At 47.7% G+C, this 71,072-nt stretch overlaps 1 protein-coding gene and 1 pseudogene across 1 annotated transcript; both read right to left on the bottom strand.

Annotated features, from left to right (window-relative positions):
• Positions 1-16,831: 16,831 nt before the first annotated feature.
• Positions 16,832-48,460, bottom strand: LOC129548448 (solute carrier family 22 member 6-like; annotated as a pseudogene).
• An 8,816-nt stretch (positions 48,461-57,276) lies between these two features.
• Positions 57,277-64,996, bottom strand: SLC22A6 (solute carrier family 22 member 6). The gene is made up of 10 exons (XM_055414970.2): positions 64,628-64,996; positions 64,163-64,266; positions 63,783-63,937; positions 61,832-62,000; positions 61,277-61,400; positions 61,036-61,151; positions 59,571-59,785; positions 59,351-59,459; positions 57,676-57,879; positions 57,277-57,361 (listed from the first exon to the last, which is right to left on the bottom strand). Exons 1-10 carry the CDS (start codon positions 64,994-64,996, stop codon positions 57,277-57,279), a joined length of 1,650 nt encoding a protein of 549 aa, XP_055270945.2.
• Between the last annotated feature and the right edge of the window lie 6,076 nt (positions 64,997-71,072).

Here is a 71,072-nt window from a genome sequence, read left to right as displayed (position 1 = left end):
ATGTGATTTAATTGACCTGTTACAAATTCTTGGGAAATAGGTTCTATTATCTTCAATTGGCAGAAGGAGCAGTGAGGCTCTGACCTGATAGCTCATCACTGATGCATCTGGATTTGGACTCAGGTGGTCTGCCTGCAGCCTGGTGTGCTGCAGTTCACGGGGTCACAAAGAGTCAGATTTGACTTAGTGACTGAGCAACAACAATAGTCTGCCTCCAGGGCTAACCTCTTGGGTGCCTACTCCAAATGCGGTGGGGATGGGCGGTTCAATGGCCTCCTTGCCTTCTTTGACTAGCTTGGCCAAACCCTGGGTTGAATCAGTCAACAGGGATGAATCAGTCCTTCCCTGAGCATCTTGTCTGCCTGTGTGTGTATGTGACAGTGTGTGTCATCTATCTGGATGACGTACGATCACAGAGCTATGGGAAGGCGGTGGTCTAGCCGTAGCTCTCTGCTTGGCACACAGCAGTTGCTCAGTAAACATCTGTGGAATAAATCCATGGGTGTACACGGAAATCTCCTGATTGACTTTAGGACTCTGAGCATGAGGCTGAGCCTGCAGCAACAGAGGGTGGGTGAAGTGATGGGAGTCTGAACCGGCTCCCGAGTCTGGTCCCTCCGCTGTGTCCAGTTCCTGTATCCTTTCATCTGCCAGGTCCCTGCCCTCTCCGTGAGACCTCGCCTGGCTTGAAAGGACCGGAGAAAAATCCCCAGAAGCATCCTCAACTGTCAAATGGACCAGGGAAGCCCTGCCCTGCCTGCTGCAGGGAGGCCAGGACAGGAGCGGGCTGGGACTGTGCCTGCCAGTGTCGGGGAGGAAAATGTCAGCCTGGGCTCAAAGAGTTAAGGGATGAGGTCAGAGCCTTGAGCAGGGCAGGCTAGCCAGCGCCCTGGACCAATCCCCAGGGGCCGGGGATCTGGCTGGTGAGAGGAAGGGGGAGGGGAGAGATTGATGGGGAGAGGGATGCCTGAACACTGGGGCTTCCTGAATCTTACCACTGGTCTAGGAGTGCAGAAGGGAAGGCAGAGAATGAGGGGTGCTGGGGGGAGATTCAGGGGGAGGAGTGAAACCATCTTGTGATTCTGGAAGTCGGCAGAACCCTGGCTGGAGAGAACGGGAGATACAGGGGAGAAGGAGGTACGAGGTGGGGGCCGTGGGGCTGGGTACCTGGAACCTCACACATGCAGGGAAGGTGGCCCTCTGGCCAGGCCTCCTGACCAGTCCATCCCTTCTGCAGGGGACTTAACCCCAAACCAGCCTGTCAGAGGTAGCTCTCCCTATGCCGGGGTTAATTTTTCTCTGAAGGTAGCTCTTGACCCATTAAAGGTTTACAAAGCTTCCACCTCTGAGGTCTGGCTTTGGAAAGGAGTGGGTAAACTGATACACTTTATCACCTTTCCAGGCTCAACAGTCACTCCGGGGGAGTGCTGACTACCCCCCTGGGAAGGGCAGGAGCCATCAGTTAAGTGCTCATAAATGCACCGCTGAGCCGGAAGAGGAGCGTCAGCCTTAGAACCAGTGCCAAATACTCTCACTGTTGATGGACCTTAACCAGTTGCCCAACTTTAGCCGGATCATGTCAGAGCCTGGCAGTCAGCAGGCTGGGCCCCCGAGCCCACTCTGCCAGGTGGCCTAGAAGTACCTGGCCCTCATCCTCCTGTCCGCATGCCCTCTGCTCTCACTCCTTGCGCTCCCCTCCCCATTTCCTTTCTTCTCTCTCCCTCCCTCCCCCATCTTTCTAGGCATCACCATGGCATCACAGCAGAACAGAAACCCAGCGAGATATTCACCCACCTCTCCCGCCCGCCCAGGAGCCCCAGCTCCTGCTCACGGAGCTTGGAGCTCGCTGCTTCCCCAACCCCGTCATCCTGCTCAGGGAGGTGGGAGTTCAAGGCTGTACTGAGGGTGAGATGAACAGGGTCCAAGCCCCAGCCAAACCCCTAAATATCCCTTCTGTGACCATGAGCATGTCCCTGCCGCTTCCTTAGCCTCAGTCTCTCCATCTGTACAATGGGGAGGTTCCTTTCTAGTCTGACATGACTTCTGCCTACCCTCTTTTTGGCCCTCTGGACTCCTCTTTGCACTTGGAGATCCAGTTCTCAGCCCTCCAGGACCCAGCCGAGGAGCCCAGAGTCACATCTTCTGCAGCTCCATTTCATCATTTCCTTCCCTGCCTTCTGTATCGCAGTGGCGATCACAGCTTGCCCAGTGGCTGAGGTCAGGGGGTAGAGAACTAACTCTCATCTGACAGCTCAGTGAGCAGCTGATTACCCAGGGGCAGGAGACTGTCCGGCTGCAGGAGACAGTCTGACTCCTTCCGGCCATTTGGGCAGGAGGCCCTGGGTCAGCCTGGGCAGTGCTGCAGGTATGTTTTCTGGGAAGGAGTGACTCTCCACTGGCTCTGATAACCCCCCAAGCAGCGCCTGTCTGAGTGACCCGATGAAAGCTGCCCACCTCCTCCCCAGCTACCAGCTCAGAAGCTGGCACTCTGTAAGAATCAGAGCACCTGGCCTCCAGCCCATCCCCACATTGTGAAGTCTGGGGGTCCTGGGGTGGGTAACTTGCATGGGTGCCCATTCGTATCTACGCATTACCTGGGTATAGAGCTGTGATCTGCCCTGCGGGAGCCCAAGGTACTATGGACATAGGGAGGGCCCTCTGGGCTCCTGCACGCTTCAGGACCACGTTCCCTGGCCGGCGTGGCTGTCCATGTGCCCGTGTCCCCCAGGAGCCCTGGAGCTCTTGGCCTGGTCTCCTGCTGGCGTCTGGCCCGGCACCCACCTTGGCATCCCGCTTGTCCATCTGGCCAGCAGCCTGGTTCAGTCCATCTTGGAGGGGCTGAAGGTGGATGGGGATGGTGGGAGTCAGGGTTCCCTGAGGGAGGAGAGGAGGAGGTTCTGAGACTGGCACCCCGGTTGGGGGGGCTGTCAACCTCCCAAAAGATTCTGGTGGCAAGGGCTACCTCTTGGCCCCCTGCCCTCCCTATGTTGTCCCTCGGGCTTGGGGGCTCTGCCTGCTGCATGGCAAGCTTATCCCTTCTGGGCTCTGGGTCCAGAGTCCTAAGGTCTCCCCAGCTCCTTTTCCAGCTGAAGCCCAGAAAAACATTAGATGTATCTACCAGAAGCCAGGAGATGGGGTACTTGGAGCAGCGTTGCAGAGCCTTGGCCTCTAGACCCCTCCCTGGCCCCCTCCTCTCTCTGGGGTCCCTCCTCATTTCCTTCTAGTTCTGGCCCCTGCCTTGCTCGAGGACCCTGCTTCTACTGCCCACACCTCAGTGGAGCCCCTCCCAAGCCCTCTCAAACATACTCACCATGGGGCTGGAGAGGGGTCTGAAGGGTCCTCAGCCCCGCTGTCTCTCCGGGGGGCCGACGGTGTCTCCAGGGACCCAAACACCTGGCTCCCGGGGGGAGCTGCGCCCTGTGCTGGCAGCCGGAGAGGCACAGCCAGTGATTGGCATGTCCCACCCCCTGGCACGCCAGCCTGGGGGGGGGGGGAGGGAGGAAGAGAAAGAGGGAGGGAGGAAAGAGAGGAAAGAAAGGGAGGGGGAGCTAGAGGGAAGCCTCGGGCAGCCTCCGGGGTTAAGTGGGCCCTGGAGCGTGGCCTCCTCCACTAGGGCACCTGATTCCAGCCCCTACAGGTAGGGTGCAGATCAGGAGGGAGATGAGCCCAGGAAGGCTAAAAGTCCAGAACGGGAGAGAAGGCGGATACAGGGAGACAAACACCCACACCCAAAGCACACAGACTCGGCTACACACACACACACACACACACACACACACGAGCTCGCACACGCACTGTCACAAAGGCACACTGTTTCCCCGGCTCCTTCCCCCACCCAACCTTAGAGCCCCCAGCCCTCGTGTACCATGCCCCGGCACACACAGCCCAGTCGGCGTTCACATGCCTGTTTCCCCAGCACACACGCCCTGCCCCCTTGCACATGCCCACGCGCCCACCCACCCAGCCCCACACCCTGCTCTTTCTCCCTGCTGGGAAGGAGCTGGATTCCTTCTGTTTGGAAATGACACATTGGGCCTCACGTGAGAGGCTCCAACTTGGAACAGACCCAGAGGGCTGGCGCGCGCGCACCCCGGGCTGAGGGCTGAGCGGACGCCGCGCTCGCGTGCTGGTTTTCTGTCCCCGCTGCACAGCCGGGTGTGAGGGCTCATGGGTGAACGGTTTGCGGAGATGGGGGTGTGTGTGTGTGTGTGGGAACATAAGCCTGCTCCATGCGTTGCTGAGTGCCCTGCACATGTGTGTCCCTGAGCACGCATGTCCCCATGCAGCCGGTGGGAATGCAGGTGTCACCCCACGGGTCTGAAGCCAGGACGTGTGTCTGTGTTCGGCGTGTGTCTGAGTGTTGCCCAAGTGTGGGACTTGCTAATTCCGACAATTGAGGCAGCCTCTACCTCTCTGCCTGTGCCACCCCCAGCTTCCACCTGGAAGACAGACAGACAGGCAGACACACAGCTCTCCTCCCAGCCTGTCAAACTCTGTCTCCCCTGACTCCCACTTGGAGCTCACAGGTGGGCACCTGGCAGGTGACAGGCTGCCCTTCCTCCCCCAACCCTCCTTAAGCCCCACTGCTTGGCCCTCCCCCCACCCCCCAGGCTGGTTTGGATTTCTGTGTTGAGTTTCCTCAGAGATAGAACCCCTGGGGACCTTTTGCCTTAGAGACCTGGGTCATGCCCAGCCCTCACCTGGTCCTAGAGACCTCCTGGGGAGCTGGCCACAGAGCAGAGGTGGGGAGGCTACTGCTGGGTCCTTTGCTTCCTGGGCTGTGATGAAGCCCTGGGGTGGAAAGCAGGAAGGACCAGGATCATCTATTATTCGCAGGATGTAGATGAGAAAACTAAAGAGCAGAGGTGGGTTTAAAATGTGCTTGGTAAGTGTGTGCACTCAGGTCCCTCAGCTCTGAGCCCGAAACTCTGGAGGGGCTCAGGGGTGGAGGTGGGGGGTTGGGAACTGCCCCACCACTGACCCCTTGCCCTTCCCAGCAATGAGCACCCCTCTCAATCCTGATGCCTGAGGATAACCTGAGCTTCCTCAGGCTGGAGTCCCGGTTGCCCATGGAGTCAGCTGGAGCGGAAACTCGAGTCCCTGGGGTGCGGCCAGCCACCATCGTGCCCCTGGTGGGTGGGCACACGTGGCAGGTACATGTGGGGGCATCTCTGCTTCTCAAAGCAGCTGCGGCTAGAGGAAGCACACAAGCCACCTCCTCTCTGAAGGCCAGGAGACCCTGACGTTTGGAGAGGAATCTGAGCAACCCCGTCCCACTCCGGGGTCAGCCAGCCGGGCAGGGGAGGGTCAGAACTCGACCAGTCCCTGCCCCTGGGCGCGGATACCCGCTGCCCCCTGCTGGACTGCGCTCGATTTGCGGCGGCGGCTCGTGCGCGCGGTGGGGCTGCGTGTACTTGTGCGCGTACACGTGGCTGAGTGTGGGGGTGTCAGGCCTCCACGCTCAACATCCATTTCCGAGTCTGAATCAGGCTCTCTCCTGGCCCCCTCCCCGCCAAGCTCCTTGGTCTCCCTTTTCTCTTCTCCCACCGCCTCTGCACACGTCCCTTTAGAAATAAAAACACTTATTTTGTAGGCGGGAGAGGAGGGTGACCAGCTTTCCCTTGCCTCCTCCTGGGTGCCCCTCTCTGTCCCAAGAGGTTTGTTTGCTCTTTAAGTCCGTGCAGCCGCGGAGGCAGGGGGGTGACGCCCCCCGCCCCCCGCCCCAGCCCACCCCCGATGGTACGTTCTCGGCCCCAGACTTGGCTGAGTCCCCTTACCAGATGGGGAAACTGAGGCAGGAAGGGAGAAGGGAGGTAGGGCCGGGAGAAGCTCTCCCACCCGGCTCTCTCACCGCCCCCGCACCCGCGCCGGATTTAGCCGCAGGGAGGCTGGGAACATTGTCTTTATTTTAAGCCGCCGAGTGCCGCACGAACGCGGCTGCTCGCGACAAAGGGCTCGGCGAGTCAGCGGCAGGCGGCGCACGCGGGGGTCCAGCGCCGCCCCCGCGCGACCCGCAGCCGCAGCCGGACTGCGGGGCTTGACCTCGGCCACTTCCCTTTTCTGGCCTTTCGGGCGGGATCCCTCTTGGCACAGGCTCCTGGCGGTTGCTATTTTGGTCGCCTGGCGGAGGATTCACTTTCTCCTTTAGGCCGCCGGGGGAACAGGGGGTCGCCCCGTAGGGCCGAGTTTCTCTCTCAGCCTCCTCTCCTGGAGGAAGAGGGAAGCTGCCTTGGGTGGGAACTAGCTCTCCCGCTTCCCAGGGGAGTCGCCCTGAGCAAGTTAGGGCCCCCTCTACGTCTGTTTCATCATCAGTCCGGGCACTTAGAAATACTTCCCTGACAGCGCTGTTTGATCGCCAGTTGCAGGTTAAACTTGGCACTGGCGTTTGTTACAAGTGAAAGCCGTTGGCATTGTTATTTATAACTCGTATTGAGCACTTACTAAGTGTCCGGCGCTGTTAAGGGCTCTTAATTAATTAACAAGTTTTGTTTCTCACTGCAACTCCCAGAGGGAGCTTCTATTATTATTCCCATTTTACAGATGAGCTTGGAGAAGGAAATGGCAACCCACTCCAGTGTTCTTGCCTGGAGAATCCCAGGGACGGGGGAGCTTGGTGGGCTGCCGTCTATGGGGTCACACAGAGTCGGACACGACTGAAGTGACTTAGCAGTAGCAGAGATATAAGCAGCTCCCGTGCCAGGGGGTTTCACGTAGGATGCGGTCAGCGTGCCTTGGGCGGTCCAAGGACTGGGGTCGCGGAAGGAGAGTGAAGGCTTCAGGGATGTCAGAAACCGGTGACAGCATTTGTAAAAATTCGAGGATCTTGGTTGAAAGCCGCGCGCCGGTGCAGGAAGGAAGTGAGCGCTGCGCTCCTGCTGTGCGCTCGCAGCCCCTCGTCTTAACCTTCACCCTCGGCTTGAAGCCACTTTAGCAGCTCAAACCGAGAAAAACTTGCCACTTATCAGTGCTGCTTCCTGTTCTGGGAGAAGGTGGCGGAGTGGGCGATCCTCCTGGCCTCCACCAGACCTAGGGTTGGTCCTCAGTGCTCTCTGGAATGGATCTGGGTTGGTGATCTCACCCGTGGTGGGCAGGGGCCTCCATTCCCAGCAGGGAGGCAGCCGGTGGTCCTGGGGATATCCTTCCTTGATACGTTCCCCCTCACCCCGCCGCCCACTGCTTTAGGCCCTCAGCCTTGTTACCCCCTCCCTCTCACCTTCCGGGCGGAGGGACTAATTCCCAGATTTAAAAGGAGAAACTAAAATCGGGGCGGGACTGCAGATGGAGGCGGCCTAGAAAGGTGGCCCTCCCGATCCCCTGCAGCCCGGGGGGGCCGGAGGAAAGTGACTTCTGCAAAGGCATCATCTTGGACAGGAAATAGGGCTTTTCCGAGTCTAGTTGCGAAGATAAGGCCTCTTAGGAACAATCTCCCTTTCACCTACTGGGCGCTTCACCTACCCCGGCATGGCTGTGTTCTGGGAGACTCGGGGCAGGCGGAGGGCCCGCAAAAGCCCAGCGCAGCCGGCCCCGAAGCCTCGAAGTCAGCTTCCAAAGGAAGGATGGAGTCTGGCGGCCCGGAGAGTGGCGCCTCGCGCGGCCTGAACCCGCAGGGGCGCTGCCTAGTCCTCACGGCGGGTGGGGTCGGCTTAACCGGGCGCCCGGGGTCGGGCGGGGATTGTTGGGAACCGAGGCGACGCATCCTGGACGTATCTCTGGATCCCGGTGGGACTGGGGCTCGGGGAGAAGCTGCGTTCCCTCAGGGTGCGCGTTAGCGTTCCCTTATCCCGCCTGTGAGGACCTCGGAGTCCAGGTCACTTGCTGCCGCCTAGGAGCTGGACGCACTGTGGCCGTGCGGCCCGGACTGGGGAAAGGCGCGCTTTCCGCCGCACGATGGAGGCCCGTGCTTCTTGCGCAAATCTCTGTGGCCAAAAGCAGCTCGAAAAATCGGATTAACAGCGTCGACTTTGCTACGCTTGGTCAGTGGACACCCGGCCCCAAGTTTTCACGCCACACGGTATAGGGGCCCCGGCCCGGGCCCAGGAAGAAGTGGGGCTGCTGGAGAGGAGTCAGGTAGACCTCTGGGCAGAAACTCAGGGCGGTGGCCCGGCCCTGAGGTTTTGATGTACAAGGCTGTCCCCAGACTCAGTGTAGCCGAGTCCGAGCCCCCAGGGAGTGGCCGGGTGAGGCAGGACGGATTTCGGGGTTCCCTGCTCCCGACCCAGCTAAGTTTGCTTCCTTTCTTGGTAACACCCTTCCCTCCGACTCCGACTCCCGAGGGCATGTACTCTGTCCGAATTTCCCACGGAGGCGGAGACCGAAGCTCGAAGCCCACAAAGGCGAGGAAAGGGACGGAGCCAGGCGAGTGGAGCCTAAGCCGGGCCCCTCTCCCACCCACCTCTCGGCGAGACCCTCGCCTCGCACAGGCGCAAAGAGTCCATCGGTGGCAGCGGGCTGCCCTCACTCTCCGAGCCTCCGCCCGGGTCGTTGAACTCAGTATTCGCTGTCCGGGCCGCTCCAGTGGTACCCACCGCTCTCTGCAGCTCCCGCCGCGCCCTCTAGCTGCCAGCGCTGCTTCTTGCCTGGGACCGGGGCGCCGAGAGGCCGGGGTGCCTGGGGCTGGTGCCCAGAGCGTATTTTCCTTCGCAGGGAAAGAAATTATAGTACATATTCCTTCTTCATAGACTACGGTGAAGACTTTTCGTTGGTATGAGTGAGTAAAGGATGGTGCAGATCTAGCTCCAGGAAGAAATAGGAGTTGGGTACCTTGCTTTCAGCGCTTGCTACTGGCTACCGTGTTTGTAAACACTTCATTTGTTTTTGTTCAGCCCCCTCAGTCCTGTCCAGACTCTTTGCGACCCCATGGACTCCCTGTCCTTCACCAACTCCCAGAGCGTTCTCAAACTCATGTCCATTAAGTCGGTGATGCCATCCAATCATCTCATCCTCTGTCATCCCCTTCTCCTGCTGCCTTCAATCTTTCCCAGCATCATGGTCTTTTCCAATGAGCTGGCTCTTCCCATCAGGTGACCAAAGTGTTGGAGCTTCAGCTTCAGCATCAGTCCTTCCAATGTATATTCAGGATTGATTTCCTTTAGGATTGACTGGTTTGATCTTGCAGTTCAAGGGACTTTCAAGAGTCTTCTCTGCACCACAGTTTGAAAGTATCAGTTCTTTGGCATTCACATCCATACATGACTACTGGAAAAACCATAGCTTTGACTAGACGGACCTTTGTTGGTAAAGTAATGTCTCTGCTTTTTATAATACGCTTTCTAAGTTTGTCATAGGTTTTTTCCCAAGGAAAAAAGCCTTTTAATTTCATGGCTGCAGTCACTAACCACAGTGATTTTGGAGCCCCTCAAAATAAAGTCTCTCACTGTTTCCATTGTTTCCCCATCTATTTGCCATGAAGTCATGGGACCAGATGCCACGATCTTCATTTTCTGAATGTTGAGTTTTAAGTCAGCTTTTTGACTCTCCTCTTTCAGTTTCATCAAGAGGCTCTTTAGTTCTTCTTCACTTTCTGCCATAAGGGTGGTGTCATCTGCATATCTGAGGTTATTGATATTTCTCCCAGCAATCTTGATACCAGCTTGTGCTTCATCCAGCTACTGCATTCATAAACTCTTTAGTGCATTTTCTCATTTAACCCTCCTAATGGCTTCTTGGGCTTCCCTGGTGGCTCAGAGGTTAAAGCATCCGCCTCCAATGCGGGAGACCCGGGTTCGATCCCTGGGTTGGGAAGATCCCCTGGAGAAGGAAACGGTAACCCACTCCAGTATTCTTGCCTGGAGAATCCCATGGACAGAGAAGTCTGGTAGGATACAGTCCACGGGGTCGCAAAGAGTCGGACATGACTGAGCAACGGAACGGAACGGAAGGGAATGGCTTCTTGATACAGGCACAATTATGATCTCCCTTTTACATACAGGAAACTGGCCCACATCTTGTTGAGAACTCTTCAGGTGATTTCTAGACATAGGGTGTCATCCCAGTCATTCGTTCTGTTGTTCCATTTATTTAGCAAACACATAGGCCCAACTGTGTGCAGGCACTGTTCTCGGTGTTTTGTGTGCTTTCCCTAATTTAATTTTCATAGCAACCTGAAGAAGTAGGTAGAATTATTATCCCCATTTTACAGGTGAGAAAACTGAGGCACGGAGAGGTCCAGTCCTCTGTTCAAAGTCACATGGCTAGTAGGTGCCAGAGCTTCCCAATCATCACTTTTGCCCCATCCTAAAGTTCCCCCAAATGTCATTGTTGGGGTATCCACATCTCTTCTTTCCTTCTCATCCATTTCCCTGGGCTGTGGGGCAATCAGCTTTTCTGCCAGGGTCTAACACAACCCTGGCCCCGTGGCCCTCCTTCCCTGCCCCCCTGGCGCCTCCTGCCAGGCTCAGCACTGAAGGAGGCCTGACCAGGGAAGGGATTGATGACTTTGAGTGGACCTCGGAGGCCGCCTGTTTACTCCGCTGGCTGGCACACGCTGTGATTAACCGCGCACAATCGAGTTAGGACCTGTAGCCCCAGGGCTGAGGCCAGTGAGGGGGAGGGGCCTGCCGGCTCCAGCTGCCTCTCCTTCTCCCTGGGGCACTTCAGGGGTCGGCTTGAAGCTGGAGCCCACTGGAGAAGGGCGTGTGCCCCGCCGGCAGTGGTAGGGAGCCCATAGCCCTCAGGGGTGGGAACCAAACTTCCCCACCCTGCTTCCTCTTCCCATAGAGGACCAGAGGCTCAGAAAGGGAGTGGTTGGGTGTGTATCAGACAAAGGAAGCCCTTTTCCGAAAGGAAACTTCTAACAGAAAATGGCAGCCGTAAAGGAAAGGAGGAAGGAAGCCAGTCTGGGTCTGGGTCTGGGTCTGGCTTTTGGATGGTGGGTCTCAAGCTGTGTCACTTCTAGGGTGAATATTTATCTCTGTGTGTTCCTCCTAGGCATGTGAACCTTTCCACTGAGCATATGCCCCGCCTGCTCTAGCTTTCCTGCCACAGCCAGTGGGGTGGCTCTGTAACCTGCCTGGGGTAGAGGAAGACAGGGATAAAAGCCCGCCTCCAGCTTAGCCTTCCTCCTTTTCCCAGCATTCCAGGGGTAGGTCTCCAGAGTTGTCAACCAGTGCTGTGTGCTTAACTAAGGTGTGTCCGACTCTTTGCGACCCCATGAACTATAGCCCGCCAGGCTCCTCTGTCCATGGGGAATCTCCAGACAAGAATACTGGAGTGGTTTGCCATGCCCTCTTCCAGGGGGTCTTCCCAACCCAGGGATCGAACTCAGTTCTCCCGCATTGCAGGTGGATTCTTTACCATCTGAGACCCCAGGGAAGCCCAATACTCCCTGTTAAAAAACCCCACAGTGCAGCCTATGCTGTATCCTACTTCCTCCAGATTGATTATGCAGTCTTAAGGGAACAGTCTGGAATCTATGCCCAGCACTGTGTTCAGCACTGGGGAGGGAACAGGGGAAACCAGAGCCCGGAAGCCATGGGATTGGTGAATGAGTTGAGGAGACAAGATTGATCCTGAGAAAGGTACCAGGGTGAACCAGAGTCCATGAACTTCCTGAGCTTAGGGATAAAGGCAAAGAAAGGTAGAGTGATTGTCGGAGGGAGCCGGCCCCAACGCGGAGGATGTAGGCCTGGCTGGGGAAAAGGATCTGATTCCCAAGGTTACTTAATTTTCAGGGCATCAGGATGTTGGAGTCAAGTTGGGGCCCCAGGCAAGAACCTTGTGGAGAAGAAATAGTCATGGCTTCTCTCCCAGCCTCAGGCTACCCTTCCATAAATGGAATTGAGGACCCAGGCAGAGATGGAATAGATGCATTATATAGTCCTAGAGGACTTTCCCAGCTTTGATGTTCTTTAAAAATGGGATACCTGGGGTTTTGCTCAGCTCTGTCTCTCCTGGTCATGAGATCTAGGGCATGTTACTCTTCTTCTCTGAGTTTTGGTAAAGCTGGAAGTAAAATGGGAGGCTACTCTAGTATACCTCAAAGTTTATTTTGCAGAACATTAGTAGGTGTTAAGTTATAAGAAAAAAGTCTTCTATGATAAATTAATTAGGCTTTCTTTACGGGAGGAACCTATCAGAGCCTTTATTTTTCACACTCTTTAAAAATTTTTTTAATTGGAGGACAATTGCTTTACAATATTGTCTTGGTTTCTGTCATACATCGACATGAATCAGCCACAGATAAACACATGTTCCTTCCCTCCTGAACCTCCCTCCCACCTCCCACCCCATCCCACCCAGCAAGGTTGTCACAGAACACGAGCCTGAGCTCCCTGCGCTACACAGCACCTTTCCACTAGCCACCTATTTCACACATGGCTGTTGTTGTTCAGTTGCTCAGCTGTGTCTGACTCTTTGTGACCCCTTGGACTGCAGCACACCAGGCTTCCCTGTCTTTCACCACCTCCCGGAGCTTGCTCGAACTCCTGTCCATTGAGTTGGTGATGCCATCCAACCATCTCATCCTCTGTTGCCCCTTCTCCTCCTGCCTTCAATCTTTCCCAGCAACAGAGTCTTTTCCAATGAGTCGGTTCTTTGCATCAGGTGGCCAAAGTATTGGAGCCTCAGCTTCAGCAGCAGTCCTTCCAATGAATATTCAGGTTTGCTTTCCTTTAGGATTGACTGGTTTGATCTCCTAGCAGTCCAAGGGATTTTCAAGAGTCCTCTAAAACACCACAATTCAAAAGCATCAATTCTTCAGCACTCAGCCTTCTTCCTTATGGTCCAACTCTCACATTCACACATGACTACTGGAAAAACCATAGGTTTAAATATACGGACCTTTGTCAGCAAAGTAATGTCTCTGCTTTTTACTATGTTGTCTAGGTTTGTTATAGCTTTTTCTCCAAGGAACAAGTGTCTTTTAATTTCATGGCATTTTAAATTTACACCTGGTAATGTATATATTTCATTGCTACTCTCTCAATTTGTCCCACCCTCTCCTTCCCCCACTGTGTCCATAAGTGTCCATAAGTCTGTTCTCTATGTCTGAGTCTCTATTCCTGCCCTTATTAGAGCCTTTACAAAGCAAATGTACACTAAGAATCTCTGAGAGGCAGAGAGGAACATGCGGTGTTTTCCAAACTTATTTTATCACAGAACTATTTTTATGTAGAGCGTCTTTTAGGACTGGCATCTCAGGAACACACTTGAGTCACTCTGGGATGGCTTATCTAGAAATGCTCCAACTCCAACAGGTGATCATTTTAGCCATTTCCTCCATCTTTCAGGCCTGGGCTTCCTGTCCCTTCAAGGACTTGTTTCCTTGGCTCCAGCCTTTCCAGGATACTTCCATCTCCTGGCTCTACTCTTCTTAGTATGTTGGTCTTTGTGCTTGGCTTACTGTGACTTCCCTGGCTCAGTCCTGGAGAGCTCAAACTCCACCCAGCTGCCAGCTTCCCAGATTCTTTCTGGTCACCAGAGTCCTGAAGGGTGCTGTCTGGGCCTTCCTGGCAGGGGTCCGTGTGATGGCTGGCCCATAGCCCTAAGATGTGGTTTCCTGGTTCCCAATCTCATGCCCCAGCCTCAGGTTTCCCACTCCTTGCCTGCAGCCCAATCCTCAATCAACAGACTTTATTCCTCAGGCCCCTATGAGGTCTCTGGCCCCTCTGGCCTCAGACCCCTGCACCTTGAACCTCAGTTCCTGGCCCCTCCCACTTCCTACGCATGGTTCCAGACTTCCTCTGTAAATCTATTTCTGGGATTTGGGGTTCTAGGAGGTTAACAAGCAGCTTTTTCCCTCTCCCTTGCTGCAGCTCTTGAGTCTCTGGGCCTGAGCCAGGGTCAAAGGAGAGCCAGGTGCCAGAGGAAAGGCAGGGTGGGAGATGAATCCTACAAGCATTTACAGTGATACCCTGTCCCCCATCATAAGCTTGGTTCAAGATGAGGGAATGCCTTGGAGGCAAAAGTATAGATTATGAACTAGAACATTCTAGTGAGGCAAATGGCAAGAGGTGGGGAGATGAGGAGGTAAAGGTGGCGGGATGAGGGTGGGAAGCCTAACTCAGCTGGTGGTCCTGGGATGAGACTGGGGACAGAGGCTTGTCACAGGGTGGTAAAGATCCATTTTACAGATGTGGAAGCTGAGGCCTTGTGACTTGCAGTAGGCTGGCTTCCCAGGTGGCACTAGTGGTAAAGAATCCTCCTGCCAAAGCATAAGACAGAAGAGACTCCTTTGATCCCTGGGTCAGGAAGATGCCCTGAAGGAGGAAATGGTAACCCACTCCAGTATTCTTGTCTGGAGAATCCCATGGACAGAGGAGCCTGGCAGGCTACAGTCCATAGGGCTGCAGAGTCGGACATGACAGAAGCAACTTAGCACACATGCATATATAATCATTCAGTGGCTAGCACCCAACCCCACGTTGTCTCCTTGTACTTAGATCTCAATTCGCAGTTCCCAAAGTGTTTTCTCTTCATCACTTCTTCCTTCTAGAGCTATTTTCTGGACAGAGCCTCTGAGGACCCCCTCTTGGTTCTCCTGCGTCCTTGATTGCTGTTCCTGTCTTCTTTGCTGATCTTCCTCATGCTTCCACTCTCTAAACTTTGGAAGATCTGGGCTCAGTCTTAGATCTCTAAGACCTCTAAGTTATGTCACCCACTCGTTGATGACTTCCGGATTTTATGTCTCCAGCCCAGCCTCTCCTCTGAACACCAGACTCATATATCCAAAATTTCCTCATCTGTAAAATGGGGATAATGATAGCTCGACGTCATAAGGTTGTTATGAGGATTAAATGAATTAAGATATGTAAAGCGTTGGAAGAGTGCCTGACTCCAATTGGTACTACGGCTGGAGCTATGGTTATTGTTATCGCTGTCATCATTGCTGCCTGCCAGCTCCCCTTGGATACCTAGGATCATCTCAGACGTGACTCATCCCTAACCCCAACTGCAGGCTGGCTTATCTCACAGCGTGCAGTCATTCTTGACTTTGCTCTTTCTCTCACATGCATGCATGCTCAGTTACTTCAGTTGTGTTCAGCTCTTTGCGATCCTATGAACTGTAGCTTGGCAGGCTCCTCTGTCCACTGGATTCTCCAGGCAAGGATACTGGAGTGGGTTGCCCCTTCCTCTTCCAGGGCATCTTCCCCACCCAGGGGTTGATTCCGCATCTCTTGTGTCTCCTACATTGGCAAGCAGGTTCTTTGCCACTAGTATCACTTGGGAAGTCAGTCTTTTCCTTACGTACTCAAATCTAATTCATCAAAAAAAAATCCTCTTGTCTCTTCCTTGAATATATTCAGGGTCCAACCACTGTGGTCTTGGCCAGTGTCATCTCTCACCTGGATAACTGCCTCCACACTGGTCTTCCTGCTTCTACCCAGACTCATTGTGTAGTCTGTCCTCAACACAGCATTCAGAAGCTTCCTTTTTTTTTAAGTCATTTTTTAAAGTTTTTGGCTGCGCCATGTGGCTTGCAGGATCTTAGTTCCCTGACCAGATATCAAACCTGTGTCCCCTGCAATGGAAGTGTAGAGTCTTAACCACTAGACTGCCAGGGAAGTCCATTTCTTTGGTCTTATTTTGGGGGTTCCTTTTGACATATAACTCAAATTGTATCTTTCCTCTATTTGAGATGCTCTATCACTTTCTCATCTTTTTCAGAGTGAAGCTCCTGGTCTCAAAAGTACGTGCAAGTCTGTTGTGTGATCAGCCTCTTCTTCCTCCTTGATCTAAGCACTGCCTCCTTACTAGTCTGTTATAGCCAAATAGGACTTGCTGTTTCCAGAAATTGCTAAGCACTCTCCTTACTAGAGGACTTTGCACTACTGTTACCTTTGCCCGGTAATAGTAAACAAACCATTAGGTTTCTACAAGATAAAGACAATAATGAGATCATACAAAGGGCTAGGGCTTGGAGTGGTGGCCAGGGCCCTCAGCCCTACAACTGCAAGGAAATAAGTTCCCTCATGCGATGAGTTGACTCACTGGAAAAGACTCTGATGCTGGGAAAGGTTGGGGGCGGGAGGAGAAGGGGATGACAGAGAATGAGATGGTTGGATGGCATCACCGACTCTGTGGACATGAGTTTGAGTGAACTCCGGGAGTTGGTGATGGACAGGGAGGCCTGGTGTACTGCGATTTATGGGGTCACGCAGAGTCGGACACGACTGAGCAACTGAACTGAACTGAACTGAACAGCTGAAATATTGATGCTTTCAAATTGTGGTCCTGGAGAAGACTCTTGAGAGTCCCTTGGACTGCAAGGAAATCAAACCAGTCAATCCTTAAGGAAATCAACCCTGAATATTCATCAGAAGGACTGATGCTGAAGCTCCAATACTTTGGCCACCTGATGCAAACAGCCGACTCGTTGGAAAAGACCCTGATGCTGGAAAAGATTGAGGGCAGGAGGAGAGGGAAGCGACAGAGGATGAGATGGTTAGATAGTATCATGACTCAGTGGATGTGAATTTGAGAAAACTCCGGGAGATCGTGAAGGACAGAGAAGCCGGGCAATTGCAGAGAAACCTGCTGCAGTTGATGGGGTCACAAAGAGTTGGACATGACTAAGTGACTAAACAGCAGCAGTGGCAGCAAAGGCCCACTGTATAGCTAAGGGACCTATATTCATTATCTTGTAATAACCTATAATGGAAGAGAATCTGAGAAAGAATATAATATATATAATGGAATCATTTTATGTGCATAGCTGTTTTTAATGAAGTGATAGGATGGATCTGGCTGGGAGTGGGGGGCCCCGGGAAAGTATTCTCTGGAAACACAGGTCCAGTAGAGGCCCCTCCCGTCTTCCCCTGGCTGCCATTTCTCTGTTCCTCCTCCTGGTGTGGAGATGCAGGGACTCCGTCCAGCCGCTGCCCCTGCTCGGTTCTCAGGAGGACTGGAGTGGGACCATCTGCTGCTCCTGCTGCTTCTGCCCCGATTTCTCTTTCCATCTACGGGGGAAGGAGAAGCAGGGTGTGGGAGTAGAGATGGGGGATCCTTTTTAGGTTTGTGCTCAGTTGTCCCACTTTATGTCCAAATCTCCTACTGTTTCCAAGAGTTGAGAGTCCCAGAAAGGATTCTAGGGGACTCTGCCTATCTGTGAGAATAGGACCAGGGAAGCCGGAGTCCTGGATTCTGGCCTTGGCTCCACCAGAGTCTAGCTGAATGACCCCAACTAAGTCCCCAGCCTCCCCTGGATCTGTTTTTTACTTTTTTGTTAAATGGACTGGATCAAGGATTTGTGCGGTTCTAGATCTCTGAGGGTCTCGGGGGAAGCCTACCTTTTCTCCAGGTCTTGCAGTGTGTTGGGCAGCGGCAGCCCCAGCATCTCTGACAGGGGGAAGGTGATGGGGCAGGCAGCCACGAGAACCCCTCCATAGATGAAAAAAGGCAGGGAAGGGTAGAGGTCGGAGGTCATGCCCACCAGCAGGCTCAGTTTGTCACATTTACACCTCTCTGCAGAGACATTACTTTGCGAACAAAGTCCGTCTAGTCAAGGCTATGGTTTTTCCCGTGGTCATGTATGGATGTGAGAGTTGGACTGTGAAGAAAGCTGATTGCTGAAGAATTGATGCTTTTGAACTGTGGTGTTGGAGAAGACTCTTGAGAGTCCCTTATACCGCAAAGAGATCCAACCAGTCCATTCTGGGGGAGATCGATCCTGAGTGTTCTTTGGAAGGACTGATGCTAAAGCTGAAACTGAAATACTTTGGCCACTTCATGCGACGAGTTGACTCACTGGAAAAGACTCTGATGCTGGGAAAGGTTGGGGGCGGGAGGAGAAGGGGACGACCGAGAATGAGATGGCTGTATGGCATCACCGACTCTGGACATGAGTTTGAGTGAACTCCGGGAGTTGGTGATGGACAGGGAGGCCTGGCGTGCTGTGATTCATGGGGTCGCGGAGAGTCAGACACGACTGAACTGAACTGAACTGCCTGTAGGGAGGGAGAGCACCCCGGTGAGGCCAGTGAGGTTTGTGGGTGCCCTAACTCTGCCTGTCAATCATGTTTTCTTCTTTCACATCCCTCCCTGGTGGCTTACTTGGCAAAGAATCTGCCTGCAATACAGAAGACGGTAGCTTGACCCCTGGGTCAGGAAGATCCCCTGGAGAAGGGAATGGCAACCCACTCCAGTATTCTTGCCTGGGGAATTCCATGGACGGAGGAGCCTGGTGGGCTGCAGTCCATGGGGTCACAAAGAGTTGGACATGAAGACTCTGATGCTGGGAAGGATTGGGCAGGAGGAGAAGGGGACGACAGAGAATGAGATGGCTGGATGGCATCACCGACTCTGTGGACATGAGTTTGAGTGAACTCCGGGAGTTGGTGATGGACAGGGAGGCCTGGCGTGCTGTGATTCGTGGGGTCGCAAAGAGTTGGACACGACTGAGCGACTGAACTGAACTGAGCAACTAACACTTTCATTTGTTTTTCACAGGAATGCACTTACCCTGGCTGGCTAAAAGGAAAGTTGAGAGTAACTGTTTTCAGAACGCAGAAGCTAGGGTTCCGGTTCCAATTTGAACTTACTGTATAACCGTGAACAAACCCCCAACCAACCTCTTCCCCAAGCTCCAGACACCATATCCAGCTTCCTACCCAACACCTTCATTTTAGGTGTCTAAAAGGCCCCTCACATTTTATATGCCTCCACGTCTGCTCTTCAGTGATTGCCCATCCTGGCACATCGATGGGCACATCGAACCACCCAGTTGCCCAAGTATCTGGTAATCATCCTGATGACTCCTGTTCCCTTAGTTCCCCACGTCCTTGGATGGCTCTTCTTCCAAAGCACATTCAGAATCAGCTGCCTCCTCTCCATCTCCGCAAACACTGCCCACCAGGCTGTGACAGTGGTTAGTCACTCACTCACGTCCCTGTGACCCCCAGGACAGTAGCCCGCCAGGCTCCTCTGTCCATGGGATTCTCCAGGCAAGAACACTGGAGTGGGTAGCCATTCTCTTCTCCAGGTTATCTTCCCAACTCAGGGATCGAACCCGGGTCTCCTGCATCGCAGGGAGATTCTTTACCAACTGAGCCCCAAGGGAAGCCCCAGGTTACGATGAGTCATTTTCACCTTTTGCCAGTGCCATTGCAGTAAGCTCCTGGCCGGTCTTCCCATTTCTACTTTTTTTTTTTAAATTATTTTATTTGACTGTGATGGGTTTTAGTAGTGACACTCGGGATCTTCGATCTTTGTTGCAGCTTGTGGGATCTAGTTCCCTGATCAGGGATCAAACTAGGGCCCCCTGCATTGGGAGGACAGAGTCTTAGCTACTGGACCACCAGGGGAGTTGCCCCATTTCTACTCTGGGCCCTTGCATTCCCAGTCTATTCTCCACGAGGAAGCCAAAGTGATCTTTATTTATTTTTAAAAATTGGACTATAGTTTCTTTGTACTGCTATGTCATTTTCTGCTGTACAGCAAAGTGCACCAGCCATATGTATATCCTGTCTTTTTTGGGATTTCTTTCCTATTTAGGTCATCATAGAGCACCAAGTTGAGTCTCTGTGCTATACAGGAGGTTCTCATTAGTTATCTGTTTATATGCAGTATCAGTAGCGTAGGCCATTCAGGTGTGACTTAAATCAAATTCCTTATGATTATACAGTGGAGGTCGTGAATAGATTCAAGGAGTTAGATCTGATAGACGGAGTGCCTGAAGAACTATGGATGGAGGTTTGTAACACTGTACAGGAGGCAGTGACCAAAAGCATAGCAAAGAAAAATCCAAGAAGGCAAAATGGTTGAGGAAAGAGAAGTGAAAGGTAAAGAAGAAAGGGAAAGATACGTCCAACTGAAAGCTGAGTTCCAGAGAGCAGTGAGGAGAAATAAGAAGACCTTCTTTTTTTTTTTTTTCTTTTGAATTTTTTTCTTTTCTTTTTTTTTTTGCTTATAGTTTCCTTTGCTGTGCAGAAGCTTTTGATTTTAATTAGGTCCCATTTGTTTAATTTTGCTTTTATTTCCAATATTGTGGGAGGTGGGTCATGGAGGATCCTGCTGTGATTTATGTCGGAGAGTGTTTTGCCTACATTCTCCTCTAGGAGTTTTATAGTTTCTGGTCTTACATTTAGATCTTTAATCCATTTTGTTTTATTTTTGTGTATGGTGTTAGGAAGTGTTCTACTTTCATTCTTTTACAAGTGGCTGACCAGTTTTCCCAGCACCACTTGTTAAAGAGACTGTCTTTTCCCCATTTTATATTCTTGCCTCCTTTGTCAAAGATAAGGTGTCCATAGGTGCGTGGATTTATCTCTGGGCTTTCTATTTTGTTCCATTGATCTATATTTCTGTCTTTATGCCAGTACCATACTGTCTTGATGACTGTGGCTTTGTAGTAGAGCCTGAAGTCCGGCAGGTTAATTCCCCCAGTTCCATTTTTCTTCCTCAAGATTGCTTTGGCTATTCGAGGTTTTTTGTATTTCCATACAAGCTGTGAGATTATTTGTTCTAGTTCTGTGAAAAATATCATTGGTAGCTTGATAGGGATTGCATTGAATGTATAAATTACTTTGGGTAGTATACTCATTTTTACAATATTTATTCTTCCAATCCACGAACATGGTATATTTCTCCATCCATTAGTGTCCTCTTTGATTACTTTCACCAGTGTTTTATAGTTTTCTATAGTTCTCTTTTGTTTCTTTAGGTAGATATATTCCTAAATATTTTATTCTTTTCGTTGCAACAGTGAATGGAATAGTTTCCTTAACTTCTCTTTCTATTTTCAAGAAGACCTTCTTTAATGAACAATGCAAAGAAGTAGAGCAAAGCAACAGAGTGGGAAATACTAGAGATCTCTTCAAGAAAATTGGAGATATCAAGGGAACATTTCATGGAAGGGTTGGCATGATAAAGCACGGAAATGGTAAGGACCTAACAGAAGTTGAAGAGATTAAACTCCTCAGTGGCCACAGGACTGGAAAAGGTCAGTTGTATTTCCAATCCCAAAGAAGGGCAATGCCAAAGAATGTCCAAACTATCATACAATTGTGTTCATTTCAGATGCTAGGAAGGTTATGCTCAAAATACTTCAAGCTAGACTTCAGCAGTATGTGAACTGAGAACCTCCAGATGTACAAGCTGGGTTCAGGAAAAGTAGAAAAACCAGAGATCAAATTGCCAACATTTGTTACATCATAGGGAAAGCAAGGGAATTCCAGAAAAACATCTGCTCCTGCTTCATTGACTAAAGCCTTTGACTGTGTGGATCACAAAAAACTGGAAAATTCTTAAAGAGACCACCTTACCTGTCTCCTGAGAAAACTGTATGTGGGTAAATAAACAACAGTTAGAACTGGACATGGAACAGTGGACTGGTTCAAAACTGGGAAAAGAGTGTGTCAAGGCTGTATACTGTCACCCTGCTTATTTAACTTCTATGCAGAGTACATCATGTGAAATGCCTGGCTGTATGAGTCACAAGCTGAAATAAGATTGCCAGGAGAAATATCAACAACCTCAGCTATGCAGATGATGCTACTCTAATGGCAGAAAATGAAGAGGAACTAAAGAGGCTTTTGATGAGGGTGAAAGAGGAGAGTGAAAAAGCTAGCTTAAAACTCAACATTCAAAACACTAAGATCACGGCAGCTGGTCCCATCACTTCATGACAAATAGAAGGGGAGAAGCAATGACAGATTTTATTTTCTTGGGCTCCAAAATCACTGTGGGCAGTGACTACAGCCATGAAATTAAAAGACGCTTGCTCCTTGGAAGGTAAGCTATGACAAACCTAGACAATGTATTAAAAAGCAGAGACATCACTGTGAACAAAGATCCATATGGTTAAAGCTATGGTTTTTCTGGTAGTCATGAATGGATGTGAGAGCTGGATCATAAAGAAGGCTGAGCGTCAAAGAACTGATGCTTTCAAACTATTGCCGGGAGCCAGCGAGGGAAATCTGGCAAAGGTCAACTGGGGAAGAGGCCTGACGGGCAAAGGCTAATCAGGGCTCGAGGAACCCCCTGGACTTACCTGAGCATCTACCCCAAAGAAAACTGGAGTCTGACTGCTTTACTATCTTACGCCTCTTACCAAATCCTCTAATACTTACAGGGGCTTCCCCCCAACCACCTTTCTCTGAAAACATTAATTCAGAGCTGTAGTTTAAAAGTTCTCCTCGGCTTAATAGGAGTGTTCCAATCCAAGCCCCTCTGATAGCTTTCTAACTTGCATGACAAGTTTGTCCGGGCTCTTACAACTATGAGTGTGACTGTTTATAGCCTCCCAGCCATGCAAGGACAGAAAGCCTAATATTCTAAAATACAGGAATCTGTTGAAGAAGTTAAAATCATTAGAGTAGTACTAAAAAAGATTTCATTGTTGAATCAAAGCTTGCTGCAGTTTCCTCTATCTATTGTATCCTTGGAAATATATTAATCACATATAGAGAATATAAGTAGTAGCCTTTGATTTAACCACATCAGATCTTAAGTTAATAAATTCCTTTCTTGCAGCTCACTACACCGGTGCCTTATAGGAATGTAACTTTGTTATGTGTCTAGCACCTGACTCTAGGAAAGTCACCTTAAAAGAATATAAGCCTTTTACTTGCTAACTAACCCATTGTTAGGAGAGAGGGCCATAAACTGTTAGCAGGCCCCCTGGCCAGAAGAGGATGTAAACCACCTAAAACTTTTATCATAAGACACACAAAAATAAGCCCTGATCCTGATAAGGGTCAAGACTGCTGACCCCACGCGATTTTGGTGTGACTCTATACCTCCCTTTCTCTGTTTCTTATGCGCATAACTTAGGGTATAAAAGCAACACTGGAAAATAAAGTTTTGGGCCTTGCTCACTGAAGCTTGGTCTCCCGGTGTCGTTCTTTCTCTTTCTCCATCCTTTTCTCTATTCTCCTTTTTCTGGTTGAGATCCTTGGAGCACTGGGCCCTCTGAGTTTACTTATCTGCCTGGGCTTCTAAGACTCACTCGAGGGGGTGCCCTGGTGGGGTGCCTCCAGCGATTCGAGAGGGCGCCTGCGGCCTACGTAAACAGAGCAAACCCCGTGCTGGGGTTTTATTGGTTTCCAGTGTAAACCAAGGAATCATCAGTCCCTCTCTCTCTCTCTTTCTCTCTCTCTGACACCGACGCCGTTCATCCTGAGGATACCCTGGGTCATATCGAGGCTGGTCCCCGATAAACTATGGTGCTGGAGAAGACTTTTGAGAGTCCCTTGGACTGCAAGGAGATCAAACCAGTCAATCCTAAAGGAAATCAAACTTGAATATTCATCAGAAGGACTGATGCTGAAGCTCCAATGCTTTGGCCACCTGATGCAAAGAGCCAACTCATTGGAAAAGACCCTGATGCTGGGAAGGATTGAGGGCAGGAGGGGAAGGATTGAGGGCAGGAGGAGAAGTGGGTGGCAGAGGATGAGATGGTTAGATAGCATCACTGACTCAATGGACGTGAATTTGGGCAAACTCTGGGAGATAGTGAAGGAAAGGGGAGCCTAGCATGCTGCAGTCCATGGGGTTCCAAAGAGTTGGACACGACTTAGTGACTGGATAACAACAAATAAAACCAATAGTGTATATATGTCAACCCCAAATTCCCACAAAGTGTTCTTTAAAAACTGTAACTCAGATCCTTCCACCCTCTGCTTAAAATGATCAGTGATACCTCATCAGGCTAGAATAAAACCTGACTTCTTTCTAAATTCCTACATGATGGGTCCTGACCACCCAGTTCTTATCTTTTGCCCTATCCCTTTCCTTCCTCATTTATTCTTTACTGTTTGCCTTTGATCCTCACAGAGGAGACCTACCCAGATCATGTTACCTAAAGTACTTACCTAGTCACTCTCTCTTTTTCTACTTTTTTTTTTGAACCCCAGAAGCAGAGGGTTGGGTTAATTATAAAGCTAAGTTCATGACCCTCACCCTCTGTTATCATTTGTACTTGAAAGGCCTTTTTATTCCCCATCTTAATTGTTGAGTCCTGTTTATCAATATAATCATCGTTGTTCAGTTGCTAAGTCGTGTCTGATTCTTTGCAACCCCATGGACTGCAGCACACAAGGCTTCCCTGTCCTTCACTATCTCCCAGAGTTTGCTCACTGAATTCATTAAGTCAGTGATGCCATCCGGCCATCTTATCCTCTGTTGTCCCCTTCTCCTCCTGCCCTCAATTTTTCCCAGCATCAGGGTCTGGTCTTTTCTAGTGAGTTGGCTCTTCACATCAGGCGGCCTATTGGAGCTTCAGCTTCAGCGTCAGTCCTTCCAATGAATATTCACGGTTGAGTTCCTTTAAGATTGAGTGGTTTGATCTTGTTGCAGTCAAAGGGAGTCTCAAGAGTCTTCTCCAGGACCACAATTCGAAAGCATCAACTCTTTGGCATTCACCCTTCTTTATAATCCGACTCTCACATCCGTACATCACTACTAGAAAAACCATAGCTATAATATAATATAATATCGTTATTCTCTCCTAATCCCTTCCTTGCCATAGTCAATTTATTCTATCATGTTTGATGTGCATTTTTAATTTGCATATGTTCTTGTAAAGTATTGTTTCGTGTGCAAATATTTTAATTTACCTAAATGGTAGAGGTAATAGATCATTCTATTTCTCATTTCATTCAGCACTCTTTTTTTTTTTAATTGGAGTATAACTGCTTTACAATGTTGTGTTAGTTCAACACTCTGCTTCAAAGGTGTTTCCATACATATATGTTTACCCACTGCTGCCCAGTCCTCCACAGTGGGCATCTCTCCATGGTTCACCTAAATGTCTAGACTGCTGCCCATCAGCCATGACCTCAAACAACACTGCAGTGAGTGTGTTTGTACATGGATCATGTAGGCATGCCTTTGTGAAAAGTTCTCTAAGAAAAAGCCTAAGAAGGGAATGGTTAGGGCAGTGTGTGTGTGTGTGTGTGTGTGTGTTTGCGCGCCGCCAGTAGTTCTCTAGAATGGCAGCACCAACTTTCATACCCACCAGCGGTGCACGTAGATTAGGTGGGGATTTAGGGGTCCTGTATTCTCTTGTGGCCACCAACAGTTGGCATAATCCAGCTTTTTACTGTTGCCATTTTAATGAGTGCAAAGTGACAATCTCATTCTTCATGTAGTTAATCTTTTGGGTTTCATTGTCTATAAAATGCCCATATATTTATTTCTTTTGTAAAGTTTCTCCTGGAATTCCTTCTCTTTCTTTTTGATTTGTAGGGGTTTCATTTATATTTTTAATATTTGAACTTTGTTAAATGTTGTAAGAACCTCCTCACAATCTACCCTCTGTCTTTTAATATTTTTCCTTTTGCTTGTGGCTTGCTTGTGGAATCTTAGCTCCCTGATCGGGGATTGAACCCAGACCCCAGCAGTAAGAGTGCTGAGTCCTAACCACTGGACCCCTAGGGAATTCCTCTCTGTCTTTTCAATTTGTGCACTGCATCCTTCAATAGGCAGAAGCCCTTTTTGATATAATCGAATCGATGCCGTTGTCATATTTCTCTTTTCCTCTTCCTGTCTGCCCCCTTCCTCCCTCCTCCCCTGCCTCTTTCTCTGTCTTCGTCTGCATCCTTGTCTCCACCTGTATCTATTAGTTTCCAAGCCCTCGCATTAATTCTGTTTGTTTCTTTTTGCACCAAGAAAGCCACAGACATACCATGGCTTTATTACATGTCTTTATAGATGGTGGAGTGAGAGACTTTGCTTTGTTATTTCAGAATTGACTAGCAATTATGGTCTTTTTTCTTCTATATAAATTTTAGAATAAGTTTTTGGAGTTCCTCAAAAATGATCTAATTGAAATTCTGATTAGATTCTGTTGAATTTCTATAAATTTCTAAAAGTTAACTTGACATCTTTATTATGTTATTCTAAACAAGAGTGTGGAATGTCTGTCTCCCCATTTACTAAGATAATCTTTATATCTTAAGAAGGTTTCAGAAAACTTCTCCATGGAAGTCTTGGGTGTCCTCTGTTAATTTCCTGATAACATCTTGCTTTAGGTGCTTTTCTGAATAGTGTCTTCATTTTCAAAGATTTTCTAGGTTATCTTCTGGATTTTTTCTCTAGATTATTGCTTCTAGGGTATAGCTTCTATGTTATTGCTCTTGACATTTGGTAATTTGATTTTGTAACCACCATCCTGCTAAACTCTTTTTATTAGTTTTGTTTATTGATTCTGGTGGCTCAGACGGTGAAGAATCCACCTACAAATCGGGAGGCCTGAGTTTGATTCCTGGGTCAGGAAGATCCTCTGGAGGAGGGCATGGCAACCCACTTTAGTATTCTTGCTTGAAGAATCCCCATGGACAGAAGAGCCTGATGGGCTGAAGTCCATGGGGTTGAAAAGAGTCAGACACGACTGAGCAACTAAGCACACACACATTGATTTTATTGGTTTATTTAGGTTGATGGTCATAATCTCTCTAAATAATGCTGTTGTAAACACTCCTCTTTTAATTTTTTTTCAAGATTTATTTATTTTTGGCTGTGCTGTGTCTTCATTGCTGCACTCAGGCTTTCTCTAGTTGTGGCAAGTGGGGGCTACTCCTTGTTGTAGTGGGGGGCTTTTCATTGCAGTGGCTTCTCTTGTTTCAGAGAATAGGTTCTAGGTGTATGGGATTCCGTAGTGTGGCTCATGGGTTTTAGTTGCTTCATAGCATGTGAAATCTTCCCTGACTAGGGATAGAACCCATGTCCCCTGCCCTGGCAGGTAGATTCCTGTCCATCGTACCACCAGGGAAGACACCAAACTTCTTATTTCTTTTTATTTCTGAATACAGCAGTGTTGTCCAGGATCCCCAGTACTGTGTTAAACAGTGATTCTGAGATCAGAGAGAATGCATATGACTTTCTTCCTTATGTGCGGTGCTTGCTCAGGTACTGTGCTTACCTCTCCAGGCTCCAATTCCCAATTGCCCTTAGATGGTTGGCCTAGTTTTCCCATACTCTTATTCCAGCTCCTTGGTGGAGATTTAAAAATACTTCAACAATATTAAAAAATACTTTATATTTTTTTGGGATTATTGTCAATGTTATTTTGTTACTTTAATGGAAATGGTCTTTTCCTCTCATTGGTTTCCAGAGGCTGTGTACAAATCCTTGTAAATACCTTCTTTTTCTCTTTTCACCTTGTTAATGGTGAAACAAATGACCAGGGGGGGAAAAAATCCAACATAGAAAAATTTATCAGTGTTTCTTTTTTGGTTAGCCTTTTTAAAGAATGTCTTCAGAAATCCTCCCCTCTTCAGCAGAAATTAATTTTTCTTTAAGGTTAAAATATGGATTGCATTTTATTTATTTCTCATATAGGTAAATAGGTGTCCTGTTGGTAGTGGGTGGTTTAGTTGCTGTCATGTCTGACTCTTGCAACCCCATGGACTATAGCCCACCAGGCTCCTCTGTCCATGGGATTTCTCAGGCAAGAATAGTGGAGTGGGTTGTCATTTCCTTCTCCAGGGGATCTTCCCAACCAAGGGATCGAAACTGTGTCTCCTGTGTTGCAGGCAGATTCTTTATTACCGAGCCACAAAGAAAGCCCAGATGTCCTGGTACTAGTTGTTCAATAGTCCAGGCATTATCCAATCACCTGCAGTGTTTTTCCCAGCGGGTCTGTTTTGGGGCTTGCTATTCTTTTCCATTGGACAATTTGTCCCTTCCTGCTCTGGCATCCACTATCTCAATTACTACAATTTTATAGCAAGAATTTATAATATGTCTTAATTTCTGGTAGGGAAAGTCCTTTCCCTCTGTCCTTTTTAAAAAAGTACTTTAGTTGTACTTGGCCCACAGTACTTTTATATACATTTTAGAATTTACCTGCTGGTTTCTTGAAAATATCCATTGGGATTTTGATCAGAATTGATTGAATTTATAAATTAATATTGGAACCATTAACATTTTAATATCAACTTATGTCAATTATGAGTTGATATTATGACATTTCCTATCCCTGCACATAATACATTTATTTACATTTTCTTTAATGTATTTAAAAGATATAGGAATTAAAAAAAATCTCTTTTGGAAGAGTAGAGACTGCAATTGATTATTTATTTATAACATTTATTTATTTATTTGGTTGAACCAGGACTTAGTTGCAGCACATGAACTCTTAGTTGAGGCTTGTGGGATCTGGTCCCCTGACCCAGGGTTGAACCTGGGCACCCTGCATTGAGAGGGTGGAGTCTTAGCCCTTGGACCATGAGGGAAGTCCCTTGATCTTTCATTTACCGACCTTGTATCCAGTCACCTTGCCAAACTTTACTATGTCTAATGATTTTAGATTTTTATATGTATATCTTAAAATTAATTTTCATTGGAGTATAGTTGACTTCCAATGTGATGATTCTGCTATATGCAAAGAGAATCAGCAAAGTTATACATATACATATATCCACTCTATTTTAGATTCTGTTCTCGTATAGGTCATTCCAGAGTATTGAGTAGAGTTCCCTGTGTTGTACAGTAGGTTCTTAATAGTTATCTATTTTATATACAGACAGCTACATCCTCCTTAAGTAGTGATAGCTTTGATTTTTCCTTTCCAGTCCTATTTCTTTTGTTATTCTTATCCCAGGCACTGATCACACTCTCTAGGATGATGTTGAATAGAGAGGGAGATAGCAGGCATATTGGTCTTATTCCCAAATGTAAAGAGAATGTTTCTGAAGTTTCACCATTAATAATAATATTTGTTGTGGATTTTTGGTAGATGTTTCTATTAAGTTAATTTTTCTTCTATTGTTGTTTGACTAACACTGTTTTTAATGGATGTTAATTAAACAATTTTTTTTGATGTGGACCATTTTAAAGTCTTTATTGGATTTTGTTTCTGTTTTATATTTTGATGTTTTGACTGTGAGGCATGTGGGATCTTAGTTTCCTGATCAGGGATGGAACCTGTACCCCCTGCATTGAAAGGTGAAGTCTTAACCACTGCACTACCAGGGAAGTCCCTGGATGTTAATTTTTATTAAAAGTTTTATTTTATTTTATTTTATTTGGATGATAATCTGTTAATATGGTGATATATATATATATATATGTTGTTTTTTTTTTTTCCGTGCCCCATGACATGTGGGACCATAGTTCCTAACAGGAGATTGAACCTGTGCCCCCTGCAGTGGAAGCTCAGTCTTAGCCACTGGACTGCCAGGGAAGTCCTTAATGTATTTTTAAATGTAAAACCATTCTTGCTTTCTTGAGATCAACTTTCATTGATCATGTATAATCTTTTTTTATACATCACTGAATTCATTTTTCTAATATTTTGTTTAGGATTTTTGTATCTGTTTATGAGTAATATTGGCCTGTTATCTTCATTTCATAACTAATCTCCTTTGATTTCAGTATCACCTTGCTTCACAGAATGCAGTTGACGTAGTTTCCCTATTTCTCTGTTTTGGAGAATCATTTATGTAACATTGGAAGGCTTGGTCCTTGAAAATGTGGTGGAACTCACCTGTATTAATATCTGGGCTGGGTGTTTTTTTTTTTGAGATGAGATTTTAAAGTTTATTATTAAAATTTTTAATTTATTCTAGAATTAGTTTCCTATATTATTTTTAAAAAGAATTTGTCAATTTAATCTAAATTTAGAATTTATCAGTATAGACTTGTTTATAAATTTTTTGCATTTTTAATTACATAATTAAATTTTTGCATCTTGAATACTCTAGATCTATTGTTCAGTTTTTTATTCCCAATATTTATTCATGTCTAGTCTTTTAAAAAATTTATTATTATTACCAGGTATTTGCCCATTTCATTGGTATTTTCAAAGATTGACTTTTTGTTTTGACTCTCTTTCATACATTTATTTTCTATTTAATCTATTTCTGGTACTATTATTATTTGTGTTTTATAGTTAAGATGACTGAGCATTTGGACTAGTTACCTTTTATACCAGAGCCATATTCTTTTTTTGACTGCACCATGTGACCTGCAGGATCTTAATTCCCCAAGCAGGAATTGAACCTGGGGTCCTGGAAGTGAAAGTGTTGAGTCCTAACCACTGGACCATTGGGGAATTCCGGGCCATATTCTTAACTATTGTACTTTTTTTTGCTCTTAAAGTCTATTTTGACCTCTCTATCTACCTGTTTTCTGGTTAATATTTGCCTACTATATCCTTCTGTATTTCTCCACATTTAAGATTTTCATGGTCTCATGTTTTAGATGGGTCTCTTGTAAACTACATGAATTAGATAAAATCCACTTGGGTTATCTGTCTTTTAACTGGTAGGTTTAATCTGTTTAAAAATACATAGAAATGAGAATAAATTAAAGACAAAAAGGAAGATGGTACTAGTAACTCAAAACATATCAGTCAATACAATAAATGTAAACAGATTAAACCTACCAGATAATCCAAGTTGATTTTATCTAGTTCATGTAGTTTACACTTGAACTAGATAAAATCATGAACTAGATAAAAAAAACCTAGATTAAAAAAATCTGTCTCTTAACTGGTAGGTTTAATCTGTTTACATTTATTGTATCCACTGATGTATTTTGAATTACTAGTTCAGTTCAGTTCAATCACTCAGTTGTGTCTGACTCTCCACGACCCCATGAATCACAGCACGCCAGGCCTCCCTGTCCATCACCAACTCCCGGAGTTCACTCAAACTCATGTCCACAGAGTCGGTGATGCCATCCAGCCATCTCATTCTCTGTCGTCCCCTTCTCCTCCCGCCCCCAACCTTTCCCAGCATCAGAGTCTTTTCCAGTGAGTCAACTCATCGCATGAGGTGGCCAAAGTATTGCAGTTTCAGCTTTAGCATCAGTCCTTCCAATGAACACCCAGGATTGATCTCCTTTAGAATGGACTGGTTGGATCTCCTTGCAGTCCAAGGGACTCTCAAGAGTCTTCTCCAACACCACAGTTCAAAAGCATCAATTCTTCGGCGATCAGCTTTCTTCACAGTCCAACTCTCACATCCATACATGACCACGGGAAAAACCATAGCCTTGACTAGATGGACCTTGGTTGGCAAAGTAATGTCTCTGTTTTTTAATATGCTATCTAGGTTGGTCATAACTTTCCATCCAAGGAGTAAGCGTCTTTTAATTTCATGGCTGCAGTCAGCATCTGCAGTGATTTTGGAGCCCAAAAAAATAAAGTCTGACACTGTTTCCACTGTTTTTCCATCTATTTCCCATGAAGTGATGGGACCAGATGCCATGATCTTCGTTTTCTGAATGTTGAGCTTCAAACCAACCTTTTCACTCTCCTCTTTCACTTTCATCAAGAGGCTTTTGAGTTCCTCTTCACTTTCTGCCATAAGGGTGGTGTCATCTGCATATCTAAGGTTATTGATATTTCTCCCAGCAATCTTGATTCCAGCTTGTGCTTCTTCCAGCCCAACATTCCTCATGATGTACTCTGCATATAAGTTAAATAAGCAAGGTGACAATGTACAGCCTTGACATACTCCTTTTCCTATTTGGAACCAGTCTGTTGTTCCATGTACAGTTCCGACCATGCAAAGAAGCGTGGCTGTGAGGAGCTACCCCACGCCTGAGGCCAGGGCCGGCGGCCTGAGAGGAGCTACCCCACGTCCAATAGGCGGTGGCTGCGCGGGGGCAGGAGGGCCGAGAGGAGCTACTCCACATTCAAGGTCAGGCCTTGAGGAGATACCCCTCATCCAAGGTAAGGTGCAGCGGCTGCACTTTCTTGGAGCAGCTGTGAAGAGATATCCCATGCCCAAGGTAAGAGAAACCCAAATAAGACGGTAGGTATTGCGAGGGGGCATCAGAGGGCAGACACACTGAAATCATAATCACAGGAAACTAGTCGATCTGATTACATGGACCACAGCCGAATGTGGTCCACTGGAGAAGGGAATGGCAAACCACTTCAGTTTGCCTTGAGAACCCCATGAACAGTATCAAAGGGCAAAATGATAGGATACTGGATGAGGAATTCCCCAGGTCGGTAGGTGCCCAGTATGCTACTGGAGATCAGTGGAGAAATAACTCTAGAAGGAATGAAGGGATGGAGCAAATGCAAAACCAATACCCAGTTGTGGATGTGACCGGTGATAGAAGCAAGGTCCGGTGCTGTAAAGAGCAATACTGCATAAGAACCTGGAATGTTAGGTCCATGAATCAAGGCAAATTGGAAATGGTCAAACAGGAGATGGCAAGAGTAAACATAGACATTCTAGGAATCAGTGAATTAAAATGGACTGGAATGGGTGAACTTAACTCAGATGACCATTATATCTACTACTGTGGGCAGGAATCCCTTAGAAGAAATGGAGTAGCCATTATGGTCAACAAAAGAGTCCGAAATGCAGTACTTGGATGCAATCTTAAAAACGACAGAATGATTTCTGTTCGTTTCCAAGGCAAACCATTCAATATTACAGTAATCCAGGCCTATGCCCCAACCAGTAACGCTGAAGAAGCCGAAGTTGAACGGTTCTATGAAGACCTACAAGACCTTTTAGAACTAACACCCAAAAAAGATGTCCTTTTCATTATGGGGGACTGGAATGCAAAAGTAGGAAGTCAAGAAACACCTGGAGTAACAGGCAAATTTGGCCTTGGAGCACAGAACGAAGCAGGGCAAAGGCTAATAGAGTTTTGTCAAGAGAACGCACTGGTCATAGCAAACACCCTCTTCCAACAACACAAGAGAAGACTCTACACATGGACATCACCAGATGGTCAACACCGAAATCAGATTGATTATATTCTTTGCAGCCAAAGATGGAGAAGCTGTGAGTTACTAGTACCATCTTCCTTTTTGTCTTTAATTTGTTCTAGTTTCTGTGTGTTTTTGTTCTTCTTTCTTGCCTTAAAAAACAATTGCTTGACCTTTGTGCTCTTTCTGAGTGGAAACCATCTGGCCCTAGGGCCTGATTGTTCCATCCCAGGACTCCTCCCCAACACCCCCACTCACTGCATTACTGTGGGGTGCAGCTCCCCCATGTACATAAAGAGGCAGTTCATGGAGCCAATCAGCCTTTTCCTATCACAGCCATCGTGATGCGGAGGACTGTGTGATCTGGAAAGAAAAGAGGTGGTGATAAGGTGTTGGGAAAGATTTGGAGGAGCCTTGAGTTTTTCACACCCTCTGGGTAGCTGACTTGGGCCAGATTGAGAGCCGGGCTTGGGGAAGGACCAGGATGGGAGCTGGACTTGGTCAGTACTCACCCAGGGGTATCATTGCACAGGTCACAATGAAGACCCCCGACAACAGCAAGGAGGCTGTTTGGGTACGTTTGCGGCCAAGTGATTCGGTGGCCAAAAAGCCCAGGAAATAAAGTGGTGGGTCCACAATCGTGAAGAACACCTGAGCCAGGTAGATGTTGATCTCAAAACTCTGCAGACTCATGACCATGCCTTAGAGGCTGAAAAAGAGTATGACCCTGGGGCAGGAGCAGAGGGGATATGCTTTGAGTCATAGGCATGCCACGTCTACATGGTAATTGCAGTTGGCAAACTGCTCTCACTGTTCTTTCTTTAGGCCTTATATCAGTCTTTCAGTGGGGTTTCTATATTTCGAATGCAGATAAGAAAGTCTTCCTTTAATTCTAAAAAAAAAAAAAAAAAAAGAATGTTATCTATCATACGTTTAAAAATTACCCAGGAGAAAATAGTGTTTTTACCTCACAACAGATTCTCTTCCCCTCCTTCCAGTTCCCTGCTCTCTCTGTGTGTGTGTGCGTGCTCACGTGTGTGTCCTCACTCATATCCAACTCTTTGTGACCCCCATGGACTGCAGCACACCAGGCTCCCCTGTACCTTCACTGTCTCCCAGAGTTGGTTCAAATTCATGTCTGTTGAATCAGTGATGCTATCTAACCATCTCATCCTCTGCCGCCCTCTAAGTTTTCCTTCAGAACAGTTATGGAAGTATGCAAATCAAGTGAGATCACGGTTATATTCTTGTCAACTGCAAATGACCCCCTTGCCAGGGACACATTGCATAGTATTTAGGAAGACATAGTGGCAGACAGCCTCCAGGATGGCCCCTGCTGGCAGACTGACTGTAGAGACTCTCCTTGCTGGTGTGATGAAGTGGGCAGCCATGGTGGGAAAGTCCTTGTGAAAAACAGAGAAATCTCTAGAAGCTGAGGTTAACTCCCATCTGATAGCCAGCAAGAAGCTTCAGTCCTACAACTGCAAGGAAATTTCAGGTAACAGCCGAAAAATCGATGCTTTCAAATTGTGGTGCTGGAGAAGACTCTTGAGAGTCTTTTGGACAGCAAGGAGATCAAACCAGTCAATCCTAAAGAGGATCAACTCTGAATATTCATTGGAAGGACTGATGCTGAAGCTGAAACTCCGATACTCTGGCCATCTGATGCAAACAGCTGACTCATTGGAAAAGACCCTGATGCTGGGAAAGATTGAGGGCAGGAGAAGGGGGCGACAGAGGATGAGATGGTGGGATGGCATCTTTGACTCAACGGACATAAATTTGAGTGAACTCCAGGAGACAGTTAAAGACAGAGGAGCCTGGTGTGCTGCGGTCCATGGAATCGCAAAGAGTTGGACATGACTGGGCTACTGAACAACAACCTGGCTGAGTTTAGAAGTGGAGTCTTCTCGAGTTGAGCATCCAGATGAGAATGTGAAGTCGTAAGCTGAGAACTTAGCTAAGCCCTGCCTGGATTCCTGACCCATGGAAACGGTGGGATAATAAGTGTGTGCTATTTCAAGCTGTTAAGTATGTAATTTGTTACATGGCAATAGAAGAATGCAGATTTCTTCAGGAGAACATGAGAGCCTGTGATGCAGAACTCTTAGGTCCAGAAGCTCAGGGCTTCTTGGGGTGGCTGCTTCTTTTTTTCTCAAGGTCAGTGCCACTTGGCTGAGCTCCAACCTCAGGAGATGAAGGACAGCTGGGCTTTCTTTCTCTCCCTCAGCAGGTGGGGAGCCCTCTGAGTCTCCAGAGTACCTGTGTCCTTTCCCAGTGGCGGCGGGGCTTCCCTCAGCCGCCCACCTACCCAGGCTTTCCTGTTTCCTCAGTCTGCTTATCTGCCCATCAGTTGTCTGTCTCTTACCCGAGTGGGGATGGACCTACCACAGTGGGACGATACAGAAGAAGAGCTGACGGAGAGCAGGGGAGCGCAGCACCCGCGGCATCGACAGCTGGGCTTGGCCCTTCTGCAGACTCATCTGGAGCAGCTGTTTGGATAGCTGGGGCTCAGGGCTTAGCTTCCCCTGGGGACCCCTCCCTCCACCCCCTGCCTGGGAAGCCCCAGACGACCTGGGTTCTAGAATGGGGGGGCAGGCGGAGCCCTGGTGGGATATCACAGAGGGTCTTGGGGGGGTGTCTCACCTCCACACTCAGCGTGGTGCCCTCTTTTTGCTTCCCATTGATCTGGGCCACTCTCTGCAGGGTCTTCAGGGTGAGGTCCAGGTTCCCCAAAGAGAAGTGCCAGAGGGCGGACTCTACGAAGAACCTGTGGGTGGGGTTTGGGGTGGCATGAATTTAGCCTGAGTTGACAGAGTTGTGGGTTTCTGAGAAAGGCACAGACCAGAGTGGGAAGACAGCTGGGAGGGGTGAAAAGAATCCTGGGCTGAGGTTAGGAGCTCTGGGTTCTATTTCAAGGATTATCCCTGTCTACTTGGGAGACCTGAGATAAGTCTTACCCCTTTCTGGCCATGGTCTTCCCTACCTATCAGTGTGGACATTGGTTCTGTTTGCTTTGTTCTGCCTTGATACTTAAGGAGGTAGGGAAGGGGTCTTCTAGGAGATGCTACACCCATAAGTGCTGTGACTTATCTTGAGCACTCTACCCTACACTGACGTCCCACTCACCTGGAGTAGACGAAGGTGGCAAAGAGGGACAGAGACACCAACAGCTGCAGGTGGCACCAGTAGGGCAGAGCATAAGCCATGCCAGCCAGGGAGAGTTGGCCTAGGGTGGGAACAAATCCTAATAGGAGGCCCAGACTTGGATGGGCATGGATGGACAGTCACTCTAGATCTGGGGAGAAGAACAGAGCTTAGGTTGAAGTCAGGGTTGTATGAGTATGTGTGTATCTGGGGGGTGGAGGAGGAGCCTCACACTGGAGTGGAAGGGCTCATCTCGTGAGCTCAGTCCTATTCTGCACCCCTAGGCCCCTCACTGGATAAGGCAAGGATGGTATGATATTTGGTTAGGTTCAGTGTGTGTGTGTGTGTGTGTGTGTGTAGGGATGGTCTAGAAGGTTCTGAATTCCTATGCATGCTCCTATTCAGTGTCACCAACCCCAACATTCATATTTCCTTGCTTCTTCCGAACCTCTTTTGACCTGCCTACAGCCGCTCCCTCTGCACTTCCTTCAACTCATTTTAATTCAACAAGCATTTAGAGTTGAAGATCCTGTGCCATGCCCTTTGCTTGACCTGGGAAATAGAGATGAATGAGCCTTATGCTCAGGCCATTCTGCAGCACTTTCATTTCCTCCAAGGGGTCATACTCTGGCCTCAGGGACTTGTATATTCTTTTCTTTTTGTCTAGAACTCTGCCCAAGAACTTTACTTCCTTTCTTTCTGCCTCACGTTTTATGCAGTTCTGAGCTTAGATGTTACCACTTCTGGGGTGATTTCCTGGCTCCCCAAGTCCTGATTGAGCACCCCACTTCTGAACTCCCACATCATCCAGGATAGCCCCCATCCTCGCCTTTAGTAAACCAATTTGTAAGTGCTTGGCAGCTCACCCAGTCGACTATTAACTCTTTAAGGTCATGGGTAGTGTCCTCTTGTTCACTTGTTTGTCCACAGTGCTGGATGTGACACAAATTAAATGGCTTTTGAAACTGTATTTAATAAACAAGAGTTGAATAAAAGATTCCCTGTATGATTGACTGGCTTCTCTAAGCAACCCGACTCCAATCTCTGAGTCTTTACTTAGTTCATCCTTACAGTGATCCCTAAATACCTATGAATTCTAGCCCCAAATGATCAGAGCCACCGAAGAGGCCACGATCTTAATTTTTTTCTTCTTGGGGCACTACCTACTCCAGGAAAGACCCAGATAGGTCAGAATGGGCTGGGACAGGTACTCAGGGAAGGAGCTGAGGTTTGCATCTATCAGGTTCCCTGGTTCACTGCACCTCTGTGACCGAGGATCCCCGTGAACTGACCCTCCTGGGTTCCCGCTCACTCAGAATCATAGACGAGGTGCTGGCACCTGACACAGCCATGCCTGAGAGGAATCAGCAAACGCAGTAGACTGGGAAGTTGAGGGCGAAGGCAGCACAGATCCCTGAGACCACTAACAGCAGGTAGTTCCAGGTCAGCACCTTCAGGCGGCCCAAGCTGTGAAAGGAGGGGAAACCTGGCAAGCGCATTGCTTTCTCCCCCGTCCCATGTCTCTGGCTGTCTCATCCTTGATGCCCTGGGCAATCTAACAGGTGAGGCTGCCTGCATGTGACCATGGGGTAGATGCTGAGATGGGAGGCGGAGAATAATTGGGTGAGGATTGGCATCTGGGGGACCTGTTGTTGGGAGAATCCTTGGATTGCTGCTGTCCAGGGTCCTGATTCATCTCAGCAAACCTCTGTGGAGGGAGTCACACACCTTTATCAGAATCACAGGGGTGTGTTGAAAGCAAACCAGATACCAGAACCCCACTTAAAGCCTATTGCATATCTGGAAGGTATGCTAGAAGCCTGATTTTTAACATGCTTCCAAGGTTTGGGAACTACTGCTTTGGGGTGTGGTTGCTTCTTTGAATGTTGATTGATGGAAACAACCAACATTCCTGTTAGGAGACAGCCTTTTGTGATATTTTTAAAGAATTGAAGTATTATTGACATACAGCAGTGAAATAGTTTTAGGTGTATAACAATGATTCTATATTTGTATATATTTTGAAATGAGCACTGCAATGCTGCTGCGTCACTTCAGTCGTGTCCGACTCTGTGCGACCCCGTAGACGGCAGCCAACCAGGCTCCCCCGTCCCTGGGATTCTTCAGGCAAGAATACTGGAGTAGGTTGCCATTTCCTTCTCCAATGCATAAAAGTGAAAAGTGAAAGTGAAGTCTCTCAGTCGTGTCCAACTCTTAGTGACCCCATGGACTGCAGCTTACCATAAATCTACTTAAAATCTATCACCATATATAGTTACAATAATTTTTTGCGTGTGTGATGAAAATGCTTAAGATCTCACTTTGTGACTTTCAAATATGCAATACGGTATTATTAAGTACAGCCATCATGCTGTACATTACGTTCCCATGACTTACTTATTTTTAGCTTAAACTTGGTAACTTTTGACCTTCTTCACTCATTTTGGCCAGCCCCTCCTCCCTGTCTCTAGCAACTACCAGTCTCTCCTCTGTATCCATAAGCTTGGTTTATGGGATTTTTATTTTTGGGAAAGTTATGCAAGGTTTATGCTTTTGCAAAATGCATTTGACTGTGGCTTATAGTTTATGAATAATAAAGCTGATTTTGTGTCTTTGATCTGCTGTGACACAATATTTTCAAACTTTATTAAAAATTTTTTTAAAAATTTATTTTCTAATTGAAAGATAATTGCTTTATAGAATTTTGTGGGTTTCTGTCACACATCACTAAGAATCAGCCATGGGGGTACACCCTCAAATTTTATTCTTTAGAAAACTGCCTCTTAGTATTCATCCCATGGTTCTTTTTATGGTCTCTGGTCTGGAAGACAGTCAAGGTTAGGGTAACAAACACTGAGTTGCAGGTACTAATTTAACCCTTTTCACAGCCTCCATTTTATAGGTGGAAAAGCCAAGTCTGAGAGAGGTGGTATAAGCTTCTTGTGGCATAGGCCTGAGGCTGGTCCCTCACTGATACTGATTGCCTGGTCTGAGTTTGTTTCTGTGACACTCACTTGTCACATACAAGGCAGAAGTGGTGGGGAGCCATTTCTTCTGGGTGTCAGAAACTCTGGATTCTTGTCCTGCTTTTGCCACTTGTTAGCTGTGTGACTGTACCTTTAAAAAAAAAATAAACATTAAATATTTACTTTAGGACTTCCCTGCTGGCACAGTGGGTGGGAATCCGTCTGTCAATGCAGGGACTTGGATTCGATCTCTGGTATGAGAAGATGCCACGTGCCACGGACCAGCTAAGCCCATGCGCCGCAACTACTGAGGCTGTGTGCTGCAGTTTCTGAAACCCGAGTGCCTAGTGCCTATGCTCCACCGCACAGAGTCGTCCCTGCTCTCCGCAGCTAGAGAAAAGCCCTCGAGCAGCAACGAAGACCCAGCAAAGCCGAAAAAAAAAAAGTTTACAATCACAAAAGTAATGAATTACCATAAAAGTTCAAACAGTATAATAACAAAGAGTGAAAAGTTCTCTTCTTTCCAATTCCACTCCTTGGAGTTAACAACATTATTTTCTGGGTTCCTTCTAGGCACCTTGGGCAAATTATCTAACATCCCTGAACGTCCGTGTCCTCGTTAGTAAAATGCAGCTAACAGTAACATTCATGCTGGCTGCACAAGGGTATTGTGAGGAGGTGAGACCTGGAAAGTGCTGATGGACAGTTGTGTGATTCCTGCAGACCTTCCAGACAAGGTCAGGCTTGGGTGAATAAGTTCTGTGTCCCTCTTTGGATTCTCAGGGCTGCCAGTCTCCCCTCTATGTCCAGCCTAGAGGGGCTACGCTTTTGCTCCTTGATTCAGGTTTGTTCATCACTGACTTGTCTGCCGTGACCCCAGACGTCAAGCTTCCGACCAGTACTTCTGCCATGAAGATGGACTGACTCAGCTGCAGCAAAGTGTTGCGTGTACACACAAGGTCCCACTGTGAGGAAGGAAGAACCAGAGTCAGGGAGAGCCAGGCTGGCCCCACCACAGTCCATTCCATCCTTCCTGGTGGGCAGAGTATGTGGGATTGGGACCGGCACATAAGGAGAGCCTGCCTCCCTGAGTCACACAATCTTTCTTGCCATCTTCTCCTGGTGACAATGATTCAAGTGATTTCAAAACACGTAAGAGATATTTTTGGGGATAACTGAGTATCTTGCTCCCCTTTTTTGGAGCACTAATCGCTTACCCTCTTTCAGGGCTCTTTAACCTGTCCCTCCTTGGGAGAAGCTGAAGAATACCGACAGAATTAAAAATCTGGTTCTTTTTCTTACAGATTTGGAAAAGGGACTCAGAGAAGCAAGGTTTGTAAGGACACTCAAAGCCGGGATGAGAGGGCCAAATGTGGGACAACGTGCAAGTGGAGTTGAGAAATCATGAGACAGAGAGAGAGTGGGAGAGGAGAAAAAAAGAAGCAGAGGAAGAGAGGCAGGGGGAGGAGGGGAGGGGGAGGGGAGGAGGAGGAGGGGGAGGGGAAGGGGGAGGCAGGAACCTAGTCAGAGAGATCAGGGTGAGAGCACAGTGCCAGAGAGGTGGGGATGGAGAGCCCAGGTGCCCTGATTCTCCTGAACCACCTGACTGTGGTCTCTCATAAGACTGGGCTCAAGTTCTTGACCTCGGATTCTGTGAAATACCCTTGCATCCTTCCCTTAACTTTCCATAAACACGTCTGAGAGGGTGTAGTTATTTGCAGTCTTGTGTAAGCAGCACTTGAATACCTTAACTAATAGTTTAAATTTTATTGCTCTTTTTAATGACTATTAGAAAAAAGATTCCCATTTTAAAAGTACTTCATTTCGAGGTGGAGTAAAACAGCTCTACAGCCTGCAGAAAAATTGTACTGCTCACAGATGCCTTTAAAATTAAGTAAGGATGACAAACGAGTGTGGCATTTCATTTACAAGTTAAGAGCCAATTTTTATATACTTTTGAGTGAATTTTAAAACTCATTTCTTTCGTTAACAGAAAAAAGAAAAAGGAAAAGGGACTGGGATGACCAGGATGTTTAGGGAATGCTCCCTAGGCTGTACTAATATATATCCAAATGAATTCATCCTTCAGGTCTAATTGCTTGATAATCTTGATTTGATTGGAAAGAAATCCTTATTTGTGAGTTTAATTATTACTGTGGGACTATTAATACCCTGTGCACACACCACATGATATACAATTTGGAAGGTTGGCATTTGAACACTTTCTCCAAAGAGCAATGGACTTTCAGACAGAGTAAGAGAAATACAGGTCTTTGTCACTTTCAGGCAGAATCTCAAAAAGAAGAACAAATACATTTGAACAAATGAACAAAAAAAAATGATACAAATGAACTTCCTTACAAAACTGAAAGAGACTTACAGACTGAGAGAAGGAGCTTATGGCACCAGGGGGAAATGGTGGAGGGCAGCGATAATTAGGAAGTTTGGAATGGACAAGTACACACTGCTATATTTAAAATGGATAATCAGCAAGGACCTACTGTATAACACAGGAACTCTGCTCAATATTATGCAACAAGCTAAAGGGGGAAAGAATTTAAAGAAGAATAGATACAGGTATATGTATAACTGAATAACTTTGCTGTACAACTGAGACTCATACAACATTGTTAAATAGCTATGCATGCATGCTCTTCAGTCATGTCTGACTCTTTGTGGCCTTGTGGACTGTAGACCGCCAGGCTCCTCTGTCCATGGGATTCCCCAGGCAAGAATATTGGAATGGGTTACTATGTCCTCCTCCAGAGGACTTTCCTGACCCAGGGAACAAATCTGCATCTCATGCATTGCAGGAGGATTCTTTACCCACTGAGCCATCTGAGAAGCCCTAAATAAACTGTGGAAAATTCTGAAAGAGATGGGACTACCAGACCACCTGACCTGCCTCTTGAGAAACTTATATGCAGGTCAGGAAGTAACAGTTAGAACAGGACATGAAACAACAGACTGGTCCCAAATAGGAAAAGGAGTACGTCGAGGCTGTATATTGTCACCCTGCTTATTTAACTTATATGCAGAGTACATCATGAGAAATGCTGGGCTGGAGGAAGCACAAGCTGGAATCAAGATTGCTGGGAGAAATATCAATAACCTCAGATATGCAGATGACATCGCCCTTATGGCAGAAAGTGAAGAACTAAAGAGCCTCTTGATGAAAGTGAAAGAGGAGAGTCAAAAAGCTGACTTAAAACTCAACATTCAGAAAACTAAGATCGTGGCATCCGGTACCATCACTTCATGGCAAATAGATGGGGAAACAGTGGCTGACTTTATTTTTTGGGGGCTCCAAAATCATGATTGCAGCCATGAAATTAAAAGACGCTTACTCCTTGGAAGGAAAGTTATGACCAACCTAGACAGCATATTAAAAAGCAGAGACATTACTTTGGCAACAAAGGTCCGTCTAGTCAAGGCTATAGTTTTTCCATATGGAAATGTGTATGGTTTATCCATATACATTCATGTATGGATGTGAGAGTTCGACTATAAAGAAAGCTGAACGCAGAAGAATTGATGCTTTTGAACTGTGGTGCTGGAGAAGACTCTTGAGAGTCCCTTGGACTGCAAGGAGATGCAACCAGTCCATTCTAAAGGAGATCAGTCCTGGGTGTTCATTGGAAGGACTGATGTTGAAGCTGAAACTCCAATACTTTGGCCACCTGATGCGAAGAGCTGACTCGTTTGAAAAAACCCTGATGCTGGGAAAGATTGAGGGCAGGAGGAGAAGGGGACGACAGGATGAGACAGTTGGATGGCATCAGCGATTCAACGGACATGGGTTTGGGTGAACTCCAGGAGTTGGTGATGGACAGGGAGGCCTGGCATTCTGTGGTTCATGGGGTCACAAAGAGTCAGACACAACTGAGCGACTGAACTGGAATATAAAATAAAAAGTGAAAAAAGCAATGAACTTTATTGCTGTTTTATACAAATAACTACTCTTCTGTAATTCTATGTGTTATCTGATATAACTTTTATTTTAAAAAGATTTTAAGGCTTTGTCAAACTGGGACTTCATTTTAATAGTCCTTATTGGAAACTTGTGAATAGAATACTACCGCGGAGATGGAGACGCACTGTAGGGAGGAGTTAGGGGTAAGATAGACTGGAACTGAGGAATGTGAGGATGAGAAGCAAGAGGGTGTAGGAAAGAGGAGAGAAGTCAGAGAAGTGCTGGAGGAGGGGCGGGTTAGGTGTGCGGGCTGAGCAGAGGCAGACTGCTGTATATAGGATGGGTAAGCAACAAGGTCCTGGTGTATAGCACGGGGAACAATATGCAATATCCTGGGATAAACCATAACAGAAAAGAATATGAAAAAGTATATATATGCATAACTGGATCACTTCGTTATACAGCAGAAATAAACACAAGTACACTGTGAAGTACATTGTAAATCAACTGAGTGATGGTTGCTCAGTTGTGTCCGACTCTTGGCGATCCCATGGACTGTACCCCGCCAGGCTCCTTTGTCCATGGAACCCTCCAGGCAGGAATACTGGAGTGTGTTGCCATCTCCTTCTCCAGGGAAATCAACTGTACTTCAACAAAATTTAAAAAATAGATTTATCAATTTTAGAGAAAATGGAAAAATAAGGATTTGTCAAATAACAAAAGAAGTCAGAGGAACGAGAAGAGAACAAAATTTGTATGCAGCTTAGTGATGAAATCTGGGTGTAGTTCAGAATAGAAACTGATAAATGAATATGGAACATGTAGTCAGAAAGAATTTCTCTGCCTCTGCTTTGCCCTAAGGTACTCGTCTTCTGTAAAAGCGACAGTGCAAGGGGCTTATAGCACCTTAGGGTGAGCATAGATTTTACTATATACGATCTCTTCATGTGTACCTGAGACTCGTGAGGATCATATACCTCTGTGTGCTCCTGGGCCTCACACACACACACACACACATATATATATACAGTGCTTATATATATATATATATATATATATATAAGCCGAAGCTTACTTACATTGTACCTCACAGTGTACTTGTGTTCATTTCTGCTGTATAGCAAAGTGATCCAGTTATACACATATATATATTCTTTTTCATATTCTTTTCTATTATGGTTTATCAGAGTATATTGAATATAGTTCCCTGTGCTATACAGCAGGACCTTGTTGTTTATTCGTCCCTAAGGAACCAAAGTGTAGGAATGGGTAGTGGTGGATTTGAGGGAGACTCAGAGAATTGCTGCCTAGGACAGCTCTGCACTGCTAACCTGATAAAGCCTGTGATAAATGAAAGATGCTGTGAGACTGGCCTCAGGGGAAAGAAAAAGAGAAAACGAATGGCAGTGGGACCAGGAAGTAGAGCCATGAAATGGTAACTGTTGTTCAACTGCAGAACAGAAGCGAAAGGGGGACTCAGGCCGGCCATTCATAGTAACTCAGGCCCTCTCTGCTCTACAATCATTGGAGCTGGGGTGGGCACGTGACCCAGGTCAGAAAATGTCTTTCCTAGAATTTTTCAAAGTTGAAGCAGAGAGGCCTTGCCTGAGGGCTCAGCGATAAAGAATCTGCCTGCCAATGCAGGAGGCATGAGTTTGATCTCTGGTCCTGGAAGATCCCGCATGCCTTGGAACAGCTAAGCCTGTGCACCACTACTATTGAGCCTGTGGTCTCCAGCCTGGGAGCTGCAACTACTACTGAGCTCACATGCCACAGCTACTGAAGCCCTGGCAGCATGGAAACTGGGCTCAGCAGCAAGAGAAGCCACCGCAGTGAGAAGCCTTTGCACCACAGCTAGAGAGTAGCCCCTGCTTGCTGCAACTAGAGAAAAGTCCGCACAGCAATGAAGACCCAACACAAAGGTAAATAAATGAAATTATTCAAAAATTTTAAAAAAGGTGAAGCAGAGAGACAGTTATTAGAAGTGAGCCCAGAATGGGCAGTGGCCATGTTAAACAAAGCATCTGTTTCATAGTTACATGCCCATCACGCAGAGAATAGATGAGAGCCAACAAAGGTCTTGTACACATGGCCCTGGTTCCCATGGCCCCTAGAGTCAGCTCTGCCTTTGTCTTGTGGTTGGGTTATGGGAACCTTTATACCCTCTTTTCATGCTCAGATTAGTTTAAGTTGAACTGTAGCCACTTGCAAACAGGAGTCCTGGCTCATACAGTTCAGACAGAAGCTGCCAGTTATTCAGTTCAGTTCAGTCACTCAGTTGTGTCCGACTCTTTGTGACTCCATGGACTGCAGCATGCTAGGCCTCCCTGACCATCACCAACTCCCAGAGTTTACTCAAACTCATGTCCATTGAGTTGGTGATGCCATCCAACCATCTCATCCTCTGTTGTCCCCTCCTCCTCCCACCTTCAATCTTTCTCAGCATCAGGGACTTTTCAAATGAGTCAGTTCTTCACATCAGGTGGCCAAAGTATTGGAACTTCAGCCTCAACATCAGTCCTTCCAATGAATATTCAGGACTGATTGCCTTTAGGATGGACTGTTTGGATCTCCTTGCAGTCCAAGGGACTCTCAAGAGTCTTCTCCAACACCACAGTTCAAAAGCATCAATTCTTCAGCGCTCAGCTTTCTTTATAGTACAACTCTCACATCCATACATGACTACTGGAAAAACCATAGCTTTGACTAGATGGACCTTTGTTGGGAAAGTAATGTCTCTGTTTTTTAATATGCTGTCTAGGTTGGTCATAACTTTTCTTCCAAGGAGCATACTCAGGATAATTTAATTCAGAAGGAAATAGGAGGGGACTTCCCTGGTGGTCCAGTGGTTAAGAATCCACCTTGCAATGCAGTGGACACAGATTTGATCCCTGGTCGGGGAGCTAAGATCTTACTTGCCTCAGATCAACTCAGCCAGCATGCCGCAAATATTAAAGCCTGCTTGCCGCAACTAGAGGGTCCATGTACTGCAAAGAAGGATCTCACGTATGCAACTAAGACCCAATTTTGCCAAATAAATAAATATATACTAAGAAAAGAAAATAAGGAGGAGAGTTCAGGTAGGCTTTTATTATTATCATTATAACCCAGGGTTAGCATCTTATTTCTTATTATACTAATTTTTTTTTTTTTTTTGCTTTGCATTCAGAGGGATGAAGTATCCCTTTGGGATATAGAGCTGTTTGGGAGTTCTTTCCAAGGGGCAAGCTGGGACTTGTCTTCCTCAGGTGACCTGTGCTGCTGTGCCTACTAGATACAGCCACATGGCCTGGGTGGAGCATCTTCACTGAGACTAATTTTCCTTCTTAAGCAACCCTTGATAACCTGTGAGCTATTTCATTTGCTTCACAACTCAAAAGGTCTAGCTTCACACTGGGTTATACATGTAAACTGCTTATTATCCTAATGAAGTGTTTTCTGGTGCAGTCTTTGGCATTATTGGCCCAAGGGAGAGTTATCCTGGTTGTGTTCATGAAAATATGGTGGACATTGGTCCCACACGCAGTGCCTGTTGGAAGAGGACTGGATTATTCTTGGCCTCTTCCCACAACTCAGGACAATTGTAGGCACCTGGCTTTGTCAGTCACCTAAACTGATGAGAAGATAACCACTAACTCTCCATTTAGAAGGAAAGCTGAGGTGCTCACTCACCCAGATTCTTTGCTCCAGATGGCAAGGAATCCAAAGAAATTTGAGCTTCTGATCATACTGCCTGCTGTTTTGAACAGAAGAACAACAGCAAGGTTGATATTAATAGTTCCTGGAGTATTGTCGAACTTGGAAAACAGGGTGCAGAGTTTTAAGAAGGGAAACGGAAAAGCAGAATTGGAGGGATTGATAGTGTACAAGTTAAGGTGGGTGGAGGAGGATGTCTCAGAATTTGGGTGGAGGCTGGAGAATAAGGAAGGCGTTCCCCCTCAGCTATGCTGGGAGGGGATGGCATATGACGCTCAGAGGGAGGAGGAGTAGCCATCCTTACTCGCTTTCTGCTTCTGTGCCTTGGGTCTGGCTAGTGGGAAGTATGGCTTAACTCCTACCACTTTCAGACTGATGCTGCATCCAGCAGGTCTGGAGATTCTGCTCACCCACAGCCCCTTCTCAAGTCATCTTTTCTGCAAAGCCCTGATTACCAGGCAATGGGCCACATAATCCCACTATTTTGCCCCTTGGTGTAATGATTAGATTAAATGTGGACACCTAAGCCAATTGCAGGATTGTGGCGGAGGCTACTCATCAATGTGTTGGGTTGAGCCAATCAGAGCCTTTTCTAAGAATTTGAATTAAGATTTACGGAAATATTCTGGCTGGTGGGTTCGTGTGACTCTTTGCAACCCCATGGACTGTAGGCCCCCAGGCTCCTTTGCCCACGGGCATTCTTCAGGCAAGAATACTGGAGTGGGTTGCCATGCCTTTCTCCAAGGGATCTTCCCAATCCAGGGATTGAACCTGCATCTCTTATGTCTCCTGCATTGGCAGCAGATTCTTTGCCACTGGTGTTACCTGGGAAGCCCCTTTGGTTGGTGGTGGGCCCTAAATCTGAGAGGTAATGGATCAGAGCTGGGATTGGCAGTCGTCTCGCGAGATGACCACACAGACAAAATGGGTTGAAAAGGAGAGCCATAGAGTCAGTGTACAGCAATGCCTCTGGTGCTCCAGTCCCTGGTTCCAGTTGCCATGAAGCCTGGACACGCTTTGTTTCCTGCCCTTGGATTTCCCGAAATCCCTCTCCTCCTGAGCTGACAGGAGAGAGCTTCTCTTTCTTGCAACCAAAAGACCATTGACTAGAACAGATGTTGAGAGCACGATCCACGCGACAGCTGCAGAGTGCAGAATTCAGCCGGATGAACCATTTAGCAGGCCAGGGAGACTCTACAATCGACTGTGTGTGTGTTTCGGGGGAGGGGTGTTAAATCACTAGAGATGAAAGGACCCTCCCCCTCCCCATAACCCTGTTCTCTTTCCCATCTTAGTTCCTTGGCTGCTCTCCATCTCCTGGCCCCAGCTGCCGAGAGCTATTTCTAGACGAAGTCAGGAAATTGTTTTTGTCTCTAGGACTCTGAGCCCAGAAGCCCCTGCTCAGGAATATTCTCTTTGCCCTCCACTCTCTGCTTGCCTCCTTTCTCCACCTCCATCCCCACACCTTCCTACTCTCGGGGAAACCAAAGTGGGCTATTGAACTCCAGCAGCAGTTATCTCTCTCTCTGGGGGAGGTTGGAGGGGCAGAGAACAGCTTTCTGCAAGGCGTTCCATAACCTTCTCTACCAGGAAGATCTCAATTCCAACCCCTGTTCTCTGTCCTGCATTTTGGGCAGAACTCTTCATAGCTCCAGGGTCTTTGGGCAAATTCAGGTCAGGTTCGCACAGTCTGTGTGTGTGTGTGTATGTGTGGGTGTGGGTGTGAGTGTGTGTGTGTGGGCGTGTGTGGGGATGGTAAGATGGGGACTCGGGGGTTGGAAGGAGGAGCTGGGGGCCCAGGGCTCCTCACCTCACTGATGATGGTGGAAGGGAAGGTGCTGTTGTCGTAGATCCAGCCGTGGGGGCAGGGCTCTGTGGCCCCTGTGCCGTTGGTCTCCGTGCTATTGGGAAAGGGCAGTCCCCGCTGGGGGAGGTGAAGTGGAGGCAGGGCTCGGGCCACCCCTGCCCATCCCAGGGCAGCCAGGCCTCCAGGTCCCCGTCCTTGCTGAGGCTGGTGTCGGCAGGTGGGCGGCAGTGGTGGGTAGGAATGGCAGCGGTGAAGTTCTGCAAGGTGTTGTGCAAATATGTCAGGAACAGGGGCAAAATCAACAGAATCACCTGGATCTTCTGGAAGCGGCCGACACCCGCCACCTGCAGCAGGATGTCATTAAAGGCCATGCGGTAGGACCTTGCAGGGGCCCAGGAGCGGAGGCCTCTTGCTCCCACAAACTGTTTCCAGGCTTTCGGTGCAGGGGGGAGGAGACAGGCTGTCCTTTGTCTTCTCAGTTCATCAGTTCCTGGTTCTGCTGTGGCCTTAAGTCCCCCGAACTAAAAACTAGTGTTTATAACTTTTTTAGAGGTACCAAGTTAAACTGTGACTTGAAAGTAAGGCGATGAATTATTAAGACTCATCGGATCAATGATTTGTTCCAGGGGACCTTAAGGGCAGCTAAAGTTAGATTGGCCACATGGCCAAAAAAAAAAAAGAGGGAACCCTCATCAGAGGTAATGTCAATGGTGCCTCTTTTCTCATTGTAATGCAATCCACTCCCAATTTTTCTCCTTCCCTCAACTGTAACAGCTAAAACCAAGGAAATGTCCACCACAGTCTATCCCATTATCTGTTTAACCATCCTCAAGCCAGGGGCAAAAAAAGCTTCATTGAGACTGAGTATATACAATAAAATGCGTCAACTTGGGAACCTCATTTTGACAAGTTTTAACAAATTTACACAGTCATATTGTTGTTCTTCAGTTGCTCAGTCGTGTTTGACTCTCTGTGACCCCATGACCTGCAGCATGCCAGGCTTCTCTGTCCTTCACCATCTCCTGGAGATTGCTCAAACTCATGTTCATTGAGTTGATGATGCTACCGAACCATCTCGTCCTCTGTTGTCCCCTTCTCCTGCCTTCAATCTTTCCCGGCATCAGGGTCTTTTCCAATGAGTCGCCTCTTCACATCAGGTGGCCTAAGTATTGCAGCTTCAGCTTCAGCATCAGTCCTTTCAGTGAATCTTCAGGGTTGATTTCCTTTAGGATTGACTGGTTCAATCTCCTTGAACTCTCGAGTCTTCTCCAATACCACAGTTTAAAAGCTTCAATTCTTTGGTGCTCTGCCTTCTTGATGATCCAACTCTTACATCCATACATGACTACTGGAAAAACCATAGCTTTGACTATACGGACCTTTTCTTCTTTTTTTCTTCTGATGCTGAAACTGGACAAAAACATCACAATAAAAGAAAACTGGGGACCTCCCTGGTGGTACAGTGGGTGGGAGTCTGTCTGCCAATTCAGGGGACAAAGGTTTGATTCGTGGTCCAGGAGGATTCTACGTGCCTCGGAGCAATTGTGCCTTTATGCCAGAGCTATTGGGCCTTAGAGCCTGTGCTCTGCAACAGGAGAAGCCCCTGCAATGAGAAGCCTATGCACCACAAAGAAGAGTAGCCCCCACTGGCTGCAACTAGAGAAAGCCCACATGCAGCAATGAAGACCCTGCACAATCAAAAAAATAAAATGAATAAAATAACAAAAAAAGAAAACTAGAGACTGATATCCCTTATGATAAATGCAAAATTCTTACTATAGTTTTATCAAATTTAAGTCAGCAATATATAAGCAGGATAATGTATCTTGACAAAGTAGGGTTTATCCCAAGAATGCAAAACTGACTTAACATTAAAAAACTCAATTAATATAATTCATCATATTAGTAGACTAAAAAAAGAAAAAATATGTGATCATCTCAATAGATGCAGAAAGATCTTTTGACACAACGACATCCATGACATTAATACAACTTCTCAGCAGACCTGGAATAAAAGGGAATTTCTTCAAATTGATGAAAGACATCTATGGGAAAGACTAAATGCTTTCCTCCTAAGTTTAGGAAGGAAGCAAGAATATTGACTCTCACCACTTTTATTCAACATTGTACTGAAGGTTATAAGCAGTGTAATAATTCTGTATAATGGCAACAAACAATTGCAGTTGAAATGAAATATCATTAATAATTGCAACAAGGAACTGTGCTCAGTGTAATGTGGCAGCCTGAATGGGAGGGGAGTTTGGGGAAGAATGGATACATGTATTCCTATGCCTGAGTCCTTTTCCTATTATCCATCTGAAACTATTACAACATTGTTAGTGGGTTATACTCCAATGTAAAGTAGAAAGTTAAAAAATAATTCCATAAAGTATGAAATGTTTAGGTATAAAATTGATAAAATATGTGCAAGTTCTATACACTTAAAAGTGCAAAACATTGCTTAGAGAAATTAAAGAAGATTTTAAAAAATGGAGAACTATATCATAGATTGGAACACTCAATACTGTGAAGATAGGGGTGAGGTGGGAGGGAAGCTCAAGAGGAAACAGTATTTGTAAATTCTTGACTGATTCATGTTGTGGTATGGTAGAAACCAACACAACATTGTAAAGCAATTATCCTTCAATTAAAAATAAATGTAAAAATTAAATAGAAAAGATATTGAATAAATAAGCCATATAATAACAATTCAGCAGTAAATGTTGTAACCTATAAAAATATTGTTAAGATGACAATCATTCCCCAAATGATCTATAGATTCAATGTAATATAAAAATTTTAGTAGTTTTCTGGATAGAAATTTACAAGTTGATTTTAAAATTTATATGGAAATGCATAATATCTGCAGTAGCCAAAACAACTTTGAAAAAGTTAAAATTAAGAGATAAACACTGAGTTCAAAACTAGTTATAAAGTTATAGTTATTAAGATAGAATAGTGAGAATGAAAGTGTTAGTAGTTTAGTCGTGTCTGACTCTTGTGACCCCACGGACTGTAGCCTGCCAGGCTACTCTGTCCATGGAATTCTCCAGGCAAGAATACTGGAGTGTGTTGCCATTCCCTTCTCCAGAGGATCTTTCTGACCTCGGAATTGAACCCAGGTCTCCTTTGTAGGCAGACTCTTTACCATCTGAGTGTAACGTTCATGTAAAGACACATAACAGAGCAATGGTATAGGACAGAGTCCAAAATAGAGCCATATATATAACCAGTTGATCTTTGACCAAGTTATCTAGATAATTCAATGAGGAAAAAATGTATTTTTCAAAAAACAGTGCTGGACTGTTTATAATAGCCAGGACATGGAAGCAACCTAGATGTCCATCTGCAGATGAATGGATAAGAAAGTTTTGGTATGTATACACAATGGAGTATTACTCAGCCATTAAAAAGAATGCGTTTGAACCAGTTCTAATGAGGTGGATGAAACTAGAGCCTATTATACAGAGTGAAGTAAGCCAGAAAGAAAAACACCAATACAATATACTAACACATATATATGGAATTTAGAAAGATGCAAATGATAACCCTGTATACGAGACAGCAAAAGAGACACAGATGTGTAGAACAGTCTTTGGGACTCTGTGGGAGAGGGTGAGGGTGGGATGGTTTGGGAGAATGGCATTGAAACATGTATATTATCATATGTGAAACGAATCGCCAGTTCAGGGTCGATGCACAATACAGGATGCTCGGGGCTGGTATGCGGGGATGACACAGAGGGAGGATAAGGGGAGGAGGGAGGTGGGAGGGGGTTTCAGGAGGGGGAACTCATGTACACCTGGGGCGGATTCATGTCAATGTATGGCAAAACCAACCAATATAATATTGTTAAATAATTAGCCTTCAATAAAAATAATAATTAAAAAAAAAAGAGAAAAAAAACAAAAAACAGTGCTGGAATAATAGGCTACCATATGCAAAAAATAATAAACCACAATTTTTTTTACAAAAATAACTCAAAATGGATCATTTATCTAAATATGAGTTGAAATTATAAAACTTCAATAAGAAAACAAGAGAAAATGTTTGTGTCATGGGGTTTAGCAAAGATTTAAAAAATAAGACAAAAACCATGCACTATAAGAGAAAAAAATCAATTAAAAATTGGACTTTATCAAAGTTTAAAAACTTTTGCTATTCAAAAATCACTGTTATAAAAATGAAGAGAGAAGCTATAAACTTGGAGAAAATATTTGCAAAACATATATCTGGCAAAAGATTTAAAAATTTATGCGAAAATACAAAGTACCTAAACTAGCAAAAACAGCTTTGAAAAATTTAAAAGGAGTGGATTCTTGTTTCTAGAATACATTAAAAAAAAAAAACTTCCAACTCAATCAGTTTTGAACATATGCTAAAGAAGAGATTTAGATGGAAAAAAGCACATAAAGATTTCTTAATATCATTAGTCACTAGGGAAAAGCAAATTAAGACTACAATAAGATAACCACTACACCTTCCCTCAAATGGCTAAAATTCAAAATGTCTAATCGTACCAAGAGTTGGCAAAGATGTGGAGCAACTGGAACTCTCACATACCTGGTGGGAAAGTGAATTGTTACAACCACTTTGGAAAACTGGCTATTTCCTAAAAAGTTAAGCATGCATCTTACATATTACTTACTCAGACATTCAACTCCTTAATACGGGGTTGGTCAAAAAGTTCACTCTGGTTTTTCTGTAAGATGTTATGGAAAAACCAATATGAACTTCTTGGTCAACCCAATATTTGCTCAAGAGAAATAGAAGTCGTGTCCACAGAAAAAGGGGCATGTAGGAAACTTTGGTGGCAATAGATATGCTTATCATCTTGATTTTAGTGATGGTTTCATGTGTGTATGCATTTGTCAAAACTGATCAAATTTTGCAACCTAAATATGAGCAACTCCTTGGAAGGAAAGTTATGACCAACCTAGATAGCATATTAAAAAGCAGAGACATTACTTTGCCAACAAAAGTCCATCTAGTCAAGGCTATGGTTTTTCCTGTGGTCATGTATGGATGTGAGAGTTGGACTGTGAAGAAAGCTGATCGCCGAAGAATTGATGCTTTTGAACTGTGGTGCTGGAGAAGACTCTTGAGAGTCCCTTGGACTGCAAGGAGATCTAACCAGTCCATTCTAGAGGAGATCAACCCCGGGTGTTCATTGGAAGGACTGATGCTAAAACTGAAACTGCAATACTTTGGCCACCTCATGTGAAGAGTTGACTCACTGGAAAAGACTCTGATGTTGGGAGGGATTGGGGGCGGGAGGAGACGGGGATGACAGAGAATGAGATGGCTGGATGGCATCACCGACTCAATGGACATGAGTTTGAGTGAACTCTGGGAGTTGGTGATGGACAGGGAGGCCTGGCGTGCTGTGATTCATGGGGTCGCAAAGAGTCGGACACGACTGAGTGACTGAACTGAACTGAATTGTTACATTTCAAAAAAGCTACAATAATTTATTAAAGATGTCTTTGGCTGAAAATCACAGAAAAACCAGCTTACGGTGGCTTAAAGAATCAGGAGGGTAAGGAGGACTTAAGTTCTTATCTTCATCAATTAGAGTAGATGTAGGTGGCTCCAGGACTGGTTAAATCACTGGCTCAGTGACACCATCAACTCTGTAGGTTAGCTCCATTTTCCCACTTTGTTACTTTTTTTTTTCCTCTTTGGCTGTGCTGGGTCTTCACTGCTACACTCAGGCTTTCTCTAGTTGCTAGTGCAAGGGGTGCAGGTTCAATCCTGGGACAGGGAACTAGATCCCATATACCACAACTAAGAGTTCACATGCTGCAGCTAAGATTTCACATGTCATAACTAAAACAGGACATGTTAATTTTCTTATAGTTATGGAGCTCAGAAGTCTAAAATCAATGTGCTGCTATGGCTGCATTCCTTCTTTGAGACTTCAGAGGAGAATTCATTTCCTTGCCTTTTGCAGCTTCTAGAGGCTGCTTGCATTCCTTGGCTTGTGGTCCCTCTTGTGTCTCTTCAACTTCTTGCTTCTCTTGTCACATCTCCCACTAAGCACTCTGCTTTCCTGCCTTTCTCTTGAGAAAAGGACTATTATGATCATGTCAGGCCCACTCAGGGAATCCAAGATAATCTCCCCATCTCAAGATCCTTAACTTACTCACATCACAAAAGTCCCTTTTCCTATGTAGGTTTCCAGGATTAGGCTGTGGCCATCTTTGAGCATATATTGTTCAGCCTACCACATGACATGAAACCTTAACTGGCTGAGCATCTGCTCTCCAAGGGACCATGTAACTCCTGGGAAGTGGGGAGAGGAGCCTGATGGAGGAATTTGGTGTGGCCTGATGCCTGGTAAGACCTGGGATGCAAGGGTGGAGCCCTGGGAAGGTGACTTCTGATGAGCCCTCTATTAGGATCTGGCAGTTGCAGAACCTCTTGGATGTGTCATTTTGGCTGGGAAGTGCTCAAGGCTGCAGGCAGAGAAATTGAAGTGGCCTTAAAGATTCTATCTTCCCTGGCTGAAGATAGGACCTTGTGGTCAAAACCGGGGACAGCATCTGAGGCCACTAGGGTCGTGCATGATGGTACTAGAACTTGGGCCTCCAAGGCAAGAGGATGAGCTGTGAGCCAGTGTTTGGGTGGTGACTTCTTGGGGAGACAGTGTCAGAAGTCACCTACTGGTAATTGAAGAGTGGGAGGATGGTGTAATTCCATTTGGACAAGGGTATGGGGTGAGTGCAGGAAGTCTCAGGCCTGGGGCTGGGGAAAGGGAGTCTGTGCAGATGGTGTAAGCTGTCTAAGTCAGCACCAGGACTTTGCCAGGCGGGGATGTATGTGGCTGGGGCAGCCCAGGGACTGCCTCTGGTTGAGGCAGATGTAGATATCAAAAATGATCTAAGAAGAGAGCTGACAGACCCACAGGAGTCAGAACTTGTCAGACTTGCTAGTAGGGTTTTGAGGCAAGGGTAGGGAAAGTCACTGGTCTCAAGACCCCTAGATCTGCAGAGGCAGAGTATGCCATCCTAGGTGCCCCTCATCCCTCACGAGGGCAACTCTGCCTGAGAAATAGCAGCAGGGGTGGGGCTGCTGACACTCTGGCATCTACTGGGTCCTATAATGGTCAAGAAATTCTTGAGGAGCATGGAGAATGGTAATCCACTCTAGTAGTATTCTTGCCTGGGAAACCCCATGGGGAGAGGAGCCTGGCAGGCTACAGTCCATGGGGTTGCAAAAGAGTCGGATGTGACTTAGTAACTAAACAACAGCCATGGGGAATGTCCACACCGTTGGGGAACATCAAGGCTGCAGATATTCCAGGATGCGGGGTGGGTTATGGTGATTTCAGCTCTGCTTGGGCTCTGCCCAGGCTGTTATCTGGTTGGCTGAGCTGCTGTGAGCTCTCCCAGGGCTTTGTGGCTTTTTCAGGAGAACTCCAAGCCAACTCTCCTGTCCAGGTTGCCCTGACTCAGCAAGAACTCTCTGATCCCACATGGAAGGCAAAGTCTATGACTTGAGAGTGTGGACTTTCCCCAGGGGACAAGGGTCTGTGGGGCTGGGTCGGCTGCAGGGGAAAGTATTAGGGGCAATATGCCAGCAAGCAAGCATGACTAAGCAAGTACATGTACCAGAGGGCACTGCTGGTCCCTCCTTCCTGCCACCTGCGGGCATTAACAGGATTTTCTTTTCCCATGGCCTTCCCACGCTAGCCTTCACCTCTGCCCCCACTCCCAGCTTCCCTGAAGGGAGCTCCCTGGCTGAGGCAGGTGATTGGATATCCCTCTTTTTCTGACTGTGACCCCTAAATTCCCTCTATCCCTCGTTTCATGTGGTTCCAACCCTGTGACCTCATCACTCCTCTTTACCTTTCTCTGTCTTTTTCCAGCCCAGGAGGGAAAAGAAGAAGCACAGCCTTAAAGGCTGGAAGAGGCCAAAGTCTCAGTACCTCACAGCCCGGGCAGTTGGGAGGGGAAGGGGTGGGTAGGGGAGAGTGGGTGGGTCCAAGCACACACTTTCCGGATGGGCTGCTTCTAACCCTGACTCTGCAGTTTAATAGCTGTGTGAATCTGGGCAAGTTACTTAACCACTCCAGTGCCTTGACTTCCTTATCTGTAAAATTTTGTTGTTCAGTCGCTAAGTCGTGTCTGACTCTTGGTGACCCTAGGGACTGCAGCACCCAGGGCTTCCCTGTCCTTCACTATCTCCTGGAGTTTGCTCAAACGCCTGTCCATTGGGTTGTGATGCCATCCAATCATTTCGTCCTCTGTCACCCCCTTCTCCTCTTGCCCTCAGTCTTTCCCGGCATCAGGGTCTTTTCCAATCAAGTCCCATCAGGTAAAATGCAGGACGATAATTGCGCGTATCTCTAGAAAGCTACTGGGAGAACTGACTGCGTTAATACAAGCAAAGTACTTAGAACAGTGCCTGGCACCAAATTAGCACTCAGCTCTGACTTGGCTGGGTTTCACCTTCCCCTTCCTCTCGTCCCTCCTCTCCACCAGCCCAGGGCCAGCAGGCGGGAGAGCGGCCAAGAAAGCCCAGGAAATGCCGTGCCGGAGGATTAGGGTAGCCAGCGGGCTGAATGTCCAGCTGCAGAGCTGGAAGTGGCAGACTGGTTTTGAGTCCGGACCCCGGACTCCTCTGGAATCCAGAGGAGCAGAGATCAGCGTCCTGAGTTCACAGCTGTTCGGTGTTTTTCTCCTCCTTTTGCTGCCAGAGGTTCCCAGGAGCTTTCCCAGAGAGGGCGGAGCCTGAAACGAAGCCTCTGATTGGCTGCTTTCATTTTCGTGCCTTCTCAATTTCCAGCCAGACAGGGCAGGCGTGTAAAGGATTTAAAACTCAGAAATACTTAGGTTAGAAAAGGAAGGAGGGAAGACGGGGCAAAGGAGGGACAGGGGAGGGAGCCGAGGTTGTCTGGAATGGTTTGTCAAGTCCTGGGGACTGAGGGCGGGGACTGGACGGTGCCCGCTGAAGTGAAGTGGCTGTTTCGTTTGAGAGAAGAGAGACAAAGGGAGATGCTGCGAACAAACCTTTTAATATGTGGTCTTCGTATTAAAGGAGCGGGGGAGAGCTGAGGGGCTGCCTCCCTGAACCACAGTCCCAACACTTGGGCCACGAATCCCCCTCCCCCTCCTCATGTGAGCTGCCTGTAGGACCCTCTCCTCCTTTAGGGCCCTGTAAGGCTCCCTTTCAGTGCTCAGAGTCAGTTCTTCGCTTGTGCCGAAGCCTGGAGCGGGACCATCTGCTTCTGCAGCTCCCCTGGCTGCTTCCTCGTTTTCCCTCTCCTCCTGCAGTGGTGGGGGGCGGTGGGAACAGGAGAGTGGTGCCCTGGGTACGAAGCCTCCAGACCAGCTGGGGGCTTCCATGGGGCTCTCCATGCAGCTGTGCCCAGCTGCCAGCTCTCTGCCCCAAACAGCTACCACTCTCCAGAGCAAGGAAGGACCCCAGGAGACTCTCAGCTGATTGGGGAGGGGTGGGGGGGGGACACAGGGACAAGGACCCCCCGCTGGGAAGAGGAGGCTTAGGTTTGAGTCTCAGTGCTACCCCAGCCTGGATGTGTGACCCGGGGCGAGTCCCTGCTTCTCACTGGATGGGGGCCCACCTGTTTTCCACGTCTTGCACCGTGTCTGGCAGTGGCTGGCCCAGGGTCTCCGGCAGGAGGACGATGGCAGTGCTGGCAATCACTGGGACAGCGCCGTAGATAAAGAGAGGCATGGAGGGGTAGAGCTCGGCGGTCATGCTCACCAGCGGGCTCACAATGCTGCCCACTCGCGCCAGGGTGCTGCCCATTCCCAAGCCCATCTGCCTGTGGGATCCAGGGGGTTGGGTGTCGGTTAGTGTTCTGGCACAAATGCTGAGGTCTCAGCTGAATTTGGAGTCAGGGCAGCTCAGGCCCAGCCCCAGGAGACCCCCTGCTGCCTGCTATGTTCCCCATTTGATCAGCTAACCAATTTGGCATTTATTTTGGAGATAATAATAATAATAAAAAGAATAAGTTGGGAAGAGCTCTGGTCAGAGAATCAGGAGATTGAGTTTTGCCATTGCCCTTAACTTGCTATGTGACGTTGGGCAAGTTTCTTTTCCTCCCTGAACCTCGGTGTCACATTAGCTGAGCTTGGACAGTTGTTCTCAGATCAGTTGGGGGACTTGATTTACAGTTGCCCTAGCCCCACACAGGGGAGGCGGGCTTCCCAAGTGGCTCAGTGGTAAAGAATCCACCTGCAATTCAGGAAACATGAGTTCACTCACTGGATCAGGAAGAGCCCCTGGAGAAAGGAATGGCAACCCACTGCAGTATTCTTGCCTGGAAAATCCCATGGACAGAAGAGCCTGTTTGGCTACAGTCCATGGGGTTGTAAGAGTTGGACGTGACTTAGCGACTAAACAACAGCAGCCCCACACAGACCTGTTGGATTAGAATTCCTAGGGTGAAGGGACCTGGAATCGTCATATTAATATGTTAAGAACATTCTCTATGAGAGCAGAGGTTAAAAACTTTGATAATAGGGGGATAAACTGCTTGGATTTGAATCCAAGCTTCCTGACTTATAAGCTGTATGACCTGGGACAAGTCACTTAACCTCTCCATGGCTCAGTTTTCTTATGTGGAAAATGAGAATTATCATAGTACCCACCTCCTAAGATTGTTATGAGGACAAAAGAGTTGATATTTGTAAAAAGTTTGAGAGTGCCTTTATACTATTGTTCTTTCAGCGGAAATCCCTTGGGAGTATAGGACGATAACCATGACCTCTCAGCATTCTCATTCCAAGTTGCCTAGGGAAGCTTGGCATTTCTTTGATATCTCATGTGAATTTTGCATCCCGTTCTGTATTTGTTGTTGTTTTGCATCCTGCTCTTCAAACAGACGTGTTTCTTGTGTCTTAATGCAAAAATATCCCCTCCTCCCAACCTTGGCACTCAAAAAAGTAGTTCTGTGTTTATCTGTACAACTACCAGAACCGCCACTATTAAGTGTGGCTCTTGTGATAGAAAATTCCCTTTCATGGTTGCGGTCTTCGGTTTCAGACATACCATTTGGTTTAAAGATGGCATTTAGATTTGGGGGCAGATTAGATCTTCTAATGGCATTTAGATCTTCTAACTTGTGCCTTGGAGATCTAGGGGGACTTCAGTTAATTGCCTCTGAGATGTGTCTTCTTGGCTCCCCACCCTGTCCCCGTTGGTGGCCCCTTTTGACATGTGCCCTGGGGTCTGACCTGGATGCGGGGGGGAATGTTTTGCCCCAAAGTTCCTCCCGTTAAGCTCCCACTCACCGGATCATTGTGGGGTACACCTCCCCGGTGTACAGGAAGACGCAGTTGAAGGAGGAAGCCAGACAGCCCTTCCCCAGCACAGCAAGAGAGGTTCGGACAATGGACTTATCTAGAGAGAAAGGAGGAGGTCAGCGGGATCTTGGGAGAGGGGTTTGAGAAGTTGGGTCATGTCTGGGGATGTGGCCAAGGATGAGGGACCAAGATGCTCATGGGTGCTCACCCTGGGGTACCACCCCATTGATGAGGATGCAGATGCCTGCCAGCAGCAGTGAGGCCATCTGGGCAGGCCGGCGGCCCACATTGTTGATGATAAGGAAGCTCACAAGCTTGGCAGGCAGGTCCACAGCACCAAAGATCACCTGGATTAGGTAGATGCTGACCCCAAAACCCTGCAGGTCCATGACCAGCCCGTAGTAGGCAAAGCTAGTGGCAAACCTAGTGGGGAGGGGTGAGGGGTTTGGAGTTTGTTAGGAAGGTTAAGGAGGGGGTGCTCATCCAAAATGGGTGAGTTGCACAGGGCACCTTGCTTAAGAATCTGGAATCTACCTTGACTAATATTTCTTCTGACATTTAACATGCACTTTAGATATTGGGGTAGTCCTCTAATACTTTGGCCACCTGATGTGAGGAGCCAACTCATTGGAAAAGACCCTGATGCTGGGAAAGATTGATGGCAGGAGGAGGAGGGGACAACAGAGGATGAGGTGGTTGGATGGCATCACCGACTCAGTGGACATGAGTTTGAGCAAACTCTGGGAGATAATGAAGGACAGGGAAGCCTGGCGTGCTGATGTTCGTGGAGTTGCAAAGAGTCAGACACAACTGAGCGACTGAACACCACCACCAAAGTCCTCTGATATCCCAGACTTCTTAATCTGTGTCTCTAGTATATTAGGGAATTTTCACTCAGTTGCCACGCAGGATTTATATAGTTTTAGTCTTTATTTCATCTTGGATGTCCAAGCCATATCTTTAGGGCCAAGGTGTTGGGAGAGGCCAGAATTTTCCAGGACCTGTCTGTAGTTCTGGGATGGGTGTTGTGTTTCTTAAGATGACAAAAGCCCAGAAAATAAAGCTCAGGTTATTGGATAGAACCCCCAACCTGGAGCAAACTCCAGATTGGAAACAAAGAATTCACTGGCAGGTTTGTTCCTTCTGACCATGTTTCTCTTAACTGTCGTGGGATTGCTAGATGATGCGGTTAGGAGGGTGGCACGTAAGAAGGGTAACAGGGAATGTTGCAATGGGAAAGGGAGATTTTTGGTTGGTATCAACCTTGGCCAGAGTCTGCTCTCAGAGATGAGCTTTGGGCATCTTATTGCTGTGCCAGTGTTTCTGGCAGACACCACAAGGCTAGTAAATGCTCCAGAAGTTTTGCAAGCCAGCCTTCATGATATAATTCTGCAGACTCTGGGGGCCATCAATCTTGATGAGGTGTCTCCATATTGGAACAGAGCTGATAAAAGGAGAAGAATATGGAGAGATTGATGCCCAGTTGGGGACCAGAGGCAAATAAGGCTGGAGGTTGTTTGGTTCCTTAAGACTCTTTCTGCCCCTCACAGCTGGTCTGCTGACTTCCTCCCTCTTGTTTGCCTTCTTCCACCCTCTGCATCCACTCCTTCCCCAGCCAGCCTCTTGTCTCTTGGTCTGTCTGTCTGTCCATCTGTCTGTCTGTCTGGGCCTACCACAGCATGGAGAGGCAGAGGAAGAGGCGGCGAAGGGCAGGGCAGCGCAGCAGCTCCAGGGCCGAGGCCTGGCTCTTGCCTGTGGTCAGTTCCTTCTGCAGACTGGCCTGGAGCGCCTGCAGGGATGGACGGGGCTCAGGGCTTGGACTCCCCCAGGAGCTCCTCCCAGCCTAGCCCCTTACTCAGAGAAACCTGGGTTTACCGATGGGTGGGATGTTGCGGGAGATCTCGGGGGTCTTACCTCCATACTTAGATTGGCCCCCTCTTCCCGCTTCCCATTGATCCAGGCCACTCTCTGCAGGGTTCTCAGGGTGAGGTCGTGCCTCCCGGAGGAAGAGTACCAGCGGGCAGACTCGATGAAGAACCTGGGGGCAGGAGTGAGCGTAGGTGTTGGCGTGGCTGCAGTTCCAGTCATGTGGGCTGGAGGTAGGGCGTGGGCTTTCCAGAGGGCTGCAGTGGTATTTCCTCCAAGGCTGGGAGCCCAGGACTTTACCAAATCCCTCTCTCTAGGACCACAAAGCGGTGCTCAGCTTGGAAATGACTTATTCCTCAACACAGGGACTTGGTTCTTGGGTGCTGGGAAAAGGGAGCAGGGCAGACAGGCTGCAGAGCTGGAAGAAGCTGGGGAGGCTGGAGAACTGGATACCTCGGGGCAAGTCCTTCCACCCACAGCCTCAGTTTCCCCATCAGATACACTGAATCCCTGGCCTGGGTTTGACCGTCTTGGGCTCTGTGGGTGGAGTGTACAAGATCTGGGGGAGTCTCATCCCCTCACATCGGTCCGGGCCCTACGTACCAGGAGTAGACGAAGAAGGCAAAAAAGGGCACAGAGACCAAGAGCTGTAGGTGACGCCAGTGGGGCACAGCATAGGCCACACCAGCCAGGAGAAACTGGCCCAGGCTGTAGACATAGCCGGTCAGGGTGCCCACGTGGGCCCGTGTGTGGATGGGCATCCACTCCACATCTGGAAAGAGGGTTAGAACAGAGTGGTGCAACTTACTGGGTGCCAGGTGGGGCCCGCCGAGACCACTACTATCTGTCCAAACCTTGGTTTGTCCCAAAGCTCAGTGGAAGATACATCAGATGAGGTGGGGGGCCATGGAAGGGAGACGGGGTGGGGAGCTTGTGGTGGAGGTAGGAATGGGGAGGTAGGTTTGGAATCCCCAGGAGTCGCCCCTCCACGTCCTTGCTGTGTGGTTTTGCTCCTCTCCAACCTACTGTCCTGGCCAGGGTCCTGTTTCCCTTCGGAGTACCTCTGACCATTCAGTCCCTCCTCAACGGCAGTCACTCATCTGGTCCTTCTTAGCCTGGGCTGGATTTCAGCCTCAGTGACCAGAGCAGCTCAGAGGAGACAGTGACTTTCTGCCATCCCGGAGAGTTGAGGTGGGAGTGGGACCACCTCTCTGCTGAGGTCTGAAGAGGTCCAGCTTCGCTCTTATGGGCTCCTGATGTGGCAGCTGGGGCAATGGCCTCAACACTTAGCTCGCACCTTTGGACTGGATTCTCTAGGTGTCTGGCCCAACCTGAGCCCTATCCTGGTTAATTTCTTTAGTCTGCGCATGTGTGCATGCATACTAAATTGCTTCAGTCGTGTCCGACTGTGTGTGACCCTATGGACTGCAGCCCACCAGGCTCCCCTGACCATGGGATTCTCCAGGCAAGAATACTGGAGTGGGTTGTTGCGCCCTCCTCCGGGGGATCTTCGCGACCCAGGGATCAAACCTGTGTCTCTTACATCTACCTGCACTGGCAGGTGGGTTCTTTACCACTAGCACCACCTGGGAAGGGGCTTCCATGATATCTCAGTTGGTAAAGAATGAATCTACCTGCAATGCAGGTTTGATTCCTGGATTAGGAAGATCCACTGCAAAAGGGATAGGCTACCCACTCCAGTATTCTTGGGCTTCCCTTGTGGCTTAGCTGGTCAAGAATCCACTTGCAATGCAGGAGACCTGTGTTCAATCCATGGCTTGGGAAGATACCCTGGAGAAGGAAATGGCTACCCACTCCAGTATTCTGGCCTGAAGAATTCCACGGGGGTATAGTCCATGGGGGTCGCAAAGAGTTGGACACGACTGAGCGGCTTTCACTGACACAGGCCTGGCCACCTGGGAAGCCCTACTTTTGTCCAGAGAATCCCAAATCCTTAGATTCTCTTCTGGGCTTGAGGAATGACTGTGGGGGAATCCTGTCCCTTCCCCCTAGCCTCAGGTTCTTCATCTGAGAAACAGAGCGAGGGGGTGATTCATCTGAGGATGCATGTCAATGACGCATGGACAGGCCATGCTCCGTCCATAAGTGTGTTTGCTCTACATGATGCTGGCTTGGCTTATATTAAAATATGAGAATTAATTGTAAATGTTCAAAAGTTGGGATATTTTACAGTAATAAAAGAGGGGCGGGGGCAGATCTGATAGCCCCGATGTGTCTTGTCTTTAGCAGCTGAGTGGCAGTAACCCCTCTGGATGGGTGTGTCTCTCTTGGAGACAGTCTTCACACTCTCTATTGCCTCTCAGCTCCTCGGTCATTTATGGGAACTGCCTGGCCCTAACAATGGAGTTTGTAGTTGCGTGTCTAAAGAAGAGGTCAGGATAGTGTGAGCTCAAGGCTTTTATGTTGGCTGCAAGGGCAGAACAGGCTGAATGCCAGAAGGGTAGGCTAGGAGAGGAGGCTGGAAAGGGGCTGTGGGGCTGGGTGGTTGGAGGGAGAGGGTAGGGGCCCGCCCTGCCCTCCCGGCCCCCCTCACTCAGTGTTACGCAGTTGAGGACAATGCCAGCTATTGACATGCCCGAGAGGAGCCGGAAGGTACAGTAGACGGAGAAGTTGGGAGCGAAGGCGGCACAGGTTCCTGACACAGCTGCCTGCAGGTAGTTGAAGATCAGCACCTTCCGGCGGCCCAGCCTGTCAGGGGAGCAGAGGCCTGCAGCAGGGGTTTTGAGGACCAGCAGGGGCCAGGCCAAACTGGGAGAGGCACTGGCCTGGGACCCGTGACGTATCATGAGGCTGACGCTGTAGATCCTCAGTCCAGCCCCAGTTGAGGGTGCCAACCACCCACCTCGGCCCTCCCGAACCCAGCCAAGGAGTCCCCAGTCCCAGCCCAGCTCATTGGCCCTGCCCAGGACTGACCTGTCTGCTAGGCACCCGAATACCATGGCTCCGAGAAGCACTCCCATCATGTATAAGGACTGAGCCAGCTGGCGTAAGGCCCTGTGAGAGCACACGAGGTCCCACTGTGGGGAGAGGGAGCAAAGGTCAGGCCAAGGCAAGCCTGGGCTGTAGGGAAACTCCCCTACCCTCCTTCCGGCTGGCTCTCTGAGGCCAGTATCACCCCCTTCCCCAACACTTCTTGTTGGTCCCGGGAGCCGGTCACTTCTTGACCCTGCAACTCCACATTCCCTTTTCTACAAAGGCCCCCATCTGGAACCCCTTTCTCCATCGAGACAGTCTCTCTCTGTGTGTGTGTGGGTCTCTGCATGTGTGTGGGTCTCTGCATGTGTGTGGGTGTGAGTGCGTGTGTGTGGGTGTGTGTGGGGATGGTAAGATGGGGACTCGGGGGTTGGGAGGAGGAGCTGGGGGCCCAGGGCTCCTCACCTCACTGACGATGGTGGAAGGGAAGGTGCTGTTGTCGTAGATCCAGCCGTGGGGGCAGGGCTCTGTGGCCCCCGTGCCGTTGGTCTCCGTGCCATTGGGAAAGGGCAGTCCCCGCTGGGGGGAGGTGAAGAGGAGGCAGGGCTCTGGCCGCCCCTGCCCATCCCGGGGTAGCCAGGCCTCCAGGTCCCCATCCTCGCTGAGGTTGGTGTCGGCAGGTGGGCGGCAGTGGTGGGTGGGGATGGCAGCGGTGAAGTTCTGCAGGGTGTTGTGGGAGGCCAGCAGGATCACAGGGAGGATCACCAGGGTGACCTGGATCTTCTGGAAGCGGCCGACGCCCCCCAACTGCAACAGGAGGTCATTGAAGGCCATGGGGCCAGACCTGGCCAAGTTGGCTGGGGGCTGAGGACGTCCGGTCCCAGGCCCTCCGTCTCTGTGGCCCTCCGCCTGCTGCCCTACACTGGAGGAGAAGGAGCGCTGTTGCTTCTGCAGCCAAGTTGCTCCTGGAACTGAATCTGAGCTGGCTCTGTGGGGGGACAGCGGCCCGGCCAGGCGGCCCCTCCTTCCTTCTCTCTCCTAGTTTTGTCCCTCCCTTTCTTCTGCGGCCTCTCCTCACTTGGTGGGGAAGGTGTCGCTCCACTCTCAGGGTCTGCTGTAGCCCTGACCCCTACATAGGCAGTATTTAATCCTTGGCCTGGAGGGAATGAGTTAAAGTGTGACTTGGTATCAGAAGGATTAACCCTCTGGGCATCCTGGTATCAGTGGAATTTCTCCAAGTGGGTATAAAGGGCGGGAGAGGGTGGACTGAAGTGGGGGTGGTGGGAGTGGATGTCCTGGGAGGACCCACCTGGGCATCTGGGGGCAAGAGGGGATAGGGTGGGACCTTTCTGTCTTCCTTTTAGTAGGAAGACTGGAGTCTGGGAAGTGTGTTGGCCTCTTGTGGGGCTTCTGTCCTTTTTAGTGGGAAGGATCCAAATGGACCATTTTTGGGAGAAGTTGCCAGAGAAAATACAGGATGCCCAGTTAATTTGGATTTTAGATCAGCAAATATTTTTTTTCCTTTCATTTAAGTATGTCCCTAACATTACATGGGCTGTACTTAGACTAGAAAGGTATTCCTTGATCTGAAATTCAAATTTAACTGGACATCTTGTATTCTTACTTGCTAAAATTGGCAACCCTGGCCTTTGGTCTTCTGGGACAGCTTCCATATTTTTTTTTAGTAACTTAAAAAATTATTTATTTATTTGGCTGTGTCAAGTCAGTTGTGGCACATGGACCCTCTAGTTGTGATCCATGGGCTCAATAGTTGTGGTACGTGGGCTTAGTTGCCCCGCAGCATGTGGGATCTTAGTTCCCTGACCAGGAATCAAGCCCATGTCCCCTGCATTGCAAGGTGAATTCTTAACCACTGGACCACCAGGGAAGTCCTGACTGCTTACATCTTACAGGACCCTAGCATTGACCAATTGGAAGACACAAAAGAGGCCAAAGACTGCTTTTGAAGCAGTGGGATCTCAGACTAACATCACACATGTAGATTGAGTCTTTCAGTATCTCAGTTTCTATTTTCTTGTTCATCCTGATTCAAAATTTTCCTTTGTCGGTCTCCTATCCATAACTTCTTCTTTTCCTTCTCTTCTTTTTTTTCCCTCCTTCATCTCCTCCTCCACAATAAGCATGAACTTATTTTACTTTTAGCCACAAATCTAATACATTCACTTGATTTCCTCCAATAGTTTGGCTTCCCAGTCCAGTTCTCTCGTGCTCAGGGCACTGCCGAGCTCTGATTGGGTGGGTTTCTATGGGATCCTACTGCTTCACTTGGGGTTGTCAAGAGAGCATCCAGTATGGTAGCTGCTAGCTACTACTGAGTGCTTGACTTGAGCTGATCCAAATTGAGATCAGCTTTATTTTTTTGGGCTCCAAAATCACTGCAGATGGTGACTGCAGCCATGAAATTAAAAGACACTTGCTTCCTGGAAGAAAGCTATGACCAACCTAGATAGCATATTAAAAAGCAGAGACATTACTTTGCCAATAAAAGTTGGTCTAGTCAAAGCTACGGTTTTTCCAGTAGTCATGTATGGATGTGAGAGGTGGACTGTAAAGAAAGCTGAGTGCCAAAGAATTGATGCTTTTGAACTGTGGTGTTGGAGAAGACTCTTGAGAGTCCCTTGGACTGCAAGGAGATCCAACCAGTTCATCCTAAAGGCAATCAGTCTTGAATATTCATTGGAAGGACTGATGTTGAAGCTGAAACTCCAATATTTTGGCCACCTGATGCGAAGAACTGACTCACTGGAAAAGACCCTGATTCTGGGAAAGACTGGAGGCAGGAGGAGAAGGGGACAACAGAGGATGAGATGGTTAGGTGGCATCACCAACTTAATGGACATGAGTTTGAGCAAGCTCTGAGAGATGGTGATGGACAGAGAAGCCTGATGTGCTGCAGTCCATGGGGTTGCAAAGAGTTGGACATGACTGAGCGACTGAACTGAAATTGAGATATGCTCTTAGGGTAAAACTCATACGTGAAAGTCGCTCAGTCGTGTCCAACTCTTTGTGACCCCATGGACTATACAGTCCATGGAATTCTCTAAGCCAGAATACTGGAGTGGGTAGACTTTCCCTTCTCCAGGGGATCTTCCCTACCCAGGGATTGAACCCAGGTCTCCTGCATTGCAGATGGATTCTTTCCCAGCTGAGCCACAAGGGAAGCCCAAAATACGTATAGATTTTGGGTTTACAGCTTCTTGCCTTTACTTTGCACAGTGTATATTATATAAAACATGGACTCTAGAGTCAGATTACTTGGATCCAAGCCCTCACTTCACACTTACTGGCGGTGGGCAAGTTGCTAAACTCCTCTGTATCTCAGTGTCCTTGTTTGCAAGGTGGGGATACTAGTTGTGTCTGCCTCATTGGAGGGTTAAATGAGCAAATACAGGTAAAGATGCCTGCCCTGTGGCTCAGTGATCATGAGCTGTTCTTATTATTTGTTTCTGGTCCAAAGGTGAGACTATCACACTGAATTTAGAGAGAAAATGTGCCTGGGACACCTTACCCCCAGAACAGTGAATTCCCCACTGGGGGAGATCTTTGCCCCCCAGGGAGGCTTCTCTGGTGGCTTAGACTGTAAAGAATCTGCCTGCAATGCAGGAGACACAGGTTTGATCCCTGGGTCAGGAAGATCCCTGGGTTGGGAAGATCCCCGGGTCAGAAAGATCCCCAGGAGAAGAGAGTGGCAACTCACTCCAGTATTCTTGTCTGGAGAATCCTATGGACAGAGGAGCCTGGCAGGCTATAGCCCATGGGATTGCAAAGAGTCGGACGTGACTGAGCGACTAACACACACACTTACTTCCCAGGGGACATTTGGCCCTGTCTGGAGACATTTTTGGTTGTCACCAGTGGGGGTGAAGATACTCCGGGCGCCTGGTGGGGAGAGTCCAGGGATGGTGCTGAACATCCTGCGGTACACAGGCCAGCTCCGCATAACCAGTGATTTTTTGGAGCTAAAATGTCAATAATGATCAGAAACCCTACCTTAGAAGATGCTCTCAGACTTCTTTTGTATAGTGATCAATCCCACACCTGCTTTTCAAAGGACAGTGCAGTCAGACTCATGATTCCTATCAACATATTTCTAGGAATCCCCATGGGCTTATTTGAATGGGGAAACTTTTGTGAGCTGAAAATGAGATCTCCTCTTCCTCCCCTGAGTAGCTCGGGCCCCAGAGTGCTGCAAGTCTTCCTCTTTTGCCTCCACAGCCAGCTTTGCCACTGGAGTGGCTGAATCAGGACTCTGGTCCTCCTGTGTCCAGGCCAACACCCTTTCCCACCATGTTTTAGCTCGATTACTGGGTTCGGGTTATCACAAGAGACTTTTTTTGCCCTTTGTGATGTGTTTCCATTTGGGGTCTCCAACTGTCCCTCTTTGTAATCTGCTGCCTATTGATTGCTCCTTTTCCCACTTCAGAGATTTTGGCGTGTGTCTGAACACAATGGATTACTAGGGTCCCATAGTTTTACAGGAGATACACCAGACCCTGTACCCATTAGCTGATGCAAAGGTTCGAGAAGGGAAGGGGCATTTTTCAATTCTTCTGGGCACAAATCTCTGAGTCTTGTTGAGTTTGATTTCTGACTTCTCTTGTAAGAAGTTAAGATGCTCTATTATCAGCTCACAGTTTCCACAAACTACGCTTCTGTGTATGAAGTCGGAAGAGTATTTATTGTCTATTGACGTCCTGGGGTACATGAAATCTTACACTGGTTCAAACCTATTCTAACTTCAAAGCCAAGTTCTTAAATGCTACTCTAGAGGAGTGGACTGCCCAGCTAAAGAGTTCTTGGAGACCATCTGGCCTCCTATGTACAGAATAGAATAGGGGAGGCCCAGAGAGAGACAGGACTCTCCCAGCTTCCCTCCTCCCCATCCAGTGTTGGTTCTGGGCTGGGACCCAGTGGGTATCCAGATGCCTGACAACATTTTCCAGGCCAAGGTATATAAGAGCCCTGTGGCCTGGGGATGTGAAGACAGCTGGACAAACAGCTTGGGGGTTCTGGGGCCAGTCTCCTGCCAGGACTTGATGCCGTCATGTGGGAGAGGGTGGATTGCCAAGGGCAGTGAGTGGGGGGGATGATGGGCCCCTACGAGCACCCTCCTTCTCTTAGCCTGAGTCTACTCCTGCCCAGGGAGAAGAGCTCCCTCCTTAGTGCCTGGCCAGCCCTAAGCCAGGCTAAGTCTGGAATAGGCTCAGATGGAAACTCCAGAGACTGAACTGTGGTTGGCTCCTGGGATCATAAGGTTAGTGAGGAGATTTCTCATCAGCATCCCAGTTCATGGTGAGCTTCTGGATGGAATTGCTCCCATGGCAAATGATTTGTAGTGCCAGGAACTATCCTTTGGGGATTTTCGGGGTCATTAAACACCCAGAGTTGGACTCCTTTGTGCTGACTGGAATGTGGACTTAAGTTCTGGCCATGCTCACCAAGTAGGGGTCAAATCTGTGGACTTCTGATTGGCTAAGAGCCACAGAACCACATGCCATTAGCAATGAATGCCAGCACACAGGTGACAACTTCCCACCAAGGCCCAGAGTAGGGATTTATGATCACACAGTAAGCAAATCTCAAACTCAGACCTCCTGATTCCATTGCTCTTTCTACCATGTTAGCAGCCATCACATATCCCAGATTTTCTGAGACATCCAGATTTTGTGCAATTTTATTCTATTAAACAAGTGGAATTTAAGGTGTGTGTGCATGCAAAGTTGCTTCAGTAGTGTCCCACTCTTTGTGACCCTTTGGACGTAGCCTGTCAGGCTCCTCTGTCCATGCGGATTCTTTAGGCAAGAATACTGGAGTGGGTTACCATGCCCTCCTCCAGGGTATCTTCCTAACCCAGGGATCTAACCTGTGTCTTTTGAGTCTCCTGCATTGGCAGGCAGGTTCTTTACCACTAGCTCCACCTGGAAAGCCCTTAAGGTGTGACTACCTGTGATTAAAATTTTAAAAATTTATTTGGCTGTTCTGAGTCTCAGTTGCATCATGTGGGATCTTCCATCCTCACTGAGGCACGTGGGATCTAGTTCCCTGACCAGGGATTGAACCTGGGTCTCCTGCATTGGGAGCACAGAGCCTTAGCCACTGGACCTCCAGGGAAGTCATTCTACCTGTGACTTTGATTTTGATTATTTTGTGAGACTTTTCAGATAAATGATTTACAGATAAAGAAAGCATTTTTGCTCAGATCACATGCCCTAAGTGTGAGTTTGAAATGACTGACCTGGAGAGAAGCCTGGCAGACTCTAAGTGCTTGCTAGGCTCACAGCAGCATTCTGAACAAGGAGCCAAATTGTGAGCTTTGTGCTTTGTGGCCTGGTTACCCTAGCCAGTGGGTGGTACAGAAATTAGGAATTCATCCAGAAGTCTGGATGTGAGTGTAGTAACCAATGAGGTTCTGAGTAATCAGCTCAGACTGATGCTGCCCAAATGAGTGTCTCCATATTGGATAGCAATTCACTGAGCCAGCTGGAGGCTCGGTTCAGGGACAGAGAGAAGGGATTAGGGAAAGTGGGTGGAGCTGGAGTATCTTCCTTTAAGTTCCTGTGTGTCTTTTCAAAAAACACCTAGATACAGTACAAGAATGGTCGTGGCTAGGATGTCCTGGGAGCCACCCTGGATTCTGGACAACTGAAAGATGGGAGTGGGGTGAGAGGGTCATTGTTCTTTTCTCTGAGCCCAATTCTTTTCTCTCTCAATTGAGACCCCAAACCAAGAGGAGACATTGATGATCTCATTGTCAGCTGATCCTAAGCCAAATGTGGTGGGGGGTGGATGGGGAGAAGTCAAGTGCTGGGCAGTATGAAGGGCAGGCAAAAGAGAAGTTGGTGCCGTCTCAGAACTGAAAGAAGTGAGATGAGGCTAGATTTCAGGGTGC

The sequence above is a fragment of the Moschus berezovskii genome, chromosome 25 (genome assembly GCF_049115385.1).
Source record: "Moschus berezovskii isolate FMDL1 chromosome 25, NW_MosBer_1.0, whole genome shotgun sequence".
NCBI classification, from domain to species: Eukaryota; Metazoa; Chordata; class Mammalia; order Artiodactyla; family Moschidae; genus Moschus; species Moschus berezovskii.
Note: the sequence above shows the minus strand (reverse complement) of the source record. Positions and strands in the feature narration are given on the sequence as shown.

Excerpts from the sequence above, each read along its gene's own strand:
- SLC22A6 (XM_055414970.2), bottom strand. The coding sequence starts at position 64,996 with ATGGCCTTCAATGACCTCCTGTTGCAGTTGGGGGGCGTCGGCCGCTTC. Across the intron at positions 63,938-64,162 it reads TTCGGGTGCCTAGCAGACAG|GCTGGGCCGCCGGAAGGTGC; the intron begins GTCAGTCCTGGG and ends CTCCCCTGACAG. Across the intron at positions 57,880-59,350 it reads GTGTACCCCACAATGATCCG|GCAGATGGGCTTGGGAATGG; the intron begins GTGAGTGGGAGC and ends TGGATCCCACAG.